This window comes from Cucumis melo, chromosome 5, assembly GCF_025177605.1.
Source record: "Cucumis melo cultivar AY chromosome 5, USDA_Cmelo_AY_1.0, whole genome shotgun sequence".
NCBI lineage: Eukaryota > Viridiplantae > Streptophyta > Magnoliopsida > Cucurbitales > Cucurbitaceae > Cucumis > Cucumis melo.
In genome coordinates, this window is record NC_066861.1 from 21,755,424 (window position 1) to 21,814,349 (window position 58,926).

General features: G+C 33.1%; 2 protein-coding genes across 11 annotated transcripts; one reads left to right on the top strand and one right to left on the bottom strand.

The window, feature by feature from the left end:
• Positions 1–15,840: 15,840 nt before the first annotated feature.
• Positions 15,841–20,205, top strand: LOC103492430 (protein SMAX1-LIKE 4-like). Its single transcript, XM_008452805.3, has 3 exons — positions 15,841–17,366; positions 18,017–18,203; positions 18,594–20,205. The coding sequence occupies exons 1-3, from the start codon at positions 16,204–16,206 to the stop codon at positions 20,085–20,087; spliced, it is 2,844 nt and encodes a 947-aa protein (XP_008451027.2). The 5' UTR covers positions 15,841–16,203; the 3' UTR covers positions 20,088–20,205.
• A 4,482-nt stretch (positions 20,206–24,687) lies between these two features.
• Positions 24,688–52,078, bottom strand: LOC103492441 (protein TRANSPARENT TESTA 9). Of its 10 annotated transcripts, none has more exons than XM_051084469.1 (21): positions 51,633–52,077; positions 43,044–43,095; positions 42,869–42,945; positions 42,650–42,783; positions 42,470–42,566; positions 42,282–42,339; positions 39,545–39,653; positions 39,325–39,448; positions 39,036–39,219; positions 37,490–37,818; positions 30,634–30,722; positions 30,488–30,558; positions 28,635–28,745; positions 28,209–28,268; positions 27,769–27,906; positions 27,530–27,635; positions 26,431–26,502; positions 26,213–26,271; positions 25,723–25,906; positions 25,439–25,605; positions 24,688–25,238 (listed from the first exon to the last, which is right to left on the bottom strand). In XM_051084469.1, the coding sequence occupies exons 1-21, from the start codon at positions 51,683–51,685 to the stop codon at positions 24,912–24,914; spliced, it is 2,601 nt and encodes an 866-aa protein (XP_050940426.1). In that variant the 5' UTR covers positions 51,686–52,077; the 3' UTR covers positions 24,688–24,911. The 10 variants fall into 10 exon arrangements, with proteins under 10 accessions (XP_050940426.1, XP_050940427.1, XP_050940428.1 ...); XM_051084470.1 differs by having other exon boundaries at positions 25,723–25,882; positions 39,036–39,216; positions 51,633–52,076; XM_051084471.1 differs by having other exon boundaries at positions 25,723–25,882; positions 39,045–39,219; positions 51,633–52,076.
• Positions 52,079–58,926: the final 6,848 nt, after the last annotated feature.

The following is a 58,926-nucleotide window of genomic DNA, read 5'->3' on the forward strand; positions in this document are numbered from 1 at the left end:
TTCTCTGTGTCTAGATGTTGGGGTCAAAAAGGAGGGATGATTGGGTTTGTGAAAAATAATGTATTGCAATGGTACATATAGTAGTAAAAACTCCAAGGCACAAATTAGAGTATGAGGAATAATGTGGGCCAAAATTTGTGTGTGTCCACCTTAGTGAAAAAATATATACTTTCCTTCTTTATTGAATTTTTGTTTGAACAAAAGGAGACCAAATCATTGAATTTCCATATCCCTTCCATTGTTTATATTAGGGATCAGAAATTCTTTGCTTGTAATATTGGAGAAACTCCCCCTCTTTTCATCCATCCTTCCAAAATAATATTCCAATCATTTTCTTTTCCCTTTCTTTTACATATATATCAATTCAAACATTTAAATTCTTAGTTAAGGAATGATACATTATCTTATACAGAAATTATGTCAAATTGACTCAACATTAGGGTATATTTTTTAGAAACAATTTCTCTCAAATTACTATTAATTTGGAAGTTTTGAACGTTTTTATTATGTAATTTATTTTGAGTTTGGCAAGTTTTAGAAGCTATCATATACAAAGAATGGTTTTTTCTTATTAATTAATAAAACCATCAATTTGGTGAGAAAGTTACAAAACTATCCTTTTTTTTTTTTTGTAATTTTTTTTTATTTCATTGTTTTTCAAATAAATTAAAACAATATAATAAAATTTTCAACGTACATAATTTTCTTTTTGACAACTTGTTGGTAGTTACTATATATATATACCAAACACCTGTTTACAATCGTGTTAGAGTGAACGTAGCTCAACTGGCATAGAATATATGTTGATGATAAAAACTTCTGTAGTTTGAATGTTTCGTCCTTTTTTTTCTGAATAAATTTTAAAGAATATGATTCCTTGTCACGTAATTTATAGATATAAGATAAAAATGTAAAAGAAATATTAGAAAAATGGCATTGTGCCAAAAGAGAAAGAAAAGGAATAAGATCTCAAGTTGATCAAACCTTTTTAGATAAAAATTATACATGCAATAATTGAAAGCATTTGTCTTGTCACTTCCTCTTTAGCATTAGGGAAACAATGATAATGAAAATAATGAAAAAGAAAAAGAAAAAGAAAACTATAATTATTATAAGTTTTTTTTGCTTTTTTTTTTTTTTTTAATTCTATCTTCTTTTCTTCTCAATCATGTGAAAGATGTAAAGGAAAGAGGCAGCAAAAGGTGGTTCTGATTGACGTAAATATGTTACCTTTGAATGAAATGTTACCTCTTCGAGATCGTCGTCATTTCATTATTAATATTCAATATGTCTAAACATTTATTTTATATATATATATATGAATTAGACAAGAGACATAGACTAACATAACTTACTAAATACTACAAGAGATAAGTCTTTCTCAACATAGAAATCGTTGAGAAAAAGCTAAAGCAACGTTAACCTCTTTAACCTCGTTAATACTACAAGAAATTCTCGTCCGACGTCGTTAATCTCATTAGAAGTAGGGTTAGTAAATATCCATCAGAAGAGTATCTCCTAGCACGTAGTGGAAGATTGTTAGGGGTCTATAAAAACTTTCGACGCATCGTTTGGAGTTAACATATATAACTACACCTACAGATAATTAAACAGAAACCATTTTATTATCTTGAAACATTTAACGATATATACATAGAGATTTACTCGTAATGGTAGAGGGGTTTATATATAGCAAAAACTCTATTGTCTAAATGAATTAAATCGAACATAACTCAATTGATATACAAATATGTTGAAGAACCACGAAATTTGTGGTTCGAATCTCATTATTAAAATTTTAATGAAAATATACCCAAAACAAACGCAGAAAACGAGAGTACATACAAAGTTCCAATCAACTTTTAGGTTGTAGGATTATTCAAAATGTCAACGAGAGATTCAACACTTCCAAGAAAAATGTGCATCCTCTTGTAACTTTATCATTCAATTATTCTCCCATTTCTTTAAGTTATTTATGTGTAATTAATAATGTATGTTCATATTTTATCTCAATTAAACCAAAAACCAAGGATAGGCCAAAATAATGATGTCATAAAATTCAACTATATAACGTTTTACGTCGAACACTTTTAAATTGGATTCTATATATAATTAAAAATTCCTATTTAATTTTTTTAAACCATTTTAAGGAGCAATTTCAAATTTTCTATTAATTAATTTTACAATCAAAAGATCTTACTTTAAAAATTATATATTAAAAATATTAAAAGTTAAAATCATACAAGTATTATCTTATTTTATTATTGTGACTACAAAATAAATGAAAATTTAAAAAAAAAAATCGAGAATCAGCCATCCAAAGCATCAAATGTGACATAATCTCTTGTAATATACCTAGTTCCATTATATATTAAATCACCCCTTATTTCAAACTATAAATTGTTATGTATATTTTTTTTCTTAATTAAGTTTTTTTTTTTTTTTTTGTGAGCTTTAAAATTAATTCCACCCTAACAAAAATAGCAATGTGAACAGAAAATATGTATATATAAAGAAAAGAAAAAAAAAGTATGTATATAGATATATATATATATATATATATATATAACATCCTTAGAGTGATATAACTAAAATAACAAATATAACTAATTAACTTTTTCAATATTGTCTTAAAGTTGTCTTTTGACTAAGGACAAAAACAAATTTGAAAATTCCATGGTATTTGATCATTACTTGTTTGAAAAGCTTTTTTTAAAAAAGAAATTAAAATATTTTATTTTAAAGTGCTCTTTTTTTGGAAAAGTCTTTCATTCAAAAGATGAAAGGTTAAAAACATTCTCAAAGACATTCCATATCTTATTTGAATTTATTTAGGTCAAACTCTACTTCTGTTTTCTTCATCTATTTGTCCAAAAATCTAATAAATAATTTTCAGGATCACTACACACAATATATATATATATATACATATTCTAACCTTCAATATTTTAAAATATTACAACCATTATTACTCAACATTAAAAAGATCCCTTCCTCAACCATCTCAATTTAAATTAAAAAAAAAAAAAAAAGAACCGTATTGTTTTAAAGTGTTAAGACAAGAGAATTGGACAAACCAATAATAATACTTTCATTACAATGGTTTCAAATATAGCAAAATAAACCAAATGAACAATTGATATAAATAGATTCTAATAAAAATGTCTATCAAAATCAATATAAATCTATATTGATATATAAATTATAATATTTTGATGTATTTGTAGATATTTTCGACAATTTTTCGTTTAAAACCATTAATAAAAAGAGAAAAAGAAGTGTAAATAAATGTTTTGTTAATTAAATTTCTAACATTAATATTATTGCATATATAGTTTAATTTGACATATTGAGGAGTAAGAGAGGGATATTTTTGAGTGAATAATAAAAGGGCAACTTTATTGGCTTTAAGTTTTAAATGCTCTCTCTTTTAGTTGCACTTTAATCTTGAAGCACTACTATGGTCTTACAGTGGCTCCAGCAAAAAAACACTATCTTTTTTGCCCCTTTTAATGCAAAGGGAAATTCAATTTCCCTTGGGATGAATTCTTTTTTCTTTTTCTTTTTCTCTTTTTTTTTCCTTTTTCCCTTTCTTTTCTTTCTTTTTATTTTTTATTTTTTCTTTCCTTTTTTCTTTTTATAAACTTTTAGCTTCTGAGTTCTTTGAAAACATGCTTACTATTTCCAAGAACATATCCCAAAGTTTCACATCTTAATATTATTCTTCTGCCCTTTTCTTTTTATAATTATATATATCTAAACCTAGTTTATTTACCTAACTCAATTGATTGAGACATAGGTAAAAATGAAAGAATTGGATATTCGAATCTCCTATACCTTAGTAATAATACATACATTCTAAGTTGAAGTTACTTTTTAATAATTTTAATAATGTTACCAACATTGGTTTTATTAAATTCACGTATTCACTATCTAAACATATGGCGATTCCTTTTGTGCATATCAGTTGATTGAACAATCATAATTTATCATGTTTCGTAAGTTCTTCTTACTTTTCTTGTGATTAGAGTGGAAGGTCTAGAATTTGGTATATTATTTCCATTGCTTATACAGAAAATTAATTAGTACATTTAGATGGAAAAAGAAACCAAAGGATATCTTCAACAACAAAAAACACGTTGGTGTGGTGTCTATGGAAGAACGTTATAACTTTGGCTTCTCTATGGTTTATAAATCTACTTTTTCTTATATATAAAACTATGACTATTTTAACATCACTCTAAATTGACTTGCTTTTATGTAATTTCCTTTTGCATGTTTCTCGCACGTTGTTGCACTTAATAAAGTCACCCATTTGAATAAAAAGAATAAATAAAAAGCTGTTTTTTTTATTTATTTATTTTCTTCTCGTAAGGCTGTACATTGAGTAGATTTTGGATAAAATTATTGTAAGAATATTAATGAGAAAAAGAGTTATAAATGTGGAAAAATTGAACCATATATGCTATTAATTATTGGAGAATAATAAGTGTTCTGACTGTATAACTGATCAATATTTTCAAGGCTATGATTAGTGATATAATTATGATATTAGAACCTATTGATTTAACTGCGTTTTGTCAAATATATTATAATCTCAACTTAATAAAATAAATGAACATAATATATATATTTATAACTATAGTCATATATATTATTTATAAAATGTTGTATTTTCTTTGAGTTTCTAAACTTAAATTCTCAAATGTGACAATGATAAAAAAGGTTTGACAATTATATATCAAAATAAGATCGTTTTTCGTTTGTAAAAGTCTTAAGATTTTTCGACTTTGAAAACATATTTAAAAAATATGTAAGATCTTTCAACCTTACCTTTTTTTTTTTTATTCTTTTGGTTTTTTTTTTTCAAAAACACACCTTAGGACATTTATCATATTTTTTTTCACTCTCATAGTTGAATTTTACTTGGTTATGGAGTCCTCAAAAGTCAGTGTAGTGGGTTGTGAATGCAACAATGCTTCCAAATAAAAGTTTAGGATTTATAACATAAAATAAGATTTGAGAATGACCTTTTGTGGAAAAAATGACAATTAATTTTTTTTTAAAAGATGGTGGTAGGTATTAGAAATATTAATGTTTGGAGATATTAATAATCTCACATGTTATATATAAATTTATATGGTTGGAATACTATATTTTTCAGATTATGTAATGTAATCATCACATTCCAAAGCTGGATAACTAAGTTAAAAAGTTCAAACTATTATATTTTTATTGTATTTGAATAAATGATGATAGTTTATTAAGTCGATCACATGAAAGAAACATGTACAAAAGAAAATACTTCAAAATAGACAAAGTAAATTTGGAGCAATCATCAAAGAATATATATCTATCACAACTAACACAAATTTAAGATTTAGTAGACCAAAAGATTGCTAATTATAGGTGGATGGATTTGTCCTCAGCTTTGAAAGCTAAATAAATTTTAAAATTGATCCTTTAATCATTTCGATAAGTCATATATATATATATATATATATATATATATATATATATATATATATATATATGATGTTTGAGGAAGAATTCCAAAGTAACAAATGCAATGTCATTGGAGAGTAATTTTGAAAAAAATAAAATTATTATGGTCAAATATTATAAAAGTCACTCTAAAACACTCTACATCGATCTCAATTTTATGTTTGATTTCATACTTTTAAATGTCATTTATGCTGCCAGCATAACAGTAATAAATTGGAACTAATGTCAAGGTATTCCTATTAATTGTAAGAAGAAATTATAAAGGGATTCTATTAAGCTTTTGGTGTTTAAGTTGGGGTTAAGGATTTACAACATTTTTTTTAAGATAATTTATTGATATATGATGGATGAGAGAATCGTATATCAAGACAATTACATAAAAGTTTGCCAATTTGATATAATAAAGTCAAAATAAAAGCATAAATGGACACAACGTAATTGATGTAGTATTTGTATTATACATTAACATTGAATGAACTGGATTTAGTGGATCAATAAGCAGCAAGAGAGACTAAGTCATCCTAAAGTTGGAGCGTTAGTATGTTAGAGGAGGGTCTTGTGGAAGTCAAGCTCGAATGGTGCTGTTAGAAGTGGAATCTAATGTTCTGGAAATTATCAACCTTTTGAATAGAAATGATAATTCTTTAATCGAGATCAGCTACTTTTTTAGACCATTATTTTCTTTTTCCAATTTTGTCGTTAATATCTCAATCTTTTGTCACACCCTTAAAACGAGAACAAAACAGTTCATATTGTTGCAACTTTGGCATCCTCTCAACATCGATGGAGCCATGTTGGGGCCAAGAGGGGCACATATATCCCTTCGACTTATCGACTTTTTACATTTTGATACAAATTTTAAACTTCTATATATATATATATATATATATACATACACAGACACACACGTACACACATACATGCATATAATCACATTAATAAAGTCCTAAGGTGGTGCAGCGGTATAGGAGGAGTGTGTTATCCCACTAGTTGTGGATCGAATCCAAAGCCCAACCTCTTAAAAATGAACCAAGTCGAAAACCATGTCAAATTGCAGTGTATGGTGCATTTGTTAGACACCTAGTTGGGTATTTTATACTTTATAATCCACATGAGATTGTTTGTTTTCTATACTTTCTCTCTTCTCTATTCTTCTTTGTTGCGTTGTTTCATCGTTCTTAATTTCATAATATACAAGATTCTCTATATTTTGATTATTTGCAAAAGGTAGGATCTTTTTTTCTTTTTTCTTAGTCTTATATTTGTATATATATAAAGTTTGTGTATAAAACATTCCATGCATGTATACATTATGCATAGTTTAAAGGTTGAGAACATATTCTTTTATGCCTATTGACATGTTTTAGTTTTACATATTATATTTACAAAATAATTTGTTAAAAATTATTTTTTTATTCTTAATAAAATTATGGTCTGGTTCATATTAATTTCTTTATAATTTATGAAATTGTTTATGTTTATGATCTATAACAAGTATCTTAATTTTTTTAGGATTTACGAGATTTTTTATATTTATGATCCATAATAAGTTTATGTATGGTTTATTTTTATTTTATTTCTTTATTGATGTAATTTATTGTTTCTTTATGATTTATGTCTATAATTTAATTGTCTATCTTTTACTATTTGAAAGTTTTTTATTAAAATAATATAAATTTTTTTATCAATTTACCTCTAGCCATGTTGTTGGATCAATTTTTTTACCTTTTATGTAAAATTTGAGAGTTGTTAAATTAATATATATTACAATTTATTACAATTAATATTCTTTTTAATGCTCGTTACTTGTTGTTGTTAATTTGTCATGTATATATATTTAATTTTTATTATTGTGCATTAATATGTATATTTTGAACTATTATAGCTTGATCCCATTGATTTTTATATTTTATATCACGTGCATAATAAGCAATTTTTAAGAAAACACAGTGCAAAATATAAAAATTATCTACATTGTTTTAGAAGACATGTTTGACATATTTCTTCAATTTCTAATATAAGTAAATTTCTTTGTTATAGTTTTACCATATTAGAATTTCTAGTTCTTGATATCGATGGTGATAATTATTTATCATTGGTGATTGATGCTGAAATTCATTTGGAGCCATAAATCTTTGAAGAAACGATTAAAGAAGAAAATATGACTTCAAGTCAAGCAAAGGCAAAAGCTCACATGATTTTCTTTCGACATCATATTTATGAGGGACTAAACTTTGAATATCTTATAGTAAAAGATCCTTATAAACTATCGCAATGTTTAAAAGAAATGTATGATCATCAAAAGAGTGTAATTCTTTCTAAAACTCTATATGATTTGATGCACCTATGGTTGCAAGATTTTAAATCAGTAAGTGATTAGACATTCAAGTGATATAATTCTAAAGTGAATAGAACAATGCTTATTGAGATCAAGTTGCAAGCTATTCTACCCTATTGTTTCTCAAGATCCACATATAACAAATCAATGCAAGTATATATCAATCTAAAACATAAACCATAAAGTCCAAAATGCTTTCAAAAATATGATAACTTCTTCAACTAAATTAAAATTGCATCCATGATTACAATATAGCTTAGTTTAAATATCACAAATACATCAAATAAGGAAGAACCCTAAACAACCCAAACAAGAACGAGTGTCTTAGTCTCTCATCCACATGTAGAATGATGAGGGAATGTTTGAATGCATAAAATCAATAAAAAGAACTGAAAAACTATGTAAAAGCATTGTGGCACTCCAAACTTGTCTCGCACGCATCAATTAGTTGGTGTCGCACATAACGCCATAAGGCACCATGGAGCTGTAAGGCAGAGGCCAATATGGTCTTTTCTTCGCACTTTGAGTTCCAATTGATGCATCTTGACTTTTTTTCGTTTATTTAAGTCGTCTCGTATCAACATCAACACTCGCTTCTATCCTTGAATTTCTCTAAGCCTACAAGATAGTCAAATAAAAACGTAAAATCATGGGATGATCCCAAATAAGTGAAATTAGATATAGCATATTTTTCGACGCTATCAAACACTCCCAATTTAATATTTGATCGTTTCGAGCAACGTAGAATAAAGTATAAATTCATGCAAGATGGCTTGCTAAGATGCCAAGATGCTTTCTCATGCCTTCTTAATAGTCAATAAAAACCAAATATCCTCAATACAATCCGAAAACAAGCAATCAATTTATGCATATTTAAAATTTTTTCATTAGATCTATTCATACATAAACAAGTCCAAAGTCCTTCTACTTAAGGCTTAACAAAACTTGAAATAAATTTAAAACTCTTGATTCATCTTCCTTGACTCACAATAGTAAGATAAAAATGCAAGTTCCTAACACAAAATGACAATGACATGCAATTGGACCGTTCAACTTCATTTCTTTTTTTTTTTTTTTTTTTTTTATGATAGCAATAGACCAAAGGGGTAGCTTAGTACTTGTCTCATAAAGGTTCATACTACACTAGAATCAAGCAACTCTAACTAATCGCGAGGAGTTTATTTATTTATTTTTAGACAAGTGAGAAAATTGGTTGGTCGTCTCTAGTGAATACATTGCAAAATTGATGTTAGGGAAGATAATATCTTTCAAGGTGACAACAAACATATAGGTTCGATAAAGTTCATGCAAGACCTAAGACAGTCAAGCAAAGGACTTAAGTGTGCATGAAAGATGAAAAATAAAATTTTAAAATATACACAAAATCATACTTATTTTCTTCATGCACCGGCTCACACACGTGCATGACTTTATGAGGGTATCATAGGCAAGCCAAAGAAAATAACAAACCAACAAAGAAAGCAACAACGAAGCACACACAATATCTCGAGTTCAGATGTTCAAGGGCTTCAGCTAAAACACAGACATATTCCATTCCAAACTTAAATTCTAATATTGTCCCCAATGTGATAATTATGTGAAAAGGTAAGGAACAAATTAGAAAGGGAAACAGAAAATTATCTCCATGAAAATTAAGCACCAATGGATGGGTGAGTATCTAGAACCACAAGAAAATGAGTCTCCCAATTATTCCTAAGACCAAAAATGATAAGAAGAATTAGACCAAATAAAAATTTAAAAAAAAAAAAAACATAAAAGAAACCTATACTAAGAAGCCATAAAAATTAGGGTTGCGTCTCCAAGTACCACAAATTTTTAAAGTCGTTATGTTCGTTCATATTCGACTTCATCAATCATATCATCGTGAACATCGGATCCATTAACCTTCGACCCTAACTTAGGAGGTAGGCGATTGTCACATAGAATACAAAAAATTATATAATAAGTAGCAATTGAGAATAGAATAAAGGAAAACAATAGAGAAAAGGAAAATATAATTAGGTCATAATTAAAGTTTACAAATAACAAACAAAAGTTTGTAACCCAAACGAGGTATTTGCTTCTTATTTGTCATGTCTTATTTGTTTGTTTTATTTCTTTATTTTTTAACAAATAAACAAAAAAATTAAATGTAATTATTCCTTTTGATTGCACTAAAAATATAATATCATGCTCCAATTAATTTGAGGTTGTTTTTAAATTTTATGTGTTTTTTTTAATAATTTTATAGGTTTTGAGTACTTAACGAATAGTGAACAATAGAGCTAAAATAGATCAAATGGAGCTTAAATGCATTGAAAAAATGATGGTATTAGAAATTTGCCACTAGAAGTATAGAGATGCATCGTCATGCTCGGTGTCGAGCGGTAGGTGCTCGATTTTTCATCAACACCATCGACGTTGCACCTTAGTGCCACGACGCTGATTCGAATGCTATATAAATGTCATACACAATGCTAGGGATTTTAACTTTGAATTCCAACTTATTTTCTTTGGGTCTCTCTATTTTTTTCTACTTTTTGACGTTTGACATATCCAAACTCGATCCCCTTGGTTATCATGTGAATTATGGACTAAGCTAACCCATTCTAACGTGGGATTTAGGATTTTCTCCTTATTTATGTAACTTGTGAGTATATTTAAACTAAATTTGTTTCTGTTTGTTGATTTCAAATTTGGTTGAATAGAATATGATCATATTGTCAAACGATTTACGATTGTTGCTTTAGATAACGTATAATATGTGCCATTTAATTGTATGTTAATCTATTATAAGCAATATAATAGGTTAGGTAATTAGCGGATGAATGATAGTGAAAAGCATTGCTCTAATATAAACCTAGCTAGGATTGAACTGGATGAATGTTTAATTAGACGATTGTAAATTAAATATTCAACTTAAAACTTTGCCCTAGATCTTAATACAATTTGTTCAATTTGGATTCACATGTTTTTCCTCCGTTCACTTTAGACTAATTAGTTAATTAGATTTTATTATTAATTTGGTTAAGCGTAAACAAATATTTTAAGTCGACAATTTGATGATCAAGTGTATTGAATAGGGAAAATCTGTAATAACTCAAGTTAGCCTTTTCTATAGATTGTCACAACTTTCAACTTGCTCTCTTTAATTTTATGCAATTTAATTCTCTTGCACCAAATCAATATCAACTCTCTATTCATTGAAGCTAAGCAGTTTAATCCAAAAACTCAAATGTATTTTTGTGTTCGACTAGTACCATCACTACTACAAGATTAAGTAGAAACAGTTACTATATTCGATCTAAAATTAGGAGATAAATTACGCTGATGATCCTTATTGTTTGAAGTTTCGTAAACATATGTTTCTTAATCATTTACGATAATTTGTTATCAGATATTTTAAATTAAAAAGAATAAAATTTTAGTTGAAAAATAAGTCTTAAAAATCAAACAAAAATAAAAATAAATATGTTTTTATTCAACTTCGAAATCTTTTTTAATACAACAATAAGTGTTGGAGATCCTAACCTCCCACTAGCCAATTACCTCTTAACTCACTTTGGCTTTAACAATCAAATCTTTACTATATATGCATTCACTAAAAACTAAAATTATGCAAACATGCTTTTATTTAAATTTTTAAGAATCAAGAAAAAGAAACTCCAGTTTTTCTTCCCTCTAAAGAAACTATACAATTTTAAAAATGTTAATTCAAAATTGAAAAAATGATAGTTACAAAACATAAATATAAAAAAGAAAAAGGCATGAAAAAAAAACACAACAAAACTAATTTTACGAAAAAGAGAAAGTAGAAAGAAAAAAGAAAAGGGTGAATTAGAACTAAAAAGTATATACATACACATAAAGGAAAAAGGGGTTTTTTTTCCCCCAAATAATAAATAAATAAATAAATAATATAGTTGTTTTACATATAATTTATAATAAATTAATAAGGACAACAATTTATTCCCCAAAGTACCCAAAAAGCATAGATGTGTCTAACTCTCATACCCACCATTATTATTGCCTTTTTTTATTTTAACTCTTTACAAATTGAAATAGCCTTTTGTCTTAATCTCATCATTCTCATCCCATTTCCAACCACCCACTAATTCTAAACCTTTCCTTAATATATATTTGTTTTCATATATATAATACAATCTACTTATAACTTATTAGGTAAAAATTTAAAGTTATCAACTTTTTAGAATAGATAAAAAGTTCATGCATTTGAATAGGTTATTCCGATAGAATATTTTTAAAAAAAAATTACAAATTTTGAAAGATAAATCTATCACTTTGAATATCTGTATAAATATTTGTATAACTGTGTTTGTTTTGTAGGAACTTTACTTGAATATATCTTGAGTTTATATAAAGTTCCAAAAATGCATGCATTCTTATTCGTTAATTTATATTTAATTTAATATTATTTGAAGTTGTATAACATATATTTTAATTCATTTTTATTTTTATTTAAATAAATATGCTTTATATTATATTAATTTAAAATATTTTATAAAATAAATATAACCTAAAAGTAATAAAAACACAACTGCGATAGAACAAAAGAAAAGTGGTATACATAATAGAAGATGGGATGCCATCGATGGAAATACAGAAAATTCAATATTTCTAAAGATCATTCAAAACTCTTAAGATGTGGTTTATAAGATATGATATTCAAATATTTTATATCGTGAATTAAGCATAGTAATCTAGACTTGGTTGTTCCGGGAAAATCCAATACAAAATTTGAAAATTACATAAATAAAAACTGTTTATCACATAAGCTTTGGTTTTCCTTTTCTTTTTTTTTTTCTTTGATTAATTTTTTATAAAAGAAAAAATAGAAAATCATTCAGAAATTGACACATCAATAATAAACTCAACAGAGCATGGAAAAAGAAGTTGTTTCTATTTTCTTTTCTTTTTCTTTCAATAGAATACTCTTGATCAATTTGTCCATGGAAATGTTAGAAAATATATTTTTAAAAAATATAGTAAATTTTCAAATTAGATAATAATCTAAATTTTTGTTATATTGCATAAATGTTTTAATTTATTTTAATATATTTAAAAATATTTTATTTTAAAACACAATTTTATTTAAATTTGTAAACATCCCGAAACAACAATTTAGCAAAAAATTTAGTTTAATCAAATATCACCTCAAATTTATAATCTTAATCTTCTATTTATTACTTAATAACTTAGGGTGACTTTCATGTGTATTTAATGTTACAACGCGTAAATGAGATAGAAAAAAGCATTGGTGATCAAATTAATTATCTATTCTTTCTGCTTTTAAGTTAGCAACTATTAAGTTAATCAAATCACCATGCTGATAATTAAATTTAGCATAGTCAACAAAAAATGGTTAGAAATATGTTACATATTTTGATATTTGACAAATTAAAGTTATTAAATAACTAATTTTGCATCATTGATCAAACTTAATTTCAACACAACTTTTTATGAAGTTACAAAATAATATGATATAATATACTATGAGGCATAGTTGTTGAGGAATGTATTGATATGACATTTAGAATATTAATTATAGAGAGAAATAAGTAATGTGACATCTGTATTTAGATGTCACATAATTGAGAATATTTCTGACCACAAAACCAAAGTACTGGAACTATATGTCTTCTATACTACATTAGATTCTATATCATTTTTTAATTAAATCTTATTCAATTTTTTCCATCTTATTTTTGCTTTTTTATTCACTTTTTCCTTATAATAGTAATATTAATTTAATCTTTTTTACAGCATAATAATTTAAGGTAACTACTAAATTATAAGTACTAATACAAAAGATATTTTCCCTAAAAAATTAAAAAATATATTTCTAATAATTTTGTTTTGTTCTCAAAAAGTTTTTTAAGTCTAAAAAGTTGTTTTTTTGAAGTCTATTTAAGTTTTTCTTTAAAAAAAAATTAAGCATTTTTAAAATTATTATTAGAGGTTATAGAAGTATTAGTTTCAGAAAATATTACATCTTTGAAATTTCTTCCCAAAAATACTTATATTTTTTAAATTACTTTTAAAATTAAATTTCAATGCAACATGGATTCAACCATCAATTTTTAAATCGTATTTAATATTTTATCTATATTAATTTAGAAAAATTGCATCAGATGACAAAAAGTTAAGAAAAAAACAATTCATAGTATTTTTTTTTTCATGTTGCGAATATGATAAATAATTAATAATATCATACGACTATTTGAGCGGTATCGAAGAGCCATTAGGAGATTTTCCATTTTTAAATTTGTTACTTTTACAATTTAAAAAATAGAGTGACATAAACTTTATTATATATCATAAATTCTTTTACAACATCCCATTAATTTATATTTTTATTCATAATCAGATAAAAAGAAAGATTTCTATGTTAAGAAACGAGGTGGTCAACATAATATCCAAAAGGAGAATTCATTACATTCTCCTACTACACATTTCTCACCTTTACTATTTCCATTTTTTTTCTTAAGAAAAAAGGGGAAAAAAAAAGAAAAGAAATTGTTGCTTTGAATTTCTTCTGGGCCTGTCTGCCCATTCAAAGGTTGGTTGTGTTAAAAGGAGGGAAAAACTGATCCATTACCATATGGAACCATAAATAAATTTTATAAAAAAAAAAGAAAATTACTTTGAAGGAAAAAAATTGTGTAGTAGGGACCACTAGGGGACCACAAATTTCAAAAAATAAATAAATATTTGAATAAAAAAAATAAATTAAGCAAATAAAATAAAGGACATTGAACAAACCCCATAATCATACTGTTTTGATTCTTTGTTATCTCTAATTAATATTATAAATTATAAACTATAAGAACCATTTCTGTTTAGTTATATATTATCTAAAGAGAAGAGAGAGAGAGAGGGAGAGAAATTGATTTTGAAAAAATCTTCTTTTGCAGCTTTTCATAATAATGGGAGATAAAGATTATGTGATAGAAGTGTATCTTTGGTATTAATTTTACTATTTATATATAATATAATATGCTTCACTTCGCTTCCTCTCTTCACAACTCCCTATAAATGTGTTACACTCTAATTGGACTTTCCAAAAAAATTCTTTTTTTCTTTTTGGTATAAATAGAAAAATATTTAGCCAATCAGTTTTAATAGATCGTTGTGTGCTATAGCAATCAAGTAAGATAAGCCAACAAGTAAGAAATTAATATATATATATATATATATATATATATATATATATATAAGAAAAAATCATGTGAGAAAAATGTATTAGCTAGTGGTGAAGAAAGTTGATTTATCGCTTCTCTTATTTTAACCCATAAAATTTATCAAACTGATTAAATAATTATTTTAGATGTAGAAATTGGAATTTATGAATATTACTTTAAGCTTTGAATTCATTATTCATCTATATACGTAATATGTCGGTTAGGTTAACATTTTTTTTAGTGAAATTTGTATTGATATAGTTGTTTATATTATATATCTAATTTTAGTCCATATAATTTTAAGTGAGTTTTAAACTTAGTTCCTATTTTGCTCGTTTATTGTTGATTTTTTCAAAAAAAATTGTTATCTATTAGTATTTTCATTATAAATTTTTACAACATATTCATACAATATGGTATTTCTTTTACATCAAAAAAATACGATTGTTTTCATATATAGTAAAATGACAAATTTATTTACAAAATAACAAAAAGTTTCCTCAAACTTATTAAAGTGACATTTTAATATTTTGTTTTGTAATAAAAAATATTTCAAATTAGTGTTTTTTATCGTTTAAAATAAATTATCAATAAGATATTATTATTAAAATTAACTTCTGTTTATTAGAGTAAACTTAAAATTTATTAAAACTATGTTAAAATCGAACAAACTCTAAATAAAATAGACCACCAAAATAATATTTTACCTGGAAGAAACCCCATAACCTACCATAAATAACACTCTCATTTCCCCAAGCCAATCCACTCTTTACACCACTTAATGCCAAACCATCCCATAAAAACAAAACAAAAATATAAACCCCTTCAAGAAAAGAAAGAAAGAAAGGGAAAAAAAAAAAACAAACAAACAAACAAACAAAGGTGGAGCCAAGCCAAGACAAAGCATGAAGTTAGTATATAAAGAAGGCTCTGTGATTTGGTGTAGTATTTTCCAAACCCCAAAAAACCACTCTCTCATATTCTTCTTCTTCTTCTTCCTCCTTATTCCTCTCTTTCCCATATTCACTCAAACAAACAAACAACATAAAAAACCAAACCCCCTTTTCATTTCCCTTCTTCAATAACCCTCATAACCAAACCAAAGATACAACCTTTTAATATTAGGGTTATTGGGGGGTTGGTGGTTTAAGGCAAGTGATGCGATCAGTAACAACTTGTGTTTCTTCTCAGCAGACCCTCACCCCGGAGGCTGCTTCAGTTTTGAAGCATTCCCTTTCCTTAGCCGCTCGTCGTGGCCATTCCCATGTTACCCCTCTTCATGTAGCTTCCACTCTCTTATCCTCTAAACCCTCTACTCTTAGCCTCTTTCGTCGTGCTTGCCTTAAATCCCATCCTCCTCATCCTCTCCAATCTCGCGCTCTCGAACTTTGCTTCAATGTCGCTCTTAACCGTCTCCCCACTTCCTCCCCTCCTCTCCTCCATTCCCCCTCCCTCTCCAACGCTCTCATCGCTGCTCTCAAACGCGCTCAAGCTCATCAACGACGTGGTAGCTCACTCGACCACCAACACCAACAACAACAGCACCCTCTTCTTACTATCAAAGTTGAGCTACAACATCTTGTTATCTCGATTCTGGATGACCCGAGCGTTAGTCGTGTCATGAGAGAAGCTGGTTTCTCTAGTACTGCAGTTAAGAACAACATAGAAGAGTATAGTAATAATATTATTACTACTACTACCGCTACTACTCAAACTACTACAACCCCGCTTTTTTTCTTTCCTGGTTCTGGATCTAGCTCGGGCTCTGAGAATGCGAGTAAGTTTGTGTTTGAGATTTTCTTGGGAATGAGGAAGAGAAAGAATGTTGTTTTGGTTGGGGATTCTAGTGAACGGGTTGTGTTGGAGGTTATGAGGAAGTTCAAAATGGGGGAAGTTCCTGAGGAAATGAAAGGGGTTAAGTTTGTGGAGTTTGTTCCATATAACAATAATAGTAGTAGTAATGTGAGTGAGTTTTTGAGAAGGAAATTGGGGGAAAATTATGATCATAGTGAGAATAATGGAGGAGGAGTAGTGGTTTATGTTGGGGATTTGAAATGGATTGTGGAGAGGGGTATTTGTAGTAATTATGGAGTGGATGGTTTAGTTGGAGAAATTGAAAGCTTATTGTTGGAGGGTTTTCATTATAATGATCATAATAATAACAATATTAAGAAGAAGATTAAGATTTGGGTTATGGGTGTAGCTAGTTATCAGATTTATATGAGATGTCAAATGAGATTACCTTCTCTTGAAACTCAATGGGATCTTCATGCTCTTCCTCTTCCCTCTTCAGGCCTTGCCTTAAATCTCCAGTCTTCAAGGTATCAAATTTTCTCCCTTTTTTTAACACCTTCGAGACGATGATATCATCTTAAATAGGTCTTCACTCCTTAAATAATTGGCAAAGTATTTTCTTCCAACTATATTTAGGCCAACTTTGTTTTACAATCTTATTTAATGAGGTTGTTTCGATATAGTTTTGAATGTGAAATTTGAAAACTTGTCTGTTCAAACTAAACTTCACATTCAAATACCATATATTTAGCGTTTTTTTTTTTCCAAAATTTATTCGAAAAGTACTACATGGTTTGGAATTTTGCATGGAGAACCTCCATCATCATCATTTTTAAAAAAAATTATAATGCAGAGAGAGAGAGAGAGAGAGAGAGAGAGAAGGGTTTAGGGGTGGTTTGTACTTGTGTTGTGGTGTAAGGCCAAAGACATAATCTGAGAATAAGGACAGAAACATAAAAGAAAGTAAAGAAGAAAAAAAAGGGATTGTTGGGAAAGTCAGATGGGGTATTGTCCTTTGTGTTTCCTCCTTTTTTTGGTCATCATTCAACCACGCATGGTTTTGTTTTACTGAGTTTTACTCAGAGAAATTAAACACTAAAAAAATTCATCTATTTCTCTTTCTCTTTCCTTTGCTTAATTAATTTGCTTTTCTTACTTTCATGGTTGTTGGTGGCAGTGTTTATGATTCAAGGCTAAGCTTCTTCTCTCAATCTATGGAAACAAAGCCATTCATTATTGGCAAAGAAGAACATCAAAACCTCACTTGTTGTGAAGAATGCAATTCTAATTTCCAAAATGAACTCCTTCACTTGAAATCTTTCCATTCCAAACAACTTCCCTCTTGGCTTCAATCACCTCCAAAGGTATTCTATTTTTGTTTAGCTCTTTTATAAATAATTAAAAGTTTGTTTAGAACAGCTTTTCAAACTATTAGATAAGATGTTTTTTTCTAAGGCATTGTAATACAACTACGAGTGAAGATATGAACCTAAGATCTCTTGTGCACGAGTATATACAACTATCAGTTTAGTTAAGCTCATATTGGCTAAATAATAGGTGTTTTCACTAAAAAAAAACTAATTATTTATAATTAAGAAAGTAACTCATGTGTAGAGTCTTTGTTGGGTCCTAATTTCTTTTTATTGGATTGATTTTTTTGGAATTTATGGATTCTCATCTTTTAACTTTTCTTAAAAAAAAACTTTTTTTTTTCTCCCATTAATCTAAACAAACCCTAAATTGGATTTTTACAGGAGGAGTTGGTGGAATTGAAGAGAAAATGGAACAAATTATGCAATACTCTACACAGAGATAACTCAGTGCAAAGCTTAATGGGGAAAAGCTTCTCATATTCTTCATCATATCCATGGTGGCCTAAGTCAAATATTTCTTTCACAGATCATCATCATCATCAAACATCAAAGCCATTACAGACTTCAAATTTTGTTCCTAGATTCAGAAGGCAACAATCTTGCACAACAATTGAATTTGATTTTGGGAATGCAAAAACGAAACAAGAACAGAGTGGAGAATTGAGTTTGAATTCTCTCAAAAACATGGAGGGGAAAGAAGTGAAAATCACTCTAGCTTTGGGCAATTCTCTGTTTAGTGATTCATCAGCAGAATCCATGGAAATGGAGAGTGAAAGAAAGATTGAAAGAGGAGAGATTTTGAAGGTTTTGGAAGAGAATGTGCCATGGCGATCAGAATTGATTCCTTGTATAGCAGAGGCAGTGATTTCAATGAAGAAAGATGAAAAATTGATTCAATGGGTTTTGATGGAAGGGAATGATTTCATTGGAAAAAGAAAAATGGGAATTGTAATTGCAGAAGTATTATTTGGATCTGTGGATTTTTTGTTGGATTTGAATGCTAAAAGTGAAGAAATGGGGATTTCTAAATGTGAAATGCTGGAAAAGGCATTGAAATTGAATAAAGAGCTTGTTGTTCTTGTTGAAGACGTGGAAATGGCAGATTCTCAGTTGATGAAATGTCTTGAAAATGGATTTCACAACGGGAAGTTTGAAGACATGAAAGGAGAAACCATTCAAAAAGTTGTATTCATTTTAACAAAAGATAATTCTTCTGATAAAACGAAGAACAGAGATTTGATGCCACCGCGGTCGTCATCGTCGGTGATCAACATGATACTAAAAATTGAAGAGCCTAATTCAGATCACAAGCGAAAAGCCGAAAGGGAATTCGAAAACAAAACGAAGAACCAAAGAATCAACAAACAATCAAGCATGAACAACACATTGGATCTAAACATCAAAGCAGAGGATGAAGAAGAAGAAGAAGAAGAAGAAGATGATGGGGAAATAAGTACTCCAATAACAAGTGATCTAACAGGGGAAACAACAATTCCAAATGGGTTCACGGAATCGATTCGGAATCGATTCGTTATGAATAAAAAAGCAAAGCAAGAATGGGGAATAAGAGAGGAATTGGTGGGGAAAATGAGAGAGGCATATAAGGAGAAATGTAAATGGGATAGTAGATTTAGAGTGGAAGAGGGGGTTATAGAGAGGATTTTAGAAGGATTTGGTTCATTTTCCAAGAGAATGTTTGAAAAATGGGTGAAAGAAATTTTTCAAACAAGCTTAGAAAATGGTAGATATGGTGGGAAAGGGGAAGGGGGTATAGATATTATAAACTTGTGTTTGGATCATAAACACATTTTGGAAGAAGATGGGTATATGGGTTCTTGTCTCCCTAAAAAAATTCAACTTTCTTCTATGGATTGAAAGTGGTCTTTTTGTAAAATCCTTTATGTTAAAACAAAAAGAAAAATATGTCCTAAGCTAAGCTCTTGTATTTCTTCACTTTTCTTAATAGGATTATTGCCACTTTCTTCCTTTCTTCTATTCTTAACCATTCTTTGTTCCCCTTTTTACTATATTATATATATTATATCGCAAACATCCTAACATAAGTTACTAAGTTTTTATAGCTCGAATGTATAAGTTCATTAGTATGCTCATGCAAGATAGCACTTGATAATATATTTGTTTGAAGAATAGGAATATGAGAGAGTAAAATTAAGATAATCATTTCCCTTTATAAAAATTAACATGTAAATGTCGAGAGGGTTCGAACTTTGTACTCTTATCTGATGATAGAATATCCATTAACACAATGAGTAACCTATTTGACTAGTAAAAATTTTGTATATTTGATTTTTGTTTGAGATAATGTTTTTATAATACTCAGCTATGTGTATGTCTTTTTGTAGCCTATATTAGCATATGTTGAGATTATTGATTTGTGATTGTCTTATAATTGTTTATAAGATGATGACAAAAATAAGATAGACTCTTTTGATTCATAATTCATTGGTGGACCTATAATTTTGTAGTTAGTTTTTTTCTATTATTATTATTTAATTTTTAGATTTGTTTAGTTAGATAACAATTATCCACTATAACAAGAGCGAGCGAGCTCAACTCACACATATAATATTAGTAGATAGTCATGTGGTTGACTAACTCTTCTACAATATAAGCTTGGCTTTATGAAATGACTTGGTATGAACAAAACTCTTATACTTCTCATAGATTTCTTTTCTTTTTTTTTTTTTTTTCCTTTTTGGTGGGTGATTAATATAAAATGGGGAATAGGAATAGGAAGAATGTATAGGGAAGTAAGTGTTAGCCATGATTCCTCTATGATAATAGACCAAAGTAAATGTAGTAGACATGAAATGATTTTTATGAAGAGAAAATTGTTAATATCATATCTCTGTCAAATGTTTAATTATTAAATTTTTTTTGTTTTTTAAAATACACAAAGTGTGAAGGCCCCACATCCGCCGTTGGATGCAATCATTTGGTCTCTTATCATTAACCCTTTTTTGAAAATGGAATTGGAAAAAGAAAATATTTGAAAATTTTGAAAAATAAAAAGGTGTGCTATTATTGAATTTGAGTGGACAGAAATTTTAATTATCTTATTTATTGTGACTAAAGAGAAACCCAATGAAACATTCATCATTGTTCTTCCTTTTTCTAAAACCTTTTTTTTTTTTTAATGTTATTCTATTTTATTTTTTGCTTGTTGGTTTTTATTTTTATTTTTCATTTATAAGACTTGTGACCTAACAAATATATAGATAATATATATATATATATATATATATATATAATTATATGATATGAATGAATGTAAACTGATTGCAGTCAAACGTGTGTATAAAAGAGGAATCTCATAATCATCCTTTCATAATCATCCTATACCTTTTTGTTTGTTTTTTTTTTTATTATTAGTTTTTGGTTGTTTGATTTTTAGAACAAAGATCAAGTTATACTCACCCGTTGGTATTGCATGAATGCAAGCTTTTAACTTAATAATTGTGTCAATTTAAACCTACAAATTTTTATAAGTGTATCAATTTTAAGCTCCTTGTTATATTTTATTTGGATGAATGGTAAATTTATCAATTTGACCTCTAGGCCTACATAAGCAAATCTATTTACATATAAGAATTACTGCATTAAACGATTTTCAAATATGATCCTAATAAACCTTATAAATAGTTCATTTATAACAAGTTATAAGTTTAATTGGAATATATATATATATATATATATATATATATATATTATAAATGAGATTAGGGAATGATTTGCCTAAGGATGGAGAGTGAATTTTTGTTAATCTAGCATCTAGAATCATTATCCAATGCTTTTGTTCTAGTCATGTTTACGTATATAATATAATTCATTATAGATAGGCATTGAGTAGTTCTTTTTTGGTGTATTCATTTCATGGCTGATTCAACTTTTAGGTGCTAAACTTTGAGTAGCTGTTCAAGTGAAAAAATAGAGCTTTAACATATAAGCTGATGTGAACTATTGGGTAAGTGATAAGAGCATGATTAGCTCTAGATTTTCCTTTTTGGTGTCTACTATATCAGTGATGTTTGTATATGAGAATACAAAAGTAGAGTATGAATCATGCTTACATATAATTGTCACCTTTGTTTACGAGTTAGCTCATTTTAATTATTTGACTAATGTGTAGATACAGAAGTTTAAGGGGTTCTTCAATTAGAGCTTTGTGTTTACCTGTACCGTTGAAAACACTTGATTATTCAATAGTGAAAAATTATATTTTCGGACCTTGTGTTTTGTTCTGTCACTTTAATTAATGATCAACGTTTATTTTTTATTTTCTTAGGGTTGTTGTACAATTTTATGTAACTTGTTATTTGTTATAGTGTGTGTGTTAGATAACACTTCTTTCAAATAATTTGTGTTTGGTTACCTTTCCTTAAAAGTATTTGTATGTGCGGGTTTGTTTGGTTTGTTATACATTCGAAGTATTTTTTTTATGTCATATTACTATAAAAGAAAACTATTAAATACTATGAATTAATAATTTTAATATATAATTAAAAAACACTTCCATCACTGAGTTTTCTCTCTTTCATAATCAACTAAGTTGGTTAAGAATTAGTCATTGGAAATGATCGACAGAGTTGGTTACTAGAGGTTATCATCAAAGTTGGTCACAAAAAATGTAGTAATTGGAGTTGGGCATCAAATGTGGTCATTGTAGTTGATCACCAAGGTGGACTTCATCAATCTATCTAGTTAAGTGATCGTCAAAAGTGGTTGCTGAAGTTGATTGCCAAAGGAGGTGACTGAAACAATGATTCCCATTATAATGAGGTGACAACAGTAATAAACGATAGTTGTTGCTTCGTTGTTGCTGGAGTGGTCACGAAGGGATGAAGTACATGGAAAACATTAAAAGAAGGAAAAGTTTTAAACATTGAGTAGTAAATAATAATATTGTATTAAAACGAGAGTAAAAATAACAATTATCCCTTATTACCTTAACACACACAAAAGAGATCTCTTTTGTAAATTGAAGTCAAGGAGCACCTTAACAAAAATATAAAAAAAGTTAAAGTTGAGATACTAGATTCTAGATCATTTTTTTCATATGGATTCTAGATTCTATAACGTATTCTTGGCCAAAGCAATTTTTGTGAGAAACTAAAAATTCTAGAATAGTATCTCAACTTTAAAAATTGTTTTTGAACGTATTCTTTATAATAAAGTATGTCTTTGTTATACTTTAGAATATGTTCAAAAACAATTTTTGTCTTGGCCAAAGCAATTCTCGCAACAAATTATTATGTTTGGCTATTTCTAGAGGGAGGAAAAAGAAAACATTCCATTAATAACAATCTTACAAATGGTCTAAACAAAAGTATTTTGTGAGAAATCATCAGACTAAATACTTAACCAACAAATGCGGAAAGTACTTACAAAGAGCTTCGAACTTCTACAAATTTTGTAGCAGTTGAGACACTCATTTTCATATAAGATTTTTTTTCCGTTCAAATTAATTACTTTTCTTAACATTTCTGTTTGAATGGAATTCAAATTGAAGAACTCATTTTGTCTAAGCAATGCAACCTTTGAGACTTTTGACTTCTTTTAAATTCTCTACCTCTCAGCCATTTACTAAACTTTGATGTTCAACTCTTTAAACCCTTACCAAAGGTGGATTTATCTTTTTTTATTTATTTATTTATTTATTTATTATTATTGAGGAAGTAGAGGTAGTGTCACCGTCTTTGAATGTACCTATTTCATTAATTGTGTTATATTATATACTTAGGTAAATCATATACTACACATTCTTTACTCCAACCTTGAAAGTGTACTCTCAAAAAGAATCCTTGAAAGTGTCCTATTTGTTCCAAAAAAAACTAATAATAATAATAATCCTTCAAAGTGTAAATCAAAACATGCTCGCAAGAATCAAAGTGTGATCCCATAAATCTTCAAATATTTGTTTCAAGTATTTTGGAAATGATATAAGGTATCTAAAAATTATTCTCGTAAAATTAATTATCTAGCATCTTGACTCTCCCAAACATTAACTATCCTTAATCCATCACAGACATCTATCATACCATATATTTTAATGCCAAAAATTTAAAATCGAAATATTTTATATTTATACCCAAAAAAACAATATTTGACATAGAACCAATATCACAGACATATTGAAGAAGAAACCATGCGGTGGTACTCGCTCATTCCTTTTGCAGGAAATACAGTGATGACTCAACACTTATAATAAACAAAACCTAAATAAAGATTAAACATCTTCACTTAATAATTAATATATATACCTAAAAGATCTGAAAATTATCCACTTAGAAGAACCATGTCGTCACTTGTATTTAAAGAAAAATGGGAAAAAGAAATCTATAAGAGTTCACTCAATGTGTATAGAAGGCTTAAGATTCAATCAATTATAAGCTAATGTTTATTTCTTACATATTGAAGAAGAGAGCACAAGCCGAGGGTTAGATCAACAAAAGAATGAAGGGGTAAAACTTGTTGATAAATCAACAAATGTGAAGAAATACTATACAAAGAATGATACAAACTCTCAGATGCTAAAACTACTCTTTTCTTTGCTTCGCATTTCTGAGGTAAGGGATGATCATATACAGAAGGGTGGTTACATAAATAATACATCACCCGTAATCAAGCAAATCTATTATTGGGGGAAAAAGAACTTAGATAAGAATTAATACATGATACTCACATTAGATTAGGAGCTGTATTGGAAGTTAATGACTTGGTAGAACATAAAAATGCATCTGCAGAATCTACAGCTCTTTCGAGACCGACCAATGGTTTAAGTCTTCTCTCGACCTCCTTGCTTTGCAGATTAATCTCCTCCAGAACCATAGAAAATGCGACTTTGCAAGTATCCTCGTCCTGGAATGCTAGGATCCATCTCCCATCCACAAAAGGTTTTGCCTTTGACTTTAGTGGGGTACCATGTTTGGTAGGATCTAGAAAAGGTAAAGTTGATGGACGAATCCTCAAGTGCAGCCATCTTGAATGTTTTTCATCAATTCTAGGCTGGTTAAGAACAAAAAATTATGTTATTACTTGAGAATTCAAATTCATCCAAGATAGGCCAAGAATCAGTTTTTCGAAATTGAAAGTTCTTTCCATATTTATCTCTTACGAGTATTGTATGTTTCAATTTTGACCATACACACAAAGCATATTTAGATTACTGTTTGTTGTCAAATGGTGTCATGTAAAAGAAGTCTTACATTTGATCCAGCAAGAGGTGCAGCAACTCGAACAATTCCACAATTCAGTTTTGATGGCAGTTCTTCGGCAAGAATTATCCATCCGCAAGTTCCAATAGCAGTTCCAAGGAAGAAAAAGTGGCGCTCTTTACCCCTCTCAAAGGCAATTCTACAAGGCACTGCACCATCTACATAGCAACAACTAATGAAGGTTATTCACAAACTCACTGCAGCCTACGTGATTGAATTAAACAGAAACTATAATGTTAGAATCTAAAGTAAGCGATTCAAAGTTTAAAACTTACCAAGTCTCAACTCAGCACCTGGCTTAGGTCCTGAAGCATCTAGTCCAGCAACCTTTGCACGAGAGCAATCGGGAATTTCTGATGGAGGGTCAATACAGGGTTGATCTGACAAAGCCTTGCCAAGGGAAAATGACTGAAGTTGGTGTAGAAGAACAAATACCTTTAACGGAAAGAGGGGAAGATGCTGTTAAAAGAAGCTACATACAAATAGTAAATTGAAGAGGAAAAAGGAAGAGAAAAATAAAAAATAAAAGCCTGTGATCATATCCCACATCTGTTCGCTCTCTCAACTCAAATCACTCAGTTCATAGGGAAAATACATTTTAAGAAGGTAACATATTTTTATTGATTTAAAAGGTAATTTAAATGTATCAACTGAAGCAATTAAAGTTAGGTGATTTCACCCGTCCTTTTCCTTTTTGTAGTTTGTTAACTCTAATAATACACTTTCCTATTTTGCTGACGAGAGGGAAGGGGGGAAGAGAGATACCTTTACCAACTCAGACATTTTTTGACCAGCAGCAAATGATGATTCAGGTGGAACAGCATCTGCATGGATAAGAAGTTGAATTAAATTCTTAGGGCAGTAGCATCAATCTCACCATACATTAAATTAACCACCCTTCTGACACAATAATAAGAACTAAATAAGGAGAGGGAAGAAAATCAATCACAACTATGAATCTTATAGCTATTTATCATTCTTACCAACGGCAGAAGCCTTTGCAGAGTGCAAGAGCATGGACTTCGGTTCTTTCCTTGGTGATGGGGCTTCAATTGCTGCAAAAAGGTTTAGTGGTTCAACACCCAGAAAACTCTTAATACACTACTTATCATCTAAAAAGCATCAATACTTTAGTCTGGCTAGAGTGTCCATGTCCGACACAGCCAATGTTGAAGACTTGGACACCCCGGTCCCTGACACTCACATCTGACACTTGAAAATACAACAAATGTGTTGAAAACTAGTTGTACAAAATCAATATAAATCTAATTCAACCTTTGTTAGACATGTATTGAGCATTGTGAATGGTATTAGGGTGTTATTAGGGTATTAAGGGAATAAGTATATTAGTAATTAGCTAGGTAGTTTGTTATACTTATTGGTTATAAAATAGAGGTAGAGGGAAATGATGAGGAAAGGTAATATTTTTTAAAGAAGATGAAAGGCAATATTTTGGTGTGTGAAATAGAGTTTGAGGGTGATCTAAAGATTGGAAGGGTCCAAATATTTAAATATTTGATAGCATGGGGTTCCATCTCAAAGCCAATTAGCAATGCGAGAAGTAGCCCATCTCTTATAAGGAGAGTGAGTCTCCTTGGTTTTTCCAATGGGACTCAACACTGAATTAATTGGTTTATCTTGTAGTTTCATTACCTTTTATCTATCAATATATTTGGATTCTATCAATTTGTTGAGAACACTAAGCAAACACATAATAATATAAGACAAAAGTAATTATTTAGAGAATGAGATAAATTGAACTCATCTTTTAGTATACAAATGCTTAAATTTATATGATAAAAATTAAATACTTTTTAAAACAGTATTAATCTATGTGTGCAAGAAATTTCATTAAATCCAATAACATTTTCACGATAGGGACTAAATTTATACTTAATGAAGCTAAGTATGAACTAAATCTTTACAAATTAAAGTTCGAAAAATAAATTGTTACTTTCATTTGAAGGACCCAACGTGTTTTTAACCCAAAAAGTAATATCACCAAGTTTGTGTTGTTTATATCCACCTTTGTATTTGTATATATGCTCTTTAGCTTATCATTCATTAGATTACATTAAATACCTCTTTTGCACTTTTTCCACTCATCGGATAGAAGTATTATGAGGAAATCAGACCAAATCCCTCTAGCTTCCTGTAAGAGCTCAGTAGCCCAGTACTTATATGAATCCTATTAAATATCGAAGAGGAAAATATCAGAAAAAATAAGGTGAAACCTTTTCTTTTACAGACAACTTACAAGTAATAATCATGATGCATTTTCTTCAAGAAATAAATTACAGAAATAGAATGTGCTTACTTACTTTGAGCAATTTTAGATGATGACTGTTGAACTCTGCCTCACTATAAGGTAACAACTGCCGCAGAAGCCACCCGCCATCCCACAAAATCTCTGCAGATATATTTGAACGACAAAAGAGACTGACCAATGCATCTAGTACCTAAAACATAGCCAATAAAGGTGGATTAAGCCACTCACGTTCATAGTACAAGAATGGTTTCTCTATATGACTTGAACAAAATGATAACATTTCAGAAGTAGCCATAGCCATCTTCATTCATGTACCAACGAAATCATTTATCATTAATGGTAGATTCAATAGTCTGTTGTTTTCGGTTGGTTTTTGGTTCAGCTTATGTTAGAAACTTTTGTAATCAGACCTGTTTGATACTAATATACAAATATGTCGAGCAATGTTTCAGATCCAGATGAAATCAATATCCATTAGATAAAGAGAAGTACCTCAAACCTATGGGCACGAGGGCTTGCACCTGCTTTAAGAAAATATGAAATCCCATAATCCTGATAGTTAGAGATCAAGTCAGCAATCAGTAAGCAAGCGATCAAATGAAGCAGCATAACATTAAAAAGAGGCATCAAATGGTGGTAACATACTGGGTTAAGATTACATATTTGTCCTCAATGTAAGATAAAATGATATATAACCAGAGTTCAACTTCCGAAAAGCAACTAAGATATTATCTGAGCAGGCCTTTGAAAGCCTTTCAGTAACAGAATTCTATTAAGTAACATATGTCAACAATATGAAGCCAAAGAAAGATGAATGCCTTTCTTAATATTAGCATCCTTCTTTTCCTTTTCCCCTCTTTCTTTAGGAGGTGGAGTAGCTAGGAGAAGATTAACGGAAGCATGGGAAGACAAGAGTACCTTAAGCTTCTGCAGGTAACCATCAAGTTCAATATCGATACCACCCTTCACTGAGGTATTATCTGAAGAAAAGAGTTGCTCTTCGCCAGAATCTTCACCAACTAAGGCTTCCTGTTAAATATAATTTACAATTTGAGATATGTCCTGAATGGGTTTGTCAAAACGCAAGTACAAAGGAAAAGAAAACATAATCTTAGGTTCTTAACAGATAGCAAGTACTAAAGTCTGCAAACATTATCAAATGTGACAGTAGCTGCATCAGGTAACAACAGTTACAAATGTGTCAGAAAGGAATAAAACCCAGTACAAATTTACACAGATCCAAAATTTTGAAACTTCATTCATACAAGCATTTGCCACCTATGGAGAAATTTTTATATGCAACCTTGTGGAAATCAAAGAGTCCCAGTAAGATGAATGTCCTAATATGGATCATGCTAAATGGAAACCTTAATACTTCAGAGATCTCACAATAGTTGTTCCCCAAGTAGACCCTTTTGCCATCAGTTTGACCTTTATGTTTGAATGATGGAAAATGTCTTAATCATGTTTTTTTCCTATGCCCTTGTCCTCAATGGTGCTAGTTTAATCCATTTCAATCATTCAGCCTCGATTGGGTATTTACAATCAGTTTAGATATACTTCAGATTTGGAAGAGGGGGTGTTATTATTTAAGATCGACTACAAAAAATCTTCTAAGAATGTGGATTGGGATTTTCTGCACATGGTGCTGGAGAAGAAGGGCTTTGATTATAAATGGAGAATATGGATGTGGGGTTGTAGGAGGAACGTGAGCTACTCTTTCCTCATAAATGGTAGTCTGACGGGTGGTGTGGTGGCTACAAGAGGCCTTAGGCAAGAAGACCCCCTTCTCCCCCTTCCTGTCGTGGATGTTATGAAAAAAACTGTTCCTTCCTGTCGTGGATGTTATGAAAAAAAACCGTTTAGGTGGGAGATCATTGAGAACCCCATTGATAATAGGGTCTGAAGATCGGGAATCCTAGGTTACGCAACAAAACCTTATTGGCTAAATGGTTGTGGAGCTTCTATTTCAAGCCCAATTCCCTTTGGCGTGAGATTATTGTTAGCAAATATGGCCTCATCCTTTCGTGTGGTTGGCTAAGGGTTCTAAAGGTACCTATCGGAATTTGTATAAGAATATTTCAAAAGAGTTCTCATTGATTTAGCTCATTGTGTGGTGGGGGAGGGAAGAGACTTACTTTTGGGAGGTCCTTTTTTCTTTTTTTGATTGGGGATTTTATCCCCATAGGCTGCAAAGTTTACTTCATTGAAATTGACCAAATGCTTTAATCAACTGAAATGGATTATAAACTGATATAATCTTCAAATATCAATACTTGCAATTACAAGAAGCAAATGATATCCAATTAAATTTAAAGTCACTATTAAGTTATTTGTAAGTTTCTCTTGGTGAGCGATGATGGTGCTAAGAGGGTGTCAACCTAGTTGAGATGTGGGTGCACCTCCTGATCCATAGCTTTATGCTTGTTGTTTCCATTATACTTTGAGCATTAGTCTCATATCATTATCTCAATTAAGAGCTTGTTTCTTGTTCAAAAAAAAATTAAATTTAGAACAATGTCAAAAATCAAGTTCAGTGTGATAAGATGTAGCACTCAAAAACCAATGAATTGCTATATAAATCTAAGTATACGATGATCAACTTAAATGTGGAAATGAGAAGAAATAAATTTCCTTTTACCATATTGTCGATTATGTTAGTTCATGTGAGTCAAGAAAACAAAATTAAACCCGACAAGAAAGCACCAACACATGTTATCCTATTGAAACAGAGACCAAAAATTGCAATATAGCGTATCATGGAAGAGTACCAATAACAATTTTTTATGTTGTTTTCTTTGAGGAAGAATTCCGAGTGCATCCAGCATTGACTCATCCAGTTCTACAGAAAATTTGGGAGGCGTGATAAGAACAGAAAAATGGACTGAAGGAAGTTGAATAGCTGCACTGATCTGACCTTTAGTTTGCAAAAGTGTAGCCAGAACACTTAAAGCACCTAAGACTTGTACATCATCCCCAGTTGTAATATGAGACAGCAAAGCTCCCCTGCCAAAACATACATGATGGGTAGTTAGAAACACACTACTGACACAATTAAGTATTATTTGGACCAATATTCATTTAAGATGAATCTATATATTACAGAGTAGACCTGCCCCCCAATAAAGGGAAAGGAGAAAAGCAAATATATTGAAACAGACAATAGTTGAATTAGGAGTTTCGAACATTTGCAACAGCAACTTTAGAAAATAGAAATTGGAAGTTTCAGATTAGGACCTATCTACTGTGCACAAAAGAAATAGAGAAGATATAAAATCAGAAAATCTAATCAAGGGTCAAAAGCAGCTATTTATGAATAGCCCCAAGAAAATTATTATGCAACCATGTGCACAAAAGAAATTGAGAAGATATAAAATCAGAAAATCTAATCAAGGGTCAAAAGCAGCTATTTATGAATAGCCCCAAGAAAATTATTATGCAACCAAGTTACCGTGTAAGTCTTCAAGTATAAGAAGCATAGTAGCTACTTAATGTCTAACATACTGGCCATTCCATCTCGAATGAAACACTTTAATAAAGACGAATAATATAGCAAATAAATCAAATCTTCATTTAAAACTGATAAGGAAAACAAAAAACCATATGACAGGATGTGCATGATGCCAAGGCGTCTTTAGTAGGAAGTATTATGTCGAGAATTATATGAAGCATGCAAGTAAAGGATTTCGTCTAGTTTGATGGGTCGTCACTGTTGCATCCTTTATAAGGGTATAGCTGACAACTTTAACCACCTTCTCCTGAGGGTTGTCTATGCCGGTTCGGTTTGGGACTGCTTATTCACGGAGTTCAGTTTTCCGATAGTTCCGCCAAGAGAAGTCTGACTCAATGGTCGTTAAGTTCATTTCTCATCTGTCATTTCATGTAAAAGGTTGGTTTTTGTGGCTTGGAAGAGTTTGAGGTTCTGTGAGGCATTTGGTTATAGAGGAAAACGACAGTTTTTAGAGAATTAGAGAGGATCAAGGAGGCCTCTACACCCTTGTTAGGTTCCATATCTCTCTGGGGCCCGGTCATTTAGACAAATGTAATTATCTTTTATGTCTCGTTTTACTTGATTGGAGCCCTTTTGGTTTTAGGTTGGGTCCTTTTTGTTTGTCATTGAATTTTTCCTCTTGAAATAATTAGGGTACGTTTGAGTTGGGGTTTTAGGGGGAAAAGGGTTAGAAAATTGGGCCAAACCGTGTTTGGCCAAGGGTTATGATAAATTGAGATTAGGGTTATCCTAATCCCCAAATAACCCTACACAAATAACCCAATTCAAATTCTATTATTGTTTTTTAAATTACTACAATCATAACCTTCTCCCAAACACATATTATTATAACACTACTATCATAATCCCTCCCCCAAACTCATACTATCATAATACTACATCTCATTTTTCTTCTCCCAGACACATACTACCATAACACTACCAATAATAATCTTTCTCCCAAATACATATTATCATTACACTAGGATTATTATGATCCAAACGCACCCTTAGTATCAGAAACAATAGAAAACGAAAGAGAGAGAAACAAATGTTGAATGTAAAAGACATAGTCGATAATTTATAGTTATTAGAACTTAGCTCCGAAAAGTACTCGACAAGAACCTACATGATATTTATACTTATATAACCATGCCAGAATTAATAGGTTAAAGAAACATCCTAAGAGGACGATACATCCTATGAGGTGATAAAAAGAAAAATGAAAATGTCATACCCTAAAACAGTAGAAGTGGAGGAAAAATAAAGAAAATTGAAAGCTCAATATTTGCAACCAAATTCTTTCGACAAGTAAAAAACACATTGTGATCTCAAATATCATATGTTGCAAAGTTCATGAAGCCAATGTCATAAGATGATTTTCTCTTAACTAATCATTTAAAGGAATAAGTTCAGTCGTACAAACCTCTTTTCCTGTTAAAAATTGAAATAGATGTTTGAATATTATTGAAAAGCAATAAACACGAAACCAGCTTACGTGAAAACCCGAGAACCGAGAGAAAAACCAAGATGTTTTTAGTTTTATTATTTTCTGATATGAATACAATAGGTACAAAAGGAGAGAATAAATAGAATAAAATAGGAGAGAAAGGAAAATATCTAGGAAATATTTAGGAAATAAAATCTTATATATTGTTCTTTCCAAAAATAATTCTAATAATTCTAACACTCCCCCTCAAGTTGGGACGTAAATATCAATGAGGCCTAACTTGCTAACACAAAAGTCGAAGTTTGGTATGAGAAGCCCCTTGGTGAGGACATCAACAACCTGTCGGCTCGAAGGGATGTACGGAATGCATATGTTCCCACTATCAAGTCTTTCTTTGATGAAATGCCGATCAATCTCAACATGTTTAGTTCTATCATGTTGAATTGGGTTGTTAGCGATACTAATAGCAGCTTTATTACAAAAGAGCTTCAATGGAGTCTCACATTCCTAATGAAGATCATACAAGACTTTTTGGAACCAAATTTCCTTACATATTCCCAAACTCATAGCTCTATATTCGACCTCAGCATTGCTTCTGGCCACAACATTTTGCTTCTTACTCCTCCAAGTTACAAGATTGCCCCAAACAAAGGTACAATAACCGGAGGTAGACTTTCTGTCAACAACAGATCTTGCCAATTTGAGTCAGTATATGCCTCAATGGTCTTTTTGTCTGTTTTTCTAAACATCAACCCTTTACCAGGTGCCGTTTTTAAGTATCTTAGAATTCTTTTGACAACTTCCATCTGTTCCTCATAGGGAGCCTGCATAAACTGGCTGACAGCACTAACAGCAAAGTAAATATCAGGACGAGTATGAGATAAGTAAATCAATTTACCCACAAGGCGCTGATATTGTTCTTTATCAACTGGAACTTGATCATCGGAGTTTCCTAGTTTACAATTGAATTCAATAGGAGTGTCAGCGAGACGACATCCCAATATACCTGTCTCGGTTAGCAGATTAAGGGTGTATTTTCTCTGAGACACGGAGATGCCTTCTTTAGATATGGCCACCTCCATTCCAAGAAAATATTTCAGATTTTCCAAATCCTTGATTTCAAATTCATTACCCATTCTCTGCTTAAGTTGACTGATTTCTGCCTGATCATCTCCAGACAAAACGATGTCATCCACATAAACTATCAGAACTGCAATCTTCCCTGTCTCGGAAACATTTGAAAATAAAGTGTGATCAGAGTGTCCCTGACTGTATCCTTGGAACTTGACGAAAGTAGTGAATCTGTCTAACCATGCTCTGGGTGACTGTTTCAGACCATATAAGGATTTCTGGAGTTTACAAACCTGTTGACCACATTGGGCTTCAAAACCAGGCGGATGGCTCATGTAGACCTCCTCTACTAGATCTCCATTCAGAAAAGCATTTTTAACATCCAGCTGATATAGAGACCAATCTTTGTTTACAGCAACAGAAAGGAGTCTGACAGTATTCAACTTAGCAACAGGAGAAAAAGTTTCTGAATAATCAACTCCATAGGTCTGAGTAAATCTTTTTGCAACTAACCTTGCCTTGTGTCTGTCAAGAGTTCCATCTTCTTTGTATTTGAGAGTGAATACCCATTTGCATCCCACAAGCTTGTGTCCCTTGGGTAGGGCACAGATCTCCCAAGTGTTATTCTTTTCAAGAGCTTTCATCTCTTCCATGAGAACATTCTTCCATTCAGGGCACTCTAAAGCAATATAAATATTTTTCGGTATTGTGGTAGAGTCAAGGCTGGCAGTAAAAGCTCTGAACTGTGGTGACAGATTCTCGTATGACACATAATTAGATATGGGGTGCTTTGTACAAGACCTAGTACCTTTTCTCAGTGCAATAGGAAGATCAAGAGAAGGATCATACTCATCATGTTTCCTTGTATGGCCCTGTTTAGCTTCATCATTACTGGTTTCTATTCTAACATCAATCTCATCACCAAAGTTTTTTTCTTCCATATTTTCAAGAACAGCAGCATCAGATCTATCATTCTCACTCATCGTATTATTAGTACAAGGTTCTGTAGGGTTTTCCATACCTTGGTCTCGAGGAGGTTCGAAGTCTTGGACTGGAGCCGACGGTTGACTAGTAGGGGACCCGACTTCCTTTCTGAAATTCCTCCTGTAGTATGTTTTCCAAGGAACTTGGTTTGTAGGTAGGATTATAGGGTGAGGATCAATGTCAAACACGGTACTAGGAATAGGTTCGATAAATTCAAAGGTGCTATTAGACTCTTCACTCACACTCTCCCCTGAAGATGGCTAACAAGAAAATAGGATCGGTCCTCACAGAAAGTAACATCCATAGTGACAAAGTATTTCTTGGACGGTGAGTGAAAACATTTATAACCACGCTGGTGAGGGAGATACCCAACAAACACACAAGCCTGAGCCCGAGGGGTAAATTTGGTCTGATTAGGGCCAAAACTATGGACATAAGTGGTACACCCAAACACACGAAGAGGAACCTCTGAAACAAGACGAGTAGAGGGGTAGGACTCCTTAAGGCATTCTATTGATTAAATGAGCTGCTGTAAGAATAGCATCTCCCCACATGTATGAAGGAAAGGAAGTGGAAAGCATAAGGGAACGGGCTACTTCCAGAAGGTGACGATTTTTTCTCTCGGTCACTCCATTTTGTTGAGGAGTGTAGGCGCACGAGTTTTGGTGAACAATCCCCTTAGAGACTAGAAATTCACTAAGGTTATGGTTTTGAAATTCCTGACCGTTATCACTCCGAAGAATAACAATTTTTTTATGGAATTGTGTTTCAATAGTGTGATAGAAGTTTTGAAAAATAGCAAAAACCTCAGATTTATCGGTGATAAGGCAGACCCAGGTAAGACGGGTATGATCATCAATGAAGGTTACAAACCCACCTTTTCCCAGATGAGGTGGTGACCTTGGGGGGACCCCAAACGTCACTATGGATAAGGGTAAACAGTTGTGTGGGTTTATATAGTTGTGAGGGAAAAGAAACACGATGTTGTTTTGCCCGAATACACACATCACAAGATAACGAGGAGACATCTATTTTAAGAAAGAGATGGAGAAACAAATATTTCATATACGTAAAGTTCGGGTGACCTAACCGAAAATGCCACGACAAAAAATCATGTTCAGAGGTGTTAAAATAAGAAAACAGTAAACTAGTCGTAGAGATACTACTACCGAAGGAATCATCATTAAGGATGTAAAGTCCCCTGCTATGCCGGGCAGTACCAATCGTCCTCCCCAAATTCAAGTCCTGAAAGCAAACAGACTCAAGTAAGAAAGTAGCTTTATAGTGCAGCTCACGGGTGATCTTACTGATAGATAACAGATTGTACGAAAGCTTAGGCACATGCAAAACATTTTGGAGGGAGAAACCGTCATAGAGGACTATTTGTCCTTGCCCAGCAATCGGGGCTAAAGAACAATCAGCTATCCAAATTTCCTCATTACCAACACAGGGGGTATAAGTGACAAAATGCTCCGAGAAACCTGTCAAGTGATCTGTGGCCCCTGAGTCCAAAATCCAAAGATTCGTCCCATCAACACTAATAAGGCCAAGGGACAGACATACCTGATTGAGCAATGCTCCTTAGAGTAGGAGAGCTGGTCTGACTAGCAGTAGGGCCAATGGGCTGAGAGGTGCTGGCAGTCTCCCTAACATTAGTACGCCTTAAGTTCTATTACTCGTTGGAGGAGCGTTTGTTGCCTCTTGGGGGCCGACTGTGGAGTTTCCAACACTGAACCTTGGTATGTCGTTGTTTCTTGCAATACTCACAAACGAGAATTGGTTTCCATTATCATGGGTCAAGGATTGAGCACTAAAGGCAACAGAGTTAGTTATATAATTTGAAAACACGTTAGGAAGCGAAATTACCGGGTTCTTGGAATACATCGGTATATCGATCTGTGCCAAGGAGTTACTAACTTCAAAAACAGCTCTCCTATAGGTTTGATTAATCCTGAGACCACGAACATATGGTTGTCCATAACCGGAGGGTGCCGATGACTCGCCCGCTTCAATCCCCAATCTGTTATGGTGTTGGTCAGCCCTGTTCCTATAGAAGAAAGGTTGCTGTAAAGGATCGACGGACAGATTTGTACTGCTGTACAGATTTGCACTGCTGTACAGACTTGTACTGCTGTACAGACTTGACAGTTTTGAAGGTTTCTGTCCAACGGCGATGGGCGACGCGTGCGGCGGCAGATGACCAGAAGGGTGAGACGGTTGGACAGGCGATGACGCGTAGAAGCGAATGGGATGGGCGGTGAGATTCACGAACGGCGGCGTGTGAGCCCACGCGCTCGAAAAAGGTGGTGCGTGAAGGGGTTTCTGCCCGGAAGGTTGCGCGGACGACGACGAGGGCTGGCCCATTGGATAAATCGGTGGCGTCTAAATCCGTTGGAGTAGTTTTTCCATGGTGATGTCCACGGCGGCGGCGGCTATTTTGGTCCGAGTGATTCCTAAAATTTTTTCTAGAGTTTTGTTGTTGCTTCGCTCTGATACCATATTGAAAAGCAATAAACACGAAACCAGCTTACGTGGAAACCCGAGAACCGGAAGAAAAACCACGATGTTTTTAGTTTTATTATTTTTTGATATGAATACAATAAGTACAAAGGGAGAGAATAAATAGAGTACAATAGGAGTAAGAAAGAAAAATATCTAGGAAATATTTAGAAAATAAAATCTTATATATTGTTCTTTCCAAAAATAATTCTAATAATTCTAACAAATATAACTAAAATGACAGAAATTAAGCAAGCCTTAATTGGCATAGAACGTTACCTCAATTCCAACCGGGAGCCTGGACAACCATTCTTCACAGTCACATCTTTTAACTCAGTTTTAGGAGCAGATGAATCTGATACTTCTTTTATTAAAGATTCAGCATCCAGCGGCTGCCTTACTATGCCATCACTTCCTGATGACTGGCTTCTACTTTCACAACATAAACGAGTCATATTTCCATTAAGTCCTTCTTCAGGCTGTGGGGAGAAAGCATCCAATGGACAGAAAAAAGCAGCAGAGATGGTGTTTGCGAGATCTTTTATTTTAACTATGCGCAAAATGCAACAAAGTAAATACAGAGAAGTGACAGCTCCAATTTGAAATCCCTGGATGTTCAAGCTACAATTGGTCAAATAAAAAAAAATGCTATGCAGCATAAAGGATCTGTCTACTCATAAATAATACAACGTGACTGAACTTAGAACTGTTGCAATATATTAAAAAAGAACAATCCACTTATGAGGGCAGCTAGACCAACGAAGGTACCTAAAAGGCCTAACCATAGGCACTTGTAAGTCTACAATCCTTTTCTTGAGTGAACCCTTGGAAGGTAAAATTTCAAAGGTCCATTTTTTGAACAATATTCATAGGCGCTTGTCTTTTTTGAAAGGACCGCATGCATAGGTGCATCCTCTGAATCCTTAGGAGATGCAGCTATTTGCATCTTTGTAGTGGGACCGTGCTTTAAAGCGATTTGGCATTTCTCTCGCTTGCAGTAGCAATTGTGCTTCCTTCATTCATTACATCCTTAAGTTTCTTCCGTTTTGAGATAAGGGGTAGTTCCTGGGGAAGACTACCTATTTTCCTGTCCTGTGGGACATTTGGATTGAGCAAAATAACAAAACATTTAGGGATGGAGAGAGCTAGTATATGTTAGACCCCAAGTGGCAAAGACATGTTCTAAGAGGGTCAAAAAGGGAAATACAAATGTTGGCACTTGGCAGGAACGTGGAGCAAAGGTACAGAGGTAGAGAGTGTGTTGTTACAGGAGTGAAGAGACATGGCAATGAGGATTTTTGTCCAAAAGTTGGCAGGATGCTCAGGTTAAGGAAAACAAGCTCTCTCCAGGTATACGAGTCTTGTTTCTTGTTCTTAACGTTTTCCTGGTGCTCTTGTTTCTCTGTTGACTAAGGCCTGTGTCATCAAGACTATCATATTTCACTAGCAAATCAAATATCATATCGTTGCTATGCTTGTGTTTGCATTAGATATTGTGTTTGTTCTCTGTTGCATGTTATTGTTAGGAAGAGAAATCCTAACATCTTAGTGTGCCTTTCTGGGTTTTGTATGTTGCAACGATCCACAATCTCTTATTCTTTTTTATTGGAGCCCTTTCCTGTATAGCAGACTTTGTGACTCTCTCTTGGGCTGGTTTTTTTATATGCCCTTTCCGTTCTTATGTTTTCTTTAATGATTTCCAAAAACAGATATTTCTTGAAAAGAATGTATATATACACACACACAACAGTTCATAATGTTGATATTAGCATGATTTAGAAAGAAATTCAATGAAGGATAAGGAGATGGTAAGAAAATGTCATACATTAACAACCTCTATCCTCAATGATGGAAGAAGCAAAGGAAAGATCAAGTGCCGCAAAATGTTGTCGGTTATTAACCTTCCCACGTCAGGAATCCCAGCAGAAATAACATCACTAATATAGTATAGGTTGTCTTCAATTTCATCTACAGCAGCAAGAATTGTAGAGGTTGAAGGCTCGGCGCTTCTGCCAAAGAAACCAAACAGACGCTTAAAGAAATAGTAATCTTTTATGCAACATGATGATAATAATTTTTTCTTAAAAAAAAAAGATGATATTCTAGTTTATTACCTCATTGTCTCAGTGACCAAGTCATTCAAGTCAATGCACTGCTTCCTGAAAAAGGTCACTAAATTTGAGAAATAATCTGCATGAGGAGGGCTGGTGATGAATCTATTGACATAATCATCTCCAACTGAAATCGGAATTAGCAAATTAGAAGCCTATGACATTGCCATGGTATTCTTAATCAGAGAGATATATAAGAAAACAGCACAGATGACAAACTAACCATGGTATACATTAAGTGTCAAAGCACGAACTGCTGTGCGGATCATATTTTCTTCATGAAAAGCAAATTGTATAGCCTCTACATACATTGGAAAAGATACTACTTTATCCTACATGGAAAGTTTGTGTTGTAAGAACAAAATCAGAAATACACATTAACCAACAATTTTGAAAAAGAACAACATACTCCAAATAATCTCCGGCTAATATACCAATCCTAAATAAAACTAAAAAACTGGTAGAAATTAGGCAAATCCTCTCTTTATAATTGTAAATGATTTTGTCAAATAAATGTGTTAATTGTATCTTGCATGTTCAGCTGCGTAAATCCAAGATACAATTTAGCGGTCCTGCTAGCTGCTAAAGACCTTTCCTTTTTAAGTTATACTACTATTCCTACAAGATTAAGAAAAGAGAAGTATTGAAATCTGCTTAATGTTTCGCATACAATGGGAACATTACTCTGTACTTCACTCCAGAATAATTCCTTCCATAGTGACCCAAAGTCAGTATATCAACCCTCAGAAGACAGAAAACAAATACATACTCGTTTATTACCATTATTAAAGTAATTTGGCTTGTGTAAAACATAATCAAATGCATTGAGCAGGAAGTCCAATCTCCTTACAGTTCTACATGCTCAGATAATTTTTTCTTTATTGAATTAGAGAATGACATGAAAATGGTACAGATTTATTGATGTACGGCTTTTGCTTTCATTCAATGAAGAGAAAGATCTTTTTTCTAAATGTAAACAATAAGCCTATTCCTTAGGAGCAACCAAAAAGTACAAAAAGGAGGGATACCTTCAAACTAAGGGTCTGAGTGATAAGAACCATCAATGAAAGGGGAAAATAGTAGAAAATGCAGGGATAAGGAAGAAAAAATGGAAGGCTCTACTCAATTCCCAATATGGCTAACTCCTTTTTGTTCATTCTTACATATTTTTCTACTTTTTTTTTTCTTTTAACAAGATGCAAACTTTTCATTGATTAAAGGAAGGGAATAAAAGTGTTAATGATACAAACTCTCCTGAATGAAGCGGTCAAAAATAAATATGTAAAATACAGGAAGTCCTGAGACAGAGAGATTAACAAACACATCCCAAATAATCAAATGTCATCAGGAGAATAATGTTCATATGTCTGTTGGTTTTGCTTGGACCATAGTTCTGACAAGATAGGTTTGACAACATTAACTCTTAAATTACCGACCGACTCAAAAGCTTAATGGTGAAGGTAGATTTAGTTATGTGTACCTAACATTCTCGCACTTATGGAGGCTACGGCTTTTTTGAAGACTAGTGTTCTCTGTTTTGTTTCTTTTCTTGTATTGCTTAAAAAAAACACTCCCTCACTTACGGGCTTGAACCAAAGAAGTCAAAATCATATTAAATGGGGAAGAAGTAACATGGCATGGGCTTGAACACAAGACCTCCCTAGACCACATGTTCTAATACCATCTTAAATCATCCACTAGCCCAAAAGCTTAAGTTAGTGGTGAAGGTAGATTTAATTATATTATATCTAAAATTAACCAATTATAGAAGAGCTTTGAGAAGATAAAACTGGAACATATAGAAGCTGAAACACATTACTGCTCGAACTTCTCCAGAAAACCCAAATAAGGAATACCAAATATCCAATGCATATGAAGATTTGAAAAACATATGCTGCTAGCTTACATTAACGGAAGAACACAAAACACAAGAGGGCCCAGGGATACAAAACTGTTCCAGGAAGGTTCTTTTGGAGAGTTTCTGCCATATTTAAACTCGCATAAAGCAAAATCCATAGTGAATCACTAAAATCACTTGGACTCTGGATTTCCAAAAGGTTGAGGGCATTTGTTTAGGAAACCAGAGGAAGATGTTTGTAACTCGTTAATTGTAACCATTCGACTATAACAACCTTGCTAGTTAATCACTGATATCCCTAAAAAATGAAAGAATACAAAGGCATACAAAAAAACCTGCCCACCATTCCACCCCACTTACAGAAAGGGTCTAAACTAAGTAAAATACTGTCTATGGAGTAGGTACGACAGTTCTTCGAAATCGAAGCTCAAAAAGACACATGAAATCTAATCAAGGACCAAATCTCACTAAGATCCCTCTCTCTCCCCGGGAACACCCTGTCGTTCCTCTCACCCCAAATGTCCCAAATAAGCGCATACACCCCAAAACACCCTGATATCCCTAATAATTATAGGATTTAAGTCTAAATGATTACATAATTACAGCCTTGCATTATGTCCCTTTGGTCTTTAAAGTCTAAACGCTATTGTACTTGCATGCTTACATGTTCGCTCAACAACTGGACATCATGTTTGTTACTTTGCAGTTCGCTATATACTCTCTTCTAATGAAATCTAGATTCTCATTGATATAGTCCTTAATAATATCCATACAATCACCTTCTTAGCCAATAGATATAGATAAATCTTTTCCAAGATTATTCCCCGGGAGTTTGATGAAGTTTCATTTATTAATCCAATTTTTCATCATTGTCACGATTGTTCCTAGAATATCCATTGCTATAAATAACACGTTGACCGATATCGGTCAACGTAAAAATACATCCATAACTAGGTTTACAGCACTTTTACCATCCATCTCCCTGAAAATGCAATTGCAAACCTTTTTTTCCTAGGATTTGGATCATCAGATATATATTGAAAGTGAGAAGAATAATACTTTCAAAGATTGAACACACAAAATTATAACAAGTAGGACTTACATTTTGAGTTTTCACAAGAAGAGAGATTGTGTTCTTGTTCAGCTTTCCACTAATTGCTCTTATAAAGACCATGAGAACATATTCATAGTTGTCAGAAGATAGAAATATTATAGCAGATAATACTGCAAAAAAATGCATACAAAGAAATTACTTCGTTGAAAGTAAAAGCAAAACAATTGAAAACAAACCTTAAGAAAGATATATAGTAAGACAACAACTCATCATTCCGGAAATCAAATGCATATGTTATAAGCTTGTTCATATGTTCAGTACTGAAGAGGTAATCTGCAACAGACCCAAAATGGTCAATTCAATATACAGCAGTAGCAAGATTGAATTCACTTGTGAAGTTATATTCAGGAAATTACATATAGCATGTTCACTTTTAAGGTTCTGAATAATAATGCTCATTGTCTGCAACAACTGAAGTGAAACAGTTGCAGCCCTGCTAATCTTCAAAATACGTACAAATTCTCCCATGATTTGCTTCTCCATGAAAAACCTGAACACAGCCAGAAGTACGCAAAAGTTCTGGAACATTATAAATTTACCAAGGAAAAAAGAGGAAGAAAAAGAAGAAGCCTCACTCGAAGAAGGAAGCATCATGCTGGTCACCGTATGTTATCAACTCTGATATTGATCGCAGCGCCTCAATAACAAAATCCTTCATCCAAGGTTATAATTAATTAGTGTCGTTACATATCCATGAAAATTGTAATTTAACACAATAGCACTGGAATGAAATCATGAAGCATCTTTCACCTTGTTAACCTCATTTACTATTTGAATCTTTTGCAGCTGATCTGTTAAATACCTGTATCCCAGTAAATGTAACTAAATTAGGACACAGAATCAAGAAATAAGGATGCAAGTCTATCACGCCCTAAATAAGCAATGTTTAATGTAAAATATTTTTACATAACATAAACATCATTCCATGGAAAGGGATTATCATCGTTATGCTTTATCGTACATATGAAGAATTTAGAATGACTTGAAAATGTATAAATAGGAGCTTTGGAATATTTTGTCCCTACTGAAGTAAAATTATGAATCCAAACATCACGATATATCTGAACGTTCACCAGAACCACGAGTTTTTTTAACTTTTCATTTTTTCCGGCTTTCTAACTGTATAAGTTTGCAATCTGGGAAGTCCAAAAGGTAAAAATCGTAATCTGGAATTGTATTTTAGACTTCTTAGAAGCTTGTAACTAAGATCTTGGATAAGCCTTCCATTGAGAAAACTCTAATTCATGTTTGAACTTCATTTATTCAATCTAGAAACTTTCGTTTAAGTTCATAAATGGAAAACTTAATTGAGAAAATCTTAAACTATACCCAGTTCAGCATCACAACACTCTATCCCTTCTATCTATTTCATTGCCATAGCAGTATCAAAGAACAATCTCGTTCCTCGAGTCCCAAAGAAAAACTGAGAATTTAATAATAAGGTCCCAAACAACCCTACAAAACACTTTCCCCTTGAAGATTCAATTATTTCTCTTGCACCACAAACCCCACAAGAAAACACACACCCCTGCTGCCAAAGAATAGCCAACGTCTCTTGTTCTTCGAAGGGTTGATGGAGAAGGAACTCCTCAATTATTTCCCTCTAGCCCGAAGGACAGATGAATCAAAAGCCAAAATCCTTAAGCAAGACCAATAAAAATATACGAGGCATATATATATATATATATATATATATATATATATATATATATTACGTGGGGATAATGCCAAAATCCTCAAGGAGACCATACCAAACTACTGGGCAAACACAGAACTCAAAAAATTAGGGTTGAAGTCCTCAGTTGCCCTCCAGCAAAGAATACAATAATTCAGCCCAACCAAAAAAGACCCTCTGGCCGATAGCCTATAGAAGGTGTTAAACATTTCGACCAAAACCTACCACATAAAAGAACTTCACCGTTTTGAAATTTTCACCCTCTACTCAGAAGAAAGAACATAATTACTTGCCAGCTAAGAAGCACAGGCACTTTATTTTGGCTAGCTTGTGCATTGTTAGTGATATATAATTAAATTTATCTTCCTCAAAAGCTTAAGCTTTTGGGTAGAATGGTGATTTAAGACGGTATGAGAGCCAAAGTGGTCTTGTACTCAAACCTCTACATTATTGTTTTCTCTCCAATTAATATTCATTTCTACTTGTTGGGCTTTCATTATATTTTGAGCCCACATGTGAGGAGGAGTGTTAGTGATATATAATTACCTTCACCCACAAGCTTAAGCTTCTGAGTAGATTGGTGATTTAAGATGCATGTCCAACACATGTAGGACATTTAGAACACTCCAACACTTGTTGGACAAGTATAGGACACTTATCAGTGCAACAAATGTGTTGGACATGCATAGAACACTCGTTAAACAAACTAAAAAGCAATAATAAAGAATCTCCATGTCTTAAATCCATAATGTGCTTCTTAGCTCGCCCAGAAGAACAAGGAAAGTAATTGAAGAAAAAGCTACAAGGAAAGCCTTTCAACGTGTTAGACCCCTTATTAAGCATGTGTATAGTAGAAGGAAGAAATAGATATTTTTTTAATTGAACACGTGGGATATAAGTAGGTCAGTGAGGGGGGTCAGTATAAATAGTTTTCTTTTAGGCGGGAAAGGCATGTAATTTCTGTGTGAGAGTTAGTTTTCTGACATCTTTTTGAGAGAGAGAAGTGCAGAAGAGATTGTACAAGAGAATTGAGATTTCCTCAATACTTCCATTTCTACAGAGATTGATTCAATAAAGAGTAATATTCTTCTTGAGAATTAGAGTTCTAACATTTGGTATCAGAGCAAAGATCCGAAAAACAGAAGAAACATGGTTCAGACTCGAATTGAGGAACGACTGGAATTTATCGACCAAGAAATTGTCGGAATGAAGAAGAAATTGGGTAAGGTGCCGGCGATAGAACTAAGTCTGAGCGAAATTGCGAAGAGCATCGATTTGATGCGACTCCAATCGGAAAAGCAACAACAGTTGTTATTCACGATAATGGAGACGAGTACGAGGGAAAGGTCTGCGATGAGTGGACAAATGACTGAATCCGTCGCAAAAGAAATTGAGAAAGCTAAAGGAAAGGAAAACAAAGCGACTTCAAGTAAAATGGCAGAATCGGACCGAAATTTCGGAATTGACCGAAATGAGCGAAAATTGGATGCCGACAATGGTTACCACGACCGAAACAAGTTTAAAAAGATCAAGATGCTGGTGTTCATTGAGGAGGATCCGGATTCCTGGTTATTTCGAGCCGAAAGGTACTTTCAAACTCATAAACTGTCCGAGTCTGAAAAAGTGCTAGTGTCTACAGTCAATTTCGATGGTCCAGCGTTAAACTGGTATAGATCACGAGAGGATAGTGATAAATTTACCAGTTGGTCTCATATGAAAAAAAGACTATTAGTCTGGTTTCGATCTAGCAAGGATGGAACGATCTGTGGGCAATTTTTGAGAATTAAACAAGAAAGTACTGTAGAAGAATATAGAAATCTATTTGATAAAATGGTAGCTCCATTATCTGATTTGCCTGAGAGAGTAGTTGAAGATACTTTTATGAATGGCCTTTTACCATGGGTAAGAGCTGAGGTAGCTTTTTGTAGACCGAAAGGGTTAGCGGAGATGATGGAGGTAGCATAATAGGTAAAACACAAAGAGATCTTTAGAAATGAAGCCAAATTGAATGGGTACTCAAGTGGGAAAGTGACTGAACAAGTATTTGGGAATGGTAAAGCTGTTTCCAGTAATGTAGCAGGGGAAAATAAAGGAAATACTTCATTTCCTATTCGAACTATTACTCTGAGGAGTTCCGGCTCCAATGAGTCCCGAAGAGAAGGATCATATAAACGATTGCCCGATGTCGAGTTTCAAGATAGAAAAGAGAAAGGTCTTTGTTTCCGATGCAATGAGAAATACTCCGCAGACCACAAATGTAAAATGAAGGAGCAACGTGAATTGAGGATGTTTGTGGTGACAGATGACAAGGAAGAATTCAAAATTGTTGAAGAAGATAAAGAAGAAAAAAAAGAATTGAACCGAATAGAAATTAACGAGGATATTACTACTGTTGTTGAATTATCAATCAACTCAGTAGTAGGACTAAATGATCCCGAGACAATGAAGGTGAGGGGTAAATTGTTTGAGGAGGATGTGATCATATTGATCGATTGTGGTGCGACGCATAACTTTGTGTCGGAAAAGTTAGTTAAGTAAGCCATCAAAGAAACTTCACATTATGGGGTGATTTTGGGTTCTGGGGCTGCGGTACAAGGCAAAGGAATCTGTGAGAAATTAGAAGTGCAACTGAAGAACTGGAAGGTAATAGAAGATTTCCTGCCCTTAGATCTTGGAGGTGTCGATGTTATTTTGGGAATGCAATGGCTTTATTCCATAGGAGTGACTACAGTGGACTGGAAAAATTTGTCATTGACTTTCTCTGTTGACAGAAAATCAGTGAATATTAAAGGAGATCCCAGTTTGACGAAAGCAAGGATCAGCCTTAAAAACATGATTGAAAACTGGGGTGATAAGGATGCAGGGTTCCTGATTGAATGTCGATCAATAGAAGTGGAAGCTGTGGAGAATAATGGCTGCTGTTTGAAGAGTGCGGAAGTCTTGAATTGTGGCCCGGTTAGTTCTGTCATAAAACAGTACCAGGATGTTTTTGAGTGGCCGGAAAAATTACCTCCAAGAAGAGAAATAGAGCACCAGATACATATGAAGGAAGGAACCAATCCCATCAATGTACAACCGTATCGCTATGGTTTTCATCAAAAAGAAGAGATGGAGAAGTTGGTGAAAGAAATGCTTAATTCCGAGGTAATAAGGCCTAGCACCAGCCCTTATTCTAGTCCTGTTTTATTGGTCAAGAAGGATGGTAGTTGGCGTTTTTGTGTTGATTATAGAGCAGTCGATAATGCAACTATTCCGGACAAGTTTCCTATTCCGGTAATGGAGGAATTGTTTGATGAACTTTGTGGTGCATCTATGTTTTCAAAGATTGATTTGAAGTCCGGATATCATCAAATCAGAATGGTCGATGAGGATATAGAGAAAACTGCTTTCAGAATGCACGAAGGTCATTATGAATCTTTGGTAATGCCATTTGGGCTAACCAATGCACGGCTACTTTTCAAACTTTGATGAATACAATTTTCAAGCCATTTTTGAGAAAACTCGTATTAGTATTCTTTGATCATAGACTAATATATAGTAAAAATGAGGCTGATCATGTTTTGCATATGGGAAAAGTATTGTCAATTCTGCGGCAACATGAGTTATATGCAAATCAGAAGAAATGTAATTTTACTCAGAAAAAAATAGAGTATTTGGGCCATGTGATCTCTGGTGAAGGTGTGGCAATGGATCCGGAGAAGATCAAAGCTATAACAGATTGACTGCAGCCCACAAATATAAAAGAAATTAACAGATTGACTGCAGCCCACAAATATAAAAGAAATCAGAGGATTTTTGGGTTTAACGGGGTAGTACCGCCGTTTTGTGCGCAATTATGGAGCTATTGCTGCTCCTTTAACTCAGTTGTTAAAGAAAGGAGGGTATAAATGGACTGAAGAAGCAACCATAGCCTTTGACAAACTGAAGACTGCGATGTTATCTTTGCCGATATTAGCTCTTCTAGATTTCAACCAACCGTTTGAAATCGAAACTGATGCATCTGTTTTTGGGGTTGGCGCGGTTCTAGTTCAAGATAAGAGGCCGATAGCATATTATAGCCATACATTGGCATTGAGAGACAGAGTTCGGCCAGTGTAGGAAAGGGAGCTCATGGCTGTACAAAGATGGCGACCTTATCTGTTGATAGGCAAATTTAAAGTGAAAACTGATCAGAAGGCGCTGAAGTTTTTGCTAGATCAGAGGATAATTCAACCCCAATATCAAAAATGGATAGCCAAACTTTTGGGGTATTCGTTTGAGGTTGTTTATAAACCGGGAGCTGAAAATAGAGCGGCTGATGCGCTCTCTAGAAAACTGACTGGAGTACAGCTGTTTGGGTTGTCAGTGCCGATAACTTTAGACTTGGAAGTGATTAAAAAGGAGGTTTTCCAAGATCCAAAGTTCATGAAAATTGTCGATGAAATTAAACAACTTGAGGAACCAGCCATTAGCAAATATTCTTTACAGAATGGAATTTTGATGTTTAAGGATCGACTAGTGATTTTAAAGAATTCTTCCTTAATACCAGCTATTTTAGACACTTTCCATAATTCAGTGGTTGGGGAACATTCAGGTTTTTAAGAACCTATAAAAGAATAGTCGGTGAACTGTATTGGGATGGGATGAAGGCTGATGTTAAAAAACACTGTGAAGAGTGTTTAACATCCCAAAGAAGTAAATCATTAGCTTTGTCTCCAGCCGGGTTGTTAGTACCGTTATATATTCCTCAATCCATATGGAGAGATATTTCAATGGATTTTGTGGAAGGTCTTCCAAAATTTGGCGGATTTGAAGTGATTCTGGTCGTGGTGGATAGATTGAGTAAATATGAACATTTTCTTCCACTTAAACATCCTTTTACTGCTAAGCTGGTGGCAGAATTATTTGTGAAAGAAGTAGTGAGGCTGCATGGTTTTCCTTTGTCCATAGTGTCGGATAGAGACAAGATTTTCCTTAGTCATTTCTGGACTGAGCTGTTTCGTTTATCGGGCACTAAACTGAATAGAAACACGGCCTATCATCCTCAATCTGACGGCCAAACTGAGGTTGTCAACAGAGGAGTGGAGACTTACTTATGGTGCTTTTGTAATGAGAAGCCTGAGGAGTGGGTGAGGTGGCTTCCATGGGCGGAATATTGGTATAACACCACTTTCCAACGGGCTATCGGGATGACTCCTTTTCAGATTGTTTATGGTCGACAACCTCCTACTATTATGTCTTATGGAAGTACCCTTTCTAAGAATTCAACTGTGGAGGAGATGTTGCAGGAAAGGGATGCGGTTCTGATTACTTTGTGTGAACATTTGCGCTTAGCACAGGAGCAAATGAAAGTGTATGCGGATCGTAAAAGGCCAAATGTAGAATATTGTGTGGGTGATTATGTGTTTCTGCGTATTCGTCCTTATCGACAAGCTACTCTGTGGAGGAAACGAAATGAAAAGCTTTCGCCCCGATTTTTTGGTCCTTATAAAATCGTAGAGAAGGTTGGACCTGTTGCTTATCGCCTTGAGTTACCGGACAGTTCAAAAATTCATCCTGTTTTTCACATTTCACAGTTGAGAAAGTTAGTTGGACAGCATGAGAATTTACAGCCAACTATTCAGTTTGTTAATGAGAATTATGAGTGGAAATCCATTCCGGAAGAGGCTGTTGAGTATCGAAAGACTGTGGCTGGACAATGGGAAGTTTTGGTAAGTTGGGAAGGCTTACCTAAGCATGAAGCTACTTGGGAATCCTATGATGAAATGCAATTAAAATACCCAACTTTTCACCTTGAGGACAAGGTGAATTTGAAAGGGGGGAGTAATGTTAGACCCCTTATTAAGCATGTGTATAGTAGAAGGAAGAAATAGATATTTTTTTAATTGAACACGTGGGATATAAATAGGTCGGTAAGGGGGGGTCAGTATAAATAGTTTTCTTTTGGGCGGGAAAGGCATGTAATTTCTGTGTGAGAGTTAGTTTTCTGACATCTTCTTGAGAGAGAGAACTGCAGAAAAAATTGTACAAAAGAATTGAGATTTCCTCGATTCTTCCATTTCTACAGAGATTGATTCAATAAAGAGTAATATTCTTCTTGAGAATTAGAGTTCTAACGCAACGAAGAAGGACGCCAAAGATGAGTATCCCTTCTATTTGGCTTCAAATGAAAATCATCAACCTCTATTTGGCTTCAAATGAAAATCATCAACCACAGCTAACAACGCCAAGGCATCTATTATTTCACTATTGGTTAATGGTAATGGAAAACAAAAGAGGGAGACACGTGAGACTTCAGCAGAGAAAGGATAGATGCAACAGAACTGCCTAAGAGAGGAAAACTAAAATCAATGGGGAAACACATATCAAAGGGGTCTATCACTCAACAACTTATATTCTGAAAAATAAGTATATCTCCCATCTCCCACCACCAAATGAACAAACTGTGAAAAAGAATGGAACTCAAACGAGATATCTTTCCACGAATTCTAGGAGGTGCCTAGGACTGACCATCAGTCCATTCCCAAGGTGAGGCCCATACTTACTAACTACCAATAACCTTTTGCCATAAGGTGTTGGCTTCATGATAGAACCACTAGAGCCATTTCGCCTACAAGGTCTTATTTCTTATTTAAAAAGAAATAAGGAAATGAGCCATTAAGAAAATGAATAGACAATACAAAGATAAAATTTACAATGAAAAGGCAATACCTTAAGCCCTATGGATCAACAAGTGCACCGAACATCTCAAGTAAGTTGACACCTCCTTAGCACTCTCATCATATCCAAACCTAGACCAAAATTACATGAGATCTTATTTCTCAACCCCCTACATTTCTAATACCTAAACACCCAAGTCCAATGCCTTCCTAACACACCAAATGCTATCCTTTCCCCTCCTCAACTCCCTCCTAAAATCCCTCATTATCTTGGCAAGTTCTTCACGGCTGTATTATTAGTGCATTGGATGGGCTTGTAAGTTGTCAGGAAGATGTTGTCGTCGGTTGGGCCTTTCTGCTGTATTCTTTCAACAGAGAATGCAATAAAGCGAACAAAATAACAAGGGCATTTTCTTCACAATCCATTTTACATTGTTAGCTCTTCCATGTAGAAGTTACCAAGGTTACGAACTTAACTTTCCTTGGAATCTTAATTCTCAAACTAGCAGAAAAAATAAACTCACGCAAGGGAGTCCAAAGAATACACCAAGTAAGTTTGAAAAAAAGACAAATATTCCGTATTTGATCCATATGATCGGCGTTGCAGTCTTACAGAAAAAAAAACGCTCTAAGCAGCTGCAAAGTCCGAGTCATATACAGCTCAATTTGTTCCATGAATAAAGCATAAGAATAATTTACAACAAATAGCCGAGATATAATCAAGTTTTTTAGAATACATAAATACATCATAAGAGACGAAGATCGTCGAAATTATGCAACATGGAGTGCAATTTTAGCCACTTAGAAACTTGAAGCAAGTACCGCGGCAACAGAGAAAAAATGAAACAAAATTACAGACTTTCCACACTTTTCACCCCAGCAAGGTTGAAGAAATAGCAGTTTTCACGAAAATTTTCCGGTTGGGCAATTGTTGCAATGCCGAGTTGCTAACAGTCATACTGATGGTGCCCCAGTATAACACAAATAGTAAGAGCAAACAAAATTATCTGAAATTCAGTTCCAAACCTGAGTTCTTCTAACGAGAATCGATCCCTGGATCTCCAGAAGGAAAACCACATGGCTGAACAATCAGAGGAGCCCCGAATTCAGAAACCCAGTAATCATTCTGTATCCTAAACCCAACCCATCTTAGAAACGAAGGTTAAAATATGATTTCACTCGAAGTTGTTGTTCACGACAGTGACTGCCTAGCCTGGAGAGGGGGGCAAATGGCAATCGAAGAACAATTATCAATCTGATCGAGAGTTGGTTCGATAGAGGAAGAACGAGGGAGATCTTGATGAGGCAAATATGGGTTCTTTGTTTCGAAGATAGTGCAAAGAAAACTGAAATTGCAAGTGTTGTATAGAAGAAGAAGAAGAAGAAGAAGAAGAAGAAGAGATGAAAATTATTGAAATTCCGATAGAAAACGGAAGAGATTTGACAGACGGAGGAAGGGAAACGCTTGGAGCTGGCAAACCAGATTCTTCTCCGTCGGACTTAGTCGGTGAATTGGGCCTTAAATATCTAACTGGGCCATCTCTTAGGCTTTCATCAACCCAACAGCACGGCCCATTTACATTGGGATGAAATTTGGGAAATTTTGAGGAATATAAGCCGGCCCATATAAGCTTTTTACTATTTTAACTTTGTCCTCATTCAAAATTAGCTACTTCTTAAGATATGTGATTGCACGTTTCACATTTTTGTTTCATTTTCATTTTATTGCCTAACTTGATTGTTTCCTCGTAACAACCTTTTTTGGTTAAGTATCTTCATTTTTAATTGATTAATTGTCATTCCAATTGTTGTTTAAGATTAAACTCATAAATAGTTCTTAAAATGGAATTCTATAATGATTGCTAGACAATTCTACTTTGAAATCGTTGGAAAAATAAATTAATTATACTACATTGATTTACCATACTACATTTTAGAAACTTTTAGAGAAGAGAGTTGATTAGTGAATAAAAAAATACAAGTTAAGAGAATGTGACAAATCCAAAGTTTTCTTCTTATATAAGTACATATAGATATTCATGAAGATGTCAATTGATGAGATAATTTAAAAAAAAAACAATAACATCATAAATCACCTAATATCAATTAATGATATATTTTTTATTAGTGGAATTTTTTTCTATTGTTGTTTGTATTGGCCTTCGGATATGCTTCCATTTTTACTGATGTTTATGGATTTCTTGGATCAAACCCAATAACTTCTCGATTTGATTAGCCTAACCCCTAGGAGGGTAGATCGATCGAACACTCGACGACTAATGGAGATGTTCTAAAGTGCATGTTTATGTATCATCTTGAATCATCGATGAAATGTAAACGATTTTCAAGAGATATATTTTTAAAATAAACACATCTAGAAAAGTATAAAAAAAAAGAAAAATAAATAGAAAGGAAATGAACAACCCAGGACTGGAAACATGCAATGAAACTGAGATATTCCTCCTTATTTGGAAGGCTATCCAAATTGTGTGTAAACTCCAATGTAGGAGAAGAGGTTTTATACCCATCCATACTTAAGAATTCCTAAAGGTTCATTAATTGTATTTTGTGTAAGAATTAATACTTAAATGGATTATTAATTATTTCGAGTTAGAAGATAGACTTTTTAATTTCCTTAGCTATAAAATTGTTCATTAGTTACAACTTTCAGTTTTCTTGAGCTATTAGAAGTCGGAAAGATTTTTTGTTTTCTTGAGCTATTAGTTATTCATAAGTAACAATTATGCCTAATCAATTCACAAAATCATCCCATTTCTTCTTCAATTAGCAAAAAATAAGTAAGAAAAAAGACAACATTGTTATCTACCTAATCATAGAAGTTACTTCTAAAGAAATGTCAAAAATGGAAAAAAAAAAATCTTCTCATCCAAGCTTTTGATATATACTATAAATATGGATATATACTATAGGTATAAATAATCGTTCCTTTCCTGTTGTTAAATTATCATTTCTCCCTGTCACTAAAAAAAACTATTTCACTCCTATCATTAAATAATCTTTCCTCTCCCATAATTAAACTACCCTAAAAACACCATCTTCTTCCCTTATCTCTACACTCCTCATTCTCTATTTCTTCTAATTTCTTCATTTATGGCGTCCTTGAATTACAGAATCATTGCTCCCTCCTCTGAACTGACAAGAAAATGGGGTTGCAAAGCTAAGATTATCGTCAAGTCTAAAGTCGCAAAGGTCCACGAATGGACATCCATGATAACTAGATATGGGTTTATCAACGTCAGAATTGTGTTGGGTACTAGATCTTGTAGGTGGCATCTGATATATGAAGTTGGGGAACTTCGCAGATGGACGAGGTATCTCAGAAAAGCAAGAAGTCAAATATGGGGTTGCAATCACATGAAGTTGATATGTGTTAAATGAAAATTTTGAGTAAGAAATATTTATTATTATTTTATTCAAAACTTGTATTCTCATGTTGCTTAGATAGAAATGTGAAAGTCTTTTTTATAAACTCATACATTTAGTTATGGGTTTGGATCCTAAGGACACCCAAGGTTTTGGAAAGTGGGATACAATGCAAATGAAGGCATGGTTATATAACCCTAATCTTACCCCATCAACTCTTCTTTTACTCTTGGATTAGGTAATTAATTGTGATTACACAATTAAATTTTTAATTTAATTATCTTCAATCAACTATATGTTCGAATTCATATCAATATATTTGTGAAATTAAAATTTTGATATCAATCTCAACCTCATTGTATTTTATTAATTAGCTTAAATATCTAAGGAATGTCAATTCAATAAAAAAAACGATAACATTTTAACAAACTACCATAAATTGATTACAACAATTAGAAAACTGTAAGGACTATTTGATTAAATTAAAAATTAGTGGGGCTGTAATTTCAACAAACCTATTATTTAGAGGCAGTTTGTCTATATTTTTCCACTTTTATATTGTTATTTTGATTATTAAATTAAGCTTGATTAAATTAACATAACAAATATTTTATTATCGAGGTCGTAAGTTCATGATTTTTTACCCAATAATTGTTACAGAATGACTAAAATAAATATTTTGAAAGTTTATAAATCATCGCTAAAAAAGATCAAAGTATTGTGTGACAGAACATCATGAAATTGTTGTAGTTGAATTGAACCAAAATACTTGGCATGCTAGATGTAACTAGAGGTTATGTGAAGTAGGCATAAGACCCGCACAATGTTTGAAATTACTAGGCTTGAAGGGGGACCCTCATGTCTGTATTTAGAGTTAACACAAGCTTGATTCGAATTTCATCAGTACTGAAAAAATTCAAAACATAGTTAAAGTTGATCCTAGTGTTACTGTATCATTGCTCCAAGAAATAATAATAAAGAAAATAGTATGGTTACAATATACTCAAGTACAGACAAGTATGACAAGCAAAGAGAAAAAACATTGATTGCTGCAAAAAGAAAATTAAAAGCACTTATTTTTGTTTTTGGTGATTAGGAGAAATTATATAACAAGCTTCCATGAATACTTATCCATGCATATTGTTGAGTGCAGTTGTACATTACAATCCTAGAATTGGATTGGTATTTTGGAAGAGTTTTTTGGTCATTCAATCTGCGAGTGCAGTTGTACATTACAACCCTAGAACCAAGTGGATTGGTATTTTCTTCCATCTGATACTATTTTTCGAAGAGCTTTTTGGTCATTCGGTCCTTAATTCAAATTGATGGAACCCATTTGTATGGAAAGTATAAAGATAACATGTTGATTACTTTATCTATTGATGCAACAGACCATGCATATATTTTCTTTTGCTTTTGCTACTGTAGAAGGAGAAAACGTCTCTAGTTGGTCATGGTTTCTTTAGGCACTGTGTGAATACGTTATTGATTGGGATGATATTTGCTTGATCTCTAAAGGCATCAAGGCATTCTTTCTATTGTCAACAATGAAAAGGTAGGTTGAAGTGAACCTTGAGTACCATCGATATTGTCTTTGTCATGTTGCTAACAACTTCAATACAAAATACGAATCCAAGTAACTAAAGGATTTGTTGTTTAAGATAGGTAATCAGCACCAAAAGTGCAAGTTTGTAAAGTGCATGAAAAAACTAAAACAATTGAATATGGAGTGTGTTGAGTATTTTGAAGATACTAACTTGAAAAGGATGGACTCAGTCGCACGATAATGAGTATTGATATGGATAGTTGACAAATTATGCGGCTAAATGCATGAATGGTGTTTTTAAAGGAGCAATGTTACCCATAACTTCTTTAATTAGATGGACATTTTATCACACAATTCTGTATTTTGAAAATCGAAGAGATGTGATAAGTGAAGCACTCGACCAGGGAGATGTTTATACAAAATATGTGACAAGAAAGGTTAAGAGGTGGGAAAAATAAGCTTCTGCACGTGCAGGGATATCCATTGATAGAGAAACTCAAACATTTAAGGTATGTACGAGAATAAATATGATTTCTCCATACAAAGGCAACATAGAGAAGTAGTAAATTTGATGGGAGGGACGTGTTCTTTCAACAAGCGGGAGTCATTTAAGATTCCATGCTCACATGTAATTGTTGTTTGTAGTTATGCACTTGACATATATATCTTATATTGATGAATGATACTTATTGTCCAATTTCAATGGTTGTTATGACAGTCGATTCCATTCAATACAACATCTAGATTATTGCTTACAGTTATCATTCACTGAAGTTCGTCTAAATGCGAACTTACTTAGAGAACCTGGTCAATCCAAAACTAGCCGAATCTATAACACTACATCGGAAATGAAAATGAAAATAACGTCGGGAAAGGATATGCTGACGTATTTCACGGCGTCGGGACAAACGTCGAGAGAACCGAGTCGGAAGAGGCATTCCCGGCGTCGTGTGGGTATGACGTCGGGAATGCCTCTCTCGACGCCGTCACATGCATCGGCAACAATGGCGTCAAGAATGCCTTTTTCCCGACGAACCTTATGCCGACGCACCTCACGGCGTTAGGAATGCCTCGGGAATTCCTTTTTATATTTTTTAATATTTAATTTCTATTTTTTCTCCTAAAATATTTTGCTCAAACATCCACAACGACGTTTTGGATTAAATTAAAACAAATTAAATATAAATTAAGAAATTAAGAAATATACAACAAATTAAAAAAAAGATTTAAAATTAATAATACGAATAAGTTCACAAAATATTAGTAAGTTTAATACAAAAATGTAGTTCTCATAATACAAGAAAACGCAAACATAACAAAAAGTACCGCAGAGCTAGGGATCATGTGGTGGTCCCTGTTATGCACGAGTTAATTCTTCCATCATCTTTTTCATTGTTTCCACTTGTGAAGCTAACGCTTGGTGATTTCTATCTTGCACTTCAATCCGTTCCAAAGCTTCATTAAGTTTAGCTTGTAATTCAATCTCGTTTTGTCTGGACTGCGAACAAGATGTCGACGAACTTCTCGCACTCGTCGTCCTGCGGGCCTTCGGCTTGGGTCCCCAACCAAGGCCTTTTGAGTAGCCTAGTCGTCTACCCAACACCTGATCGCATATCTCATCCTCAGAGAGTGGCTGACTACCCTTTGGGGTAGGTTGAGATTGGAGTCTCAGCATTTGATTCTACAACAAATTTAAAAACTATGTTAGGGAACGCGCAAAAATATATAATGAAAGAGGATAATTAATAAGGGCATAACTTACATGCGCATCCTCGGCGGCCTGTGACACGAACGTCCGAGCTCGAACGTGTGTTTCCCGGAACAACTCCACACGATCGACCGACTCCCCTTTTTTCTCATTGAGCTCGTACTATCGTTGTAGAAACGACTTGGACCCGCTACTATGATTGTAAGGCTACCTTTGTCTAGCAACCTTGTTCATCCGTGATTGTTCCTGCATTAAAACAATTATATTGTTTAGTTTTTTATACATATTAAAACTTGTTATCATAATTAATCATGACAAATACCTGGAATGCACGACTGATATAGTGGTCGCAAAGGAAGTGTCAATCCTCATGACGTCCAACCAATGCGTTTGGTGGGTTGGCACGAGCTTCCTCCCGGTTGCTGTACTTTTTGAAATGTCTGTGACAGTCGGTCCGAAACTCTTTAAAGGTCGTAAGCATCTGATGCTCAACAAACCTATTCATTGCTTGATCATTGAAATCAAGCACAAACAATCGCTACACATTACAAACATAACACATTAGATTGGTTAAAGTTAGATATGTTTCAAATGAAATCATAAACGTGTAGTGCAGTTAATTACCTAGAGGACTCCCTTGACGACCTCAATGTATTCTCTCTCAACGTCCGCCCACTTAAGACAGCGGACGGGAAATGTCTTTCGCACGCACACGTCTGTCGCCTGGCTGAAGTGAACAGCGTGTGGGGAAATAGGCTTCTCCGCTTCAAGGGCAATCGTCATCGGAATACGCCCATTTATTGCAACGTGGCGCTCTAACTCCAAAAGTCGAGACTGCGCACGTCACCTAGGAGTCGGACCGCAGGTTATTGAGAAGAAGACCCTGCTCAATAAATCGATAATAATATATAATGTTAGAAAAAAGAACATGAAATAATTTTCAGTTAAAATAAAGAAAATTTTTACTCTCACCCGTATTGTCGCCCACAGACGACGACCCTCTCGCGATGTTATCTAAATGGTCCTCAAACTCGAGGAACATAGCGTACGTCTCCATAAAATTATTATGTAACGACTCAACTCCTTATACTAAGTCGAAGTCATTACAAATTTTAAAAGACAAATAAAATTTGTAAAGTTTGGATAAAATGAAACAAAACCTCAAAATTTTTTATTTAAAAGCCTAAACAAATGCGATTAGATATAAGTGTAAAAAATAAAATCCTACCTCTACCTCTGCCTATGGCTCACCACGGTCACTTCTACTCGCTCGCCAACTTGCCCTTGCCCTTACCTTTACCTCTGCCTGAAAAATGAAATTGAAAGAGTGAGTATAAAATACTCAATAAGGGACCCACTACTAGTCCCGCTAGGTGCGTGTTAACTTCCTATTAGAGTCCTGAAAATGGTACCCAAGAACTGGCACGTTCCCAAACACGTGCAACATGTGACCTTGTAGGAACATAATCTAGTCTTTGGTGAACCCAAAGGAACACCTAGGACAAACTGGTTTGTAGCGTACCTGGAGGAAACACTAAGACAATCAGACTGCGAGCGATCCCGTCGAATCACTCGAATCATGTCTATATCAATGCCAGACTGGCGGTCCTGTTGGACTACACAGTCCTAAATAGATGGTGATCTCGAAGGACACCCATGCAGGTACGACTTTAATAGGATAA

What these genes read in the sequence shown, in the direction of transcription:
- LOC103492441 (XM_051084466.1), bottom strand. Translation starts at nt 51,685, where the DNA reads ATGTGGTTTTCCTTCTGGAGATCCAGGGATCGATTCTCGTTAGAAGAA. An exon ending in GGCTCCCGGTTGGAATTGAG is followed by an intron (nt 30,723 to 37,489) that starts GTAACGTTCTAT and finishes ATGTTTTGGCAG; the next exon opens with GGGAGCTTTGCTGTCTCATA. An exon ending in AGGTGCTGAGTTGAGACTTG is followed by an intron (nt 25,606 to 25,722) that starts GTAAGTTTTAAA and finishes GTTGCTATGTAG; the next exon opens with ATGGTGCAGTGCCTTGTAGA.
- LOC103492430 (XM_008452805.3), top strand. Translation starts at nt 16,204, where the DNA reads ATGCGATCAGTAACAACTTGTGTTTCTTCTCAGCAGACCCTCACCCCG. An exon ending in TTAAATCTCCAGTCTTCAAG is followed by an intron (nt 17,367 to 18,016) that starts GTATCAAATTTT and finishes TGTTGGTGGCAG; the next exon opens with TGTTTATGATTCAAGGCTAA. An exon ending in GGCTTCAATCACCTCCAAAG is followed by an intron (nt 18,204 to 18,593) that starts GTATTCTATTTT and finishes GGATTTTTACAG; the next exon opens with GAGGAGTTGGTGGAATTGAA.